The sequence below is a fragment of the Mobula hypostoma genome, chromosome 1 (assembly GCF_963921235.1).
Source record: "Mobula hypostoma chromosome 1, sMobHyp1.1, whole genome shotgun sequence".
NCBI lineage: Eukaryota > Metazoa > Chordata > Chondrichthyes > Myliobatiformes > Myliobatidae > Mobula > Mobula hypostoma.
The window spans coordinates 5,933,915-6,006,003 of record NC_086097.1 but is presented as its reverse complement, the minus strand read 5'-3'; positions in this window follow the sequence as shown (position 1 = coordinate 6,006,003).

Below are 72,089 nucleotides of genomic sequence, written 5' to 3'. Positions count from 1 at the left end.
AACTCACATGAAATCGTGGTTAGAGTTTGCCAGAAGGCATATGGGAGACTCTGACATCAGCTGGAAGAAGATTTTATGGTCTGATAAAGCCCACATTGAGCGTTTTGGCCTTCAGTCTAAATGCTATGTTTGGTGTAAACCAAACACGGCATATCATCAAAAAAAAACACCATCTCTACCATGAAGCATGGTGGTGGCTGCATCAGGCTGTGGGGATGCTTCACTGCAGCAGACTCTCAATAGCTCTGCAACGGAGAGGATAAAATGAATGCAGCAAAATACAGGGAAATCCTGGAGGAAAACCTGATGCAGTCTGCAAGAGAAACTGCGACTTGGGAGAAGATTTGTTTTCCAGCAAGACAATGACCCTAAGCATAAAGCCAAAGCTACACAGGAATGGCTTAAAATGAGCAATGTCGATGTTCTGGAGTGGTCATGTCAGCAGACCTCAATCCAATCGAGAATTTGTGGCAGAACTTGGAAAGGGCTGATGACTCATGATTCCCATGCAATCTGACACATCTTGAGCAGTTTTGTAAAGAAGGATGGGGAAGAATTGCAGTCTCCAGATGTGCAAAGCTGATAGAGACCTATCCACACAGACTCAAGGCCGTAATTGCTGCCAAAGATGCATCTACTAAATACTCTCTTGAAGGGCTTGAATATTTGTGCAATCAATTATTTTGTGTTTTATATTTGTAATTAATTTAGATCATTTTGTAGAGGTCTGTTTTCACCTTGACATGAAAGAGTCTTTTTCTGTTGATCATTGTCAAAAAAATCCAAATTAGGTTCCGGTGACGTCATCGTCCAGAATGGCAGCTAAAATCAATAGCTCCTCCGGAAAAAACACATATTTTGCCCCATTAATCCATCAAATATAAGATCTTCTGAAAATATCTGAATTGATAAAAAAGGGGGCAAGAATGGGGAAAAAGAATGGAGATACAAAAAGCATCACTGCAGAGCCTATGGAAGAGAGAGGTGCAGCACACGGCTCTCCTACACGTGCTCATGGTGGCGAGGCTGACTCTGGGCCTCATTCAGGCGAAGCGGCAAATATGATAAAGATTCTGGAAGAGATAAGGGAAGTTCAAAAAGATATAAAACAGCAACTCAATGATATCAAGTTAGAGCTCGCCAACGTCAATCAGAAAATAGTGGTGCCAGAGACTCGAACTGAGAAGATGGAAGATAGCTTGCAAATGTGGAAACGATACTAAGTAAGACGATAAAAATATTAAATCAACAGGAAAGTAAATTGCTTAACCAGGAGGGAAGATCGCGATGGAAAAATATCAGGATTTATAATGTTCCCGAAGGAGCGGAGGGGTTATCGATCATGGAGTTTGTAGAAAAGCTGCTGCGGGAAGCGCTGGAGATTGAAATTGAAAGGGTGCATTGTGCACTCGTCCCGAGGCCTCCCGGAGACAGAGAAGGAGAGGTGGGGCATCAACGGAAGTTAGAAAAGTCAATGTTCATGCCATCAGGTTGGAGGCTACCCAGATGGAATATAAGGCGTCCTCTACAGTCAAGATGAAGCCACACTCAGGTTGGAGGAACAACACCTTATATTCTGTCTGGGTAGCCTCCAACCTGATGGCATGAACATTGACTTCTCTAACAGTCCGTTAATGCCCCATCTCCCCCTCGTACCCCATCCCTTATATATTTTTATTATATTTTTCTCTCTCTCTCTTTTTTCTCCCTCTGTCCCTCTCACTATACTCCTTGCCCATCCTCTGGGCTCCCCTTCCCCTTTCTTTCTCCCTAGGCCACCCGTCCCATGATCCTCTCCCTTCTTCAGCCTCATATCCCTTTTGCCAATCAGCTTTCCAGCTCTTCATTCCATCCCTCCCCTTCTTGTCTTCTCCTATCATTTCAGATCTCCCCCTCCCCCTCCCACTTCCAAATCTCTTACTATCTCTTCGTTCAGTTAGTCCTGACGAAAGGTCTCGGTCCGAAACTTCGACTGTACCTCTTCCTATAGGTGCTGCCTGGTCTGCTGCGTTCACCAACACTTTTTATGTGTGTTGCTTGAATTTCCAGCATCTGCACATTTCCTCATGTTTGCAGTTTTGAAAGTCTGGCTGAACAGCTGTCCCGATCTGCTGGAGAAATAGTAAGAGAACCGAGAAAGCAGGGGACGGGAGGAGGACAAGAGACTGAGTTCTCTAAAGACAGCCCTCACCTCCTCCAGAAGAGCCATAAGGTTTGGCTAACTTTAAAAGTGCTGATAAACTAAATGGAAGCAAAAATAGACGGTGATATACTTATCTCAAGAAATATGATTATGAGGACACGCAGTCCTCTTTTATTGTCTTTTAGTAATGCATGCATCAAGAAATGATACAATGTTCCTTCAGAATGATATCACAGAAACACAAGACAAACCAAGACTGAAAAACTGACAAAAACCACATAATTATAACATATAGTTACAACAGTGCAAAGCAATACCGTAATTTGATAAAGAACAGACCATGGGCACGGTAAAAAAAAGTCTCAAAGTCTCTTGGAAGTCCCATCATCTCACGCAGATGGTAGAAGGAAGAGAAACTTTTTTTCCTGCCATGAGCTTCCAGTGCCGCAAACTTGCTGATGCAGCACCCTGGAAGCGCCCGACCACAACCGACTCTTGAGTCCGTCCGAAAACTTTGAGCCTCCTACCAGCCCTCCAACACCGAGCACCATCTCTGCCGAGCGCTTCAACCCCGGCCCCAGCAATAGGCAAAAGCGAGGATTTGGGGCCTTCCCTGTGGAGATTCTTGATCGCACAGTAGCAGTGGCAGCGAAGCAGGCATTTCAGAAGTTTCTCCAGATGTTCCTTCGTGCTTCTCATGTCTGTCTCCATCAAATCAGGATTGTGCACGGCATCCTACTTCACAAATACGATATCATTTCGGAGCGGCCGGGCGCCCTGCATTGCGTCGCCATCTTCTCCTCCCCTCTGTATTATAATGTGGATTCTATATTACTCAATTTTTTAAATTCATTCATTCACTCCTTTTCCCCCACCTAAATGAGAATATATATATATGGGAGGAATACACAGGGAAATCATTTCTGTGTAATAGACATAGATTTTTTTACTTACTTTTATAGGTACTGCGGTGGGGGCCCTCAACTCACAGGTAGGAGGGGCTATCCCCCACGGCTAGATGTTTCTTCCAGCTCAACCCAGGGTCATCTGGAGATCCCAGCCTTGGAATCACACTTTTGTTACCTTTTTTTTATTATTCATGTTTCTTCGTTCTTAAGTGATAACCAGCATGGAAAATTAGAGAGAATGGGCTTCACTAATTTGTTTTTCTCCTCATATAAATCAGGACATAGAAGAGGAGTTGCTATTCTCATCTCAAGTAAGCTAAATTTTGAAAAAGTATTTGAAATGGGAGATAAGGAGGGCAGATATTTTCTTGTAAGGGGGAATATAGTCGGAAATCCAGTTATTTTATTGAATATATACACACCCCCAAGAACTGATATGAGTTTCTTCCAGAAACTTACTAATATTATAGTAATGGAAACAGAAGGTCTCTTGATATGTGGAGTAGACTTAAATTTACAATTACAACCAAAGTTAGACTCTTCCAATAGAAAAACTTGTGAAACAAAGTCCTTACATAAGAAAGTCAACACTCTTTTTGAGGAAGTTAGTCTAATTGATATATGGAGGAACCTTTTCCCTGACAGAGGGGATTACACTCATTATTCTGCCCCCATTCCGTATATACAAGAATAGACTATTTCATAACATTTGGAAAAGATGAAGACAAAATAAACACCTGTGGAGTTGGGACAATAGATGTAAGTGACCATGCACCTATATATTTATCTGTTGATTTTGACCTACAACCAAAGAATACTATTTGGAAACTAAATTCAAGTCTACTCAATGATTCCTATTTTAAGGAACAAATTAAAAAAGAAATTGTTCTTTTCTTAGAATTCATTGGGATACTCTGAAGGCTGTCTTAAGAGGGAAAATTAGAGCGATATCCTCATATAAGGAAAAAAAGGAATAAAACATGAGAGGAATTACAAAGTAAGCTGAAGGAACAAGAAAAAAACACAAATTGAGTTTGTCACAGGATACACTAGAGGAAATTTTAAAAATTAGGAATGAAATTAATAGTTTGGCTACATAAGAAATTAGAAAAAAAATAATGTTTCTGAAACAGAGACACTATGAAAGTGGATCTATAGCTACGAAAATACTGGCGTGGAAACTGAAAAAAATGATAGCAGAAAATATGATTCATAGAATTAGGGATCCAAGAACAAAAGTGAAATTCAAGAAGCTTTTGAAATGTCTTACAAAACTCTATATTCCAAAGTTCCAGGGGGAAGCATAGCCCAGCTTGACACCTTCCTGAATTCTTTAGTTACCCACCTTAGCAAAGAATAAAATAGAAAGATGACTGCTGACATAACTGAAGCTGAACTAAAATCTGCAATTAGTAGGCTTAAATTAAGCAAGTCACCAGGATCAGATGGATATACGGCAGAGTGGTATAAAGAGTTTAGAAATGAGTTTGTTGCTGTTTTACTCCCCACCCTGAACTGGACTCTTGAAAAAGGCACAAATGCCACCCAGCTGGAAGGAGGTGATAATCTCAGCTACACCGAACGGAGGCAAGGATAAAATGGAATGTGGGTCATTTAGAACAATATCTGTTCTTAATGTGGATTATAGATTATTCACCTCCATCATGGCCAAACGATTTGAAGAGTTTCTACCCACACTGATACATAATGATCAGACAGGTTTTATATAACAACGCCAAACACAAGATAATATACGAAGGACACTTCACTTTATGGATCATATAAAATAAATAAAATTGAAGCAATAGTGATAAGCGTGGATGCTGAAAAGGAATTTGATTTGGTTAATTGGAATTTTCTTTACAGAGTTTTACATAGATTTGCTCTACATGACACAATTATTAAAAATATACAGGCACTATATTACAATCCTACTGCTAGGATTAAAATCAATGGATATTTATCTAATAGTTTTACCCAAGAAAGGGGAACGAGACAGGGTTGTGCATGGTCACCGCTACTCTTCGCATTATAGCTGAAACCATCAGCTCAACACATCAGACAAAATGAAGATATCAGGGGAATTAATACGAAAGGGACAGAACTTAAATTGGCCTGTTATACAGATGACATTGTGATCTATCTAGGGCAACCAACATACTCTTTACATAGAAACATAGAAAATAGGTGCAGGAGTAGGCCATTCGACCCTTCGAGCCTGCACCACCATTCAGTATGATCATGGCTGATCATCCAACTCAGAACCCTGCACCAGCCTTCCCTCCATACCCCCCGATCCCTTTAGCCACAAGGGCCATATCTAACTCCCTCTTAAATATAGCCAATGAACTGGCCTCAACTATTTCCTGTGGCAGAGAATTCCACAGATTCACCACTCTCTGTGTGAAGAAGTTTTTCCTAATCTCGGTCCTAAAAGGCTTCCCCTTTATCCTCAAACTGTGACCCCTCGTTCTGGACTTCCCCAACATCGGGAACAATCTTCCTGCATCTAGCCTGTCCAATCCCTTTAGGATTTTATACGTTTCAATAAGATCCCCCCTCAATCTTCTAAATTTCAACGAGTATAAGCCTAGTTCATCCAGTCTTTCTTCATATGAAAGTCCTGCCATCCCAGGAATCAATCTGGTGAACCTCCTTTGTACTCCCTCTATGGCAAAGATGTCTTTCCTCAGATTAGGGGACCAAAACTGCACACAATCCTCCAGGTGTGGTCTCATCAAGGCCTTGTACAACTGCAGTAGAACCTCCCTGCTCCTGTACTCGAATCCTCTTGCTATAAATGCCAGCATACCATTTGCCTTTTTCACCGCCTGCTGTACCTGCATGCCCACTTTCAATGACTGGTGTATAATGACACCCAGGTCTCATTGCACCTCCCCTTTTCCTAATCGGCCACCATTCAGATAATAATCTGGTTTCCTATTTTGCCACCAAAGTGGATAACTTCACATTTATCCACATTAAATTTCATCTGCCATGAATTTGCCCACTCACCCAACCTATCCAAGTCACCCTGCATCCTCTTAGCATCCTCCTCACTGCTAACACTGCCACCCAGCTTCGTGTCATCCGCAAACTTGGAGATGCTGCATTTAATTCCTTCATCTAAGTCATTAATATATATTGTAAACAACTGGGGTCCCAGCACTGACCCTTGCGGTACCCCACTAGTCACTGCCTGCCATTCAGAAAAGGTCCCGTTTATTCCCACTCTTTGCTTCCTGTCTGCCAACCAATTCTCTATCCACATCAATACCTTACCCCCAGTACCGTGTGCTTTAAGTTTGCACACTAATCTCCTGTGTGGGACCTTGTCAAAAGCCTTTTGAAAATCCAAATATACCACATCCACTTGTTCTCCCCTATCCACTCTACTAGTTACATCCTCAAAAAATTCTATGAGATTCGTCAGACATGATTTTCCTTTCACAAATCCATGCTGACTTTGTCCGATGATTTCACCGCTTTCCAGATGTGCAGTTATCACATCTTTGATAACTGACTCTAGCAGTTTCCCCACCAACGATGTTAGGCTAACCGGTCTATAATTCCGTGGTTTCTCTCTCCCTCCTTTTTTAAAAAGTGGGGTTACATTAGCCACCCTCCAATCCTCAGGAACTAGTCCAGAATCTAGAATTTTGAAAAATTATCACTAATGCATCCACTATTTCTTGGGCTACTTCCTTAAGCACTCTGGGATGCAGACTATCTGGCCCTGGGGATTTATCTACCTTTAATCCCTTCAATTTACCTAACACCACTTCCCTACTGACATGTATTTCCCTCAGTTCCTCCATCTCACTGGACCCTCTGTCCCCTACTATTTCCGGAAGATTATTTATGTCCTCCTCAGTGAAGACAGAACCAAAGTAATTATTCAATTGGTCTGCCATGTCCTTGCTCCCCATAATCAATTCACCTGTTTCTGTCTGCAGGGGACCTACATTTGTCTTAACCAATCTTTTTCTTTTCACATATCTATAAAAGCTTTTACAGTCAGTTTTTATGTTCCCCGCCAGTTTTCTCTCATAATCTTTTTTCCCCTTCCTAATTAAACCCATTGTCCTCCTCTGCTGAACTGTGAATTTCTCCCAGTCCTCAGGTGAGCCACTTTCTCTGGCTAATTTGTATGCTTCTTCTTTGGAATTGATACTATCCTTAATTTCCCTTGTCAGCCACAGGTGCACTACCTTCCTTGATTTATTCTTTTGCCAAACTGGGATGAACAATTGTTGTAGTTCATCCATGCCATCTTTAAATGCTTGCCATTGCATATCCACCGTCAGCCCTTTAAGTGTCATTTGCCAGTCTATCTTAGCTAATTCATGTCTCATACCTTCAAAGTTACCCTTCTTTAAGTTCAGAACCTTTGTTTCTGAATTAACTATGACACTCTCCATCTTAATGAAGAATTCCACCATACTATGGTCACTCTTACCCACGGGGCCTCTCACGACAAGATTGCTAATTAACCCTTCCTCATTGCTCAATACCCAGTCTAGAATAGCCTGCTCTCTAGTTGGTTCCTCGACATGTTGATTCAAAAAACCATCCCGCATACATTCCAAGAAATCCTCTTCCTCAGCACCCTTACCAATTTGGTTCACCCAATCTACATGTAGATTGAAGTCACCCATTATAACTGCTGTTCCTTTATTGCACACATTTCTAATTTCCTGTTTAATACCATCCCCAACCTCACTACTACTGTTAGGTGTCCTGTACACAGCTCCCACCAGCGTTTTCTTCCCCTTAGTGTTATGCAGCTCTACCCATATTGATTCCACATCTTCCCGGTTTATGTCCTTCCTTTCTATCGCATTAATCTCCTCTCTAACCAGCAACACCACCCCACCTCCTTTTCTTTCATGTCTATCCCTCCTGAATATTGAATATCCCAGAATGTTGAGCTCCCATCCTTGGTCATCCTGGAGCCACGTCTCTCTGATCCCAACTATATCATAATCATAAACCTAAATTGATGCAATCCTTTGAAAAATATGGCCAATTATCAGGACACAAGATCAACACAAATAAAACCCAGCTACTTTCATATAACTATAGCCCACCAAGAGAAATTGAAAGTAGATATCCTTGGGCATGGCAAACAGAGTCTGACAAATATTTGGGCATCATTATGCCAAAAGATTTGACAAAATTATCAGAATGCAATTATCAGCCTATATATAAAAAAATTAAGGAAGATATAGCAAGATGGAACCTAATTCCTTTCCTTGGTCTCAGTTCAAGGATTGAATCTATTAAAATGAATATACTGCCCAGACTAATATATCTCTTCCAGACTCTACCAATAGAGATTAACCAAAATCAGTTCAATGAATGGAACAAGATGCTATCAAGATATATATGGCAAGGTAAAAGACCTAGAGTTTGTCTCAAAACTTTGCAATTAGCCAAGGAAAAGTGGGGATGGGGTCTCCCTTCTCTTAGAGATTATTATTTTGCAGCACAGTTGAGAGCTGTGATATGCTGGTGCAACCCATCATATGACGCTCAATGGAAAAACATTGAGGAGAGGATACTTTCCATCCCCATACAGGCAACTCTGGCTGATAACAACCTACAAAGTTGCATAAATACTATTGCTAACCCATGGGTGAAATGGACTCTTAAAATATGGAAAACTATTATAAAAGAATATAAACTAGAGAGAGACAATTCTTAAATTGTGTGCATATGACTCCGATTTTATGCCAAACAAACTGGAACGTGGATTTAAGGATTGGACAGCTAAAGGAATAACAGCTATTTGCAATATAATGAAAGAAAGAACACTGTTCAGTTTTGAAATGCTCAAAGAGAAACACAGTAGAAAAACAAGACTTTTATCGGTATTTACAGATGCAACGGTATGTTAACAGGACAGTTAAAAATGTAACCAAGGCAAGCACATGTTTGATAGAGCTGTTTAGAAAAGCATATAATTCAGACAACGGTAGTAGAATAATTTCAAGCACGTATAAGGGTTTGTCAAATCTTAAAACTCATTCGACTTCATACATTAAAACAAAATGGGAGAAGGAAGGAGGGATAATAATAATATCTGAGGAAGAATGGACAATAATATGGAGGTATCAATGGAAGTGTACCAGTTCACAGAAATGGAGGGAGTTCGGGTGGAAAAACTTGATAAGATATTTTATTCCACCCTTTCAGAAATCCCATTATGATAGTAACCTCCCTGTTTGCTAGAGAAATTGTGGAAATCAAAATGCAAGCCATTATCATATTTTCTGGGAAAGCCCCGTTATCAAAGACTATTGGAGTAGGATACACAATGCCCTATGAGACATCTTTAAATGTGAAATACCCTTAGAAAGTAAGACCATATATTTTGGGATATACCTGAAGATAGGTTGAAAGGAAATAAGTATTTAATGAATATACTGCTGGTGGCTGGTAGAAAGACTATCACCAGGAAATATTTATCATAGGAGAGCCCAACTTTAATATATGGATGGAAATTACAATGGACATTTACAAAATGGAGAAGAGAACAGCATCTGTTAATCATAGGTTGGAACAATTTAATTCATACTGGGAAAAATGGTCTAACTACATAACACCTCATAGGCCTGATTTTATTCTCACAAGTCAATGAATATGTTATAAAATAAATCACTCCCTACTTTGTACATACGTTTGTAGTTTTCTTCTTTTGATTGTTCTTTCTTTCCTCACCTTTCTATAAGTGTATACCTCAGATAAATATTATGTGGAGATTTGTGACAAATATGACTATATGATATATATGTACAGTATCTGAAATACATCTTATGGAAATGCTTGTTTGATGATGAACTTCTATAAAAAATAAATTACAAAAAAAATTCCAAATTAAATCCACTGTAAACCATTGTCGTAAAACAATAAAACATGAAGAACTCCAAGGGGGGTTAGGAGTGAATACACTCTATAAGCACTGTAGTTTATAACTTCTGTTAAGCATGAGTGTGAGACAGAGTCAAATGCCTTTTGGTAGTCAATATAGCAGATTTCTGCTTTTCCACTGAGCTTGATTTAGAATTACGGAATCAGTTATTCTTTACACCCTTTTGAACGCTTACTGAATCCTTCCTGCTCTTCTGTAAGTATATTGTGGTTATCTAAGTGAGTGGTGATTAGTTATGAGATACATCATATTACAATTTTATGCATAGTGTGTAAACAAGCAATTGGATGACATTTTGATGGATTTTTAATGATTTTCCCTTTAGGTAAAAGACATGTTTTACATTTTCAGGATTTTTAAGAAGATTGTCGATATGTGTTAATAGATATGGATGAAGGCAAGTAAAATTTTATACCAATAATTATGAATATTATCACTACCGGATTACTTTCAGCATTCCTTTATAGCTTTAGGTATTTGCATTTCTTCAGTCGCATGTCTGCATTCTTTTCCCTCCCTATTCCAGTTTGCTTCTTGATCATGCATCACCCAGTTTGAACGTAAGAACAGTTTGCCCAGATATTAGACCAAAAGTTCATTATCTCTGTGTTTGATAGTAATTCCGTGCTTAGGTTGGTGAAATTTTGCTACCTTGAATTTAGTTTCAATCTCCTATATAAATCTTTTTCATTGTTTCTGAACTGATAATTTTGTTTGCTTCGTCTGGTACATTTCATTCATCTATTTAGTCGGGCTTTGTATGCAGCAAGCTTTTGCTTTAGTGTATCAATAAACTCTACAGTGTTTTTGTTAGGCTGATTGTATCTTGCATGGACCTTATATTTACTTAGTATTTCCTTAGCTATTCTTTTAACTTTCTTGCTTGGGTTATCCTCCATCAGGCGAGCTATTTCTGATCTTCAGGTTTCAATTTTGGATTTTAATCTCTTCTGCCACTTTGGAGGTCTCATTTCAATACTCAGTTTTGAGTTTCTGTTGCTGAATGCCTCAATTTTGGAGCCATTGCACTGCAATTCTGCTAATGCTGCACAGTATCTTATTGTGTGTAGTTCTTCAAATGTATCAAGTTTTCCGAAATGTTATAGTAATATAATATGGCTGGGAGTATCAACATGTTTTGCAAATTCTGAGAATGCATTTTGTTTTGGCGTGTAGGGTTTTTTATTGGGTCAATGCCTGTATATTCTGTTAGTGTGGTGTTAAGTATTAGGATAATTTTGTCTGTTAGCTCAGCTTTGTTATCTCCATTCTGCAGAGGGTCTGGGTCTGGGCTGTTACTGTTATTGTCCTATTGTGAAGCATTTGAAATAATTGTCTTTTTATCAATGTTTCAGTGGGTTGCATCTTCATTATTTTCTTGCATGGTTTTGTTGTGGTCTTTAGGTTGGTTTCTTTCAAGCTTTTGTGCAACTTCATGTTTTGTTTGGTTTAACATATATATGGAGATTAAGTTATTTTTTACAATCACTCTATGATGATCTGCTATTTGTTGTGCATTTATTTACAGGGAGGGATATTGTCTATAAACTGTTGATGAAATTGTCCCTGTATGCTGTCATATCAGTCTCAAGTCCTTAACTTGATAATATACATGCATTATTTATATGTTCACTTCCAAAGCCCAATTCATGTGTGTCTTTCTTCTCTTAACTACTCGAGTGCCTCTGTTGTAAGTGGACTGTCCCCCAAGAAGCAATTGCAGTATTGCAGTCTGTGGTGTTGATGGGCTATTTTAAATATTGGCTGTATCTTTTTCAGGTTTTCCCGGTGCCTGCCCATCTATTCAGCAGTGCATCACTAGGGTAGGGGCATCCGTTAGTCTCATAAGACCATGGATTTGCACCTTGGAAGGTTTCCATGGCGCAGGCCTGGCCAAGATTGTATGGAAGACCAGCAGTTGCCCATGCTGCAAGTCTCCCCTCTCCATGCCACCGATGTTGTCCAAGAGAAGGGCATTAGGACCCATACAGCTTAGCACCGGTGTCGTCGCAGAGCAATGTGTGGTTAAGTGCCTTGCTCAAGGACACACACGCTGCCTCAGTCAAGGCTTGAACTAGCGACCTTCAAATCACTAGATGAACGCCTTAACTACTTGGCCACGCACCAACACTACATCACTGCATCACTAGCGGTTCACTTACTGTCACACCCAGCGCCAGCTCCAGGCTTGTTCTGGTGTTCCCCAAGCAGCAGCTGTATCATCCTATTCTATAGACAGCTCCACTTCTAAAGTGAAAGGGTATTGCTTTTTATACTGTCAGCCAGGGTTTCGTTCCAGCAGCCCTTAACACCATGAACAGAGCTGACCAGAGCACCACTTAATCTGGGTGCAGACGTGTCGGGATTTGTTTCAGGACCATTGGCCGCGGCTGATTTTACACCGATGGATGTCTACTCCCTGCACCTTATGTCTCACATCCCATACCATCCTGAAGAGCCCAACACTGAGCATCGGCTCCTCATCTGTCGAGTCTATGCAGCCGACCAGCTCTCCATCTGACGAGTTTTCCAAGCTCTACCTCCCGCTGCCAGAGGCCAGAGCCCAGTGCTATAGTCTTGTCCCATCCGTGGAGTTGTTGCTGCTGTTCTACTGGCCGCCCCTGGTTCTGGGTGTTAATATTGTTGTTATTATCATTATTTCCTTGTTTTTTGTGTTTTTGCAGATTGGCTTTTGTCTTCCTTGTTTGTTCATTCTGTTGTGTTTCTTTCTATTTACTGTGAATGCACACGGGAAAACGAATCTCAGGGTAGTATCTGGTGACCATGCATGTATATGTATTTTGTTAATAAATTGACTTTGAACTTTGAGTCATACAACACAGAAACAGTCCCTTTGGTCATTCTAGCCTGTATCAAATGTTGCAACCATTCCACTTATCCAAAAAAAAATCCACAGTCTTCTCTATATTGGCAATAATGTGCTTGGGTAGATGTATCTCAAAAGTTGTAAGAGTATCTCCCACCAGTACCCCCTCATCTAGTGTATTCCAGTTTCCAGCCACTGTCTATGGGAATAAATTCCCTTCAGATGCCCTCAATATGGAGGAATTTAAGGTGAGGGGTTATATGGGAGGCAGAGTTTAAGGGTCGGCACAATATTGTGGGCCGAAGGGCCGGTACTGTGCTGTACTATTCTATTCTAAACCTCCTACCTCTCACCTTTGATGTCTTTCAAAGAGCAATTTTATTCTTCAGAGCCAGACTTAGGAAGGATCATTTCGGTTGACAACATTTGTTTTTGAGGATTTTTATATTCACTTTGTTGATCAAGAAAATTGTGCTGCAGCTTTATAAAGCTCTGGTTAGGACACAACTGGAATATTACATTCAATATTGGTCTCATACGGGTGGCAGTGTGGAGATTCATCTCTATCAAAAGAGGTGTAAGAAGCCCCTTCTCTCCGCTAGCTGCAGGTCACCCTTGGGCAAGGTGTAGCACTGGCTTAGCCCCCCCAATCAGGGTCACGTGAAGCCATGGGAGCAGCTGGTGCATATCACAAGTCCTGGTTCTATAACTACTGACACCAGGCAGACAGTCTCTGAGGGGTATTGATAATGCTTGCAGTCACCTGTCTTATAATGACACTGCCCTGAAGAAGGCAATGGCAAACTATTTCTGTAGAAAAATTTGCCAAGAACAATCATGGTCATGGAAGGACCATGATCCCCCGTGTCATATGACACAGCAACTAATGATAATGATGAATTATCTCCTTATATTAAAGGCATGGAAGATATGGAGAAGGTGCAGAAGAGATTTAATAGGATGCTGCATGGATTATAAGGAATATTCTATAATGAGAGATTGGGCAAACATGAAGCAACAGAGCTGAGAGGAGACCTTGTTACTGTGAATTAAGTTACTGGAAACACTGGTGGATATGGAAGTCTATTTAGTAGAGCAAGAAGGCATCATACTGGAGATACTCTTGGAAGAGGCACTCTGACCCAATATTACATGAAGTTTTGATATGCTAAGTATCAAAGTTAAAGGCAGATCAATTCTACAGTACAATGTATCCACACTACATCCTTTGGATACAGTTAATTTTCAAGCACCCTGACCTTCACACCAACACTCCAGACATTCTAGACTGAATGTTAATCACCATTGTCTCAGAGCTGCATTCATTTATATGCAGACATCTCTGGTCAATGAGGTGATTCCTGGTCTGTAATCAACCCCAGCCTGCAGCTGCAGGAAGACTATTGTTCTGAGATGCACTTTAAACCCAATCCATAGTCAGATCTAAACACTGGTTGCTGTTGAAATTAATATTTGCTGTATACCACAACTCCAGAATACACCCAAACCTGATACAATTTCATAAAATTGTGTGTGTGTGTGTCTGTGTGTGTGTGTGTGTGTGTGTGTGTGTGTGTGTGTGTGTGTGTGTGTGTGTGTGTGTGTGTGTGTGTGTGTGTGTGTGTGTGTGTGTGTGTGTCTGTGTGTGTGTGTGTGTCTGTGTGTGTGTGTGAGTGTGTGTGTCTGTGTGTGTGTGTGTGTGTCTGTGTGTGTGTGTCTGTGTGTGTGTGTGTGTCTGTGTGTGTGTCTGTGTGTGTGTGTGTCTGTGTGTGTGTGTGTGTCTGTGTGTGTGTGTGTGTGTGTGTGTGTGTGTGTGTCTGTGTGTGTGTGTGTGTGTCTGTGTGTGTGTGTGTGTGTGTGTGTGTGTGTGTGTGTGTGTGTGTGTGTGTGTGTGTGTGTGTCTGTGTGTGTGTGTGTGTGTGTGTGTGTGTGTGTGTGTGTGTGTGTGTGTGTGTGTGTGTGTGTGTGTGTGTGTGTGTGTGTGTGTGTGTGGCCTCCGTCGGCCGTGGTCGACCATGGGTACTGCACCTCTGGTAGTCACTGGTTTGTTGAGCAGCGTCGACTGTGACTATTGAGGCCGATCCTGGAACGGTAGGTAGGCTCTGCCACAGTTGCTGCATGCGTAGGGCATGTGGAATTGTTGTCTGCTGTCCGCTGTGCCCTCCGTTTAGCTCTCTGCTCCTCAAACTGACTCAGGATCACTCTTTCGCCACGCTCTAGGTGTTACTGAAGAGTACCTCGCCATTTGTTGCGGTCATCTGCTGTATCCTCTCAGCAAGTGAATAGGAATAAGGCACCTTGGTTCTTAAGGGATATTGCAACTCTGATAAAGAAGAGGGAGTTGTATGACATGTATAGGAAGCAGGGAGTAAATAAGGTGCTTGAGGAGTATAAGAAGTGCAAGAAAATACTTAAGAAAGAAATCAGGAGGGCTAAAAGACATGAGGTTGCCTTGGCAGTCAAAGTGAAGGATAATCCAAAGAGCTTTTACAAGTATATTAAGAGCAAAAGGATTGTAAGGGATAAAATTGGTCCTCTTGAAGATCAGAATGGTTGGCTGTGTGCGGAACCAAAGGAAATGGAGGAGATCTTAAATAGGTTGTTTGCGTCTGTATTTACTAAGGAAGCTGGCATGAAGTCTATGGAATTAAGAGAAACAAGTAGCGGGATCATGGAAGCTGTACAGATCGAAAAGGAGGAGGTCCTTGCTGTCTTGAGAAAAATTAAAGTGGATAAATCCCCGGGACCTGACAGGGTGTTCCCTCGGACCTTGAAGGAGACTAGTGTTGAAATTGCAGGGGCCCTGGCAGAAATACTTAAAATGTCGCTGTCTACAGGTGAGGTGCCGGAGGATTGGAGAGTGGCTCATTTTGTTCTGTTGTTTAAAAAAGGATCAAAAAGTAATCTGGGAAATTATAGGCCAGTAAATTTAACGTCAGTAGTAGGTAAGTTATTGGAGGGAGTACTAAGAGACAAAATCTATAAGCATTTGGATAGACAGGGACTTATTAGGAAGAGTCAACATGGCTTTGTGCGTTGTAGGTCATGTTTGACCAATCTATTGGAGTTTTTTGAGGAGGTTACCAGGAAAGTGGATGAAAGGAAGGCAGTGGATATTGTCTACATGGACTTCAGTAAGGCCTTTGACAAGGTCCCGCATGGGAGGTTAGTTAGGAAAATTCAGTGGCTAGGTATACATGGAGAGGTGGTAAATTGGATTAGACAATGGCTCAATGGAAGAAGCCAAAGAGTGGTGGTAGAGAATTGCTTCTCCGAGTGGAGGCCTGTGACTAGTGGTGTGTCACAGGGATCAGTGCTGGGTCCATTGTTATTTGTCATCTATATCAATGATTTGGATGATAATGTGGTAAATTGGATCAGCAAATTTGCTGATGATACAAAGATTGGAGGTGTAGTAGACAGTGAGGAAGGTTTTCAGAGCCTGCAGAGGGACTTGGACCAGCTGGAAAAATGGGCTGAAAAATGGCAGATGGAGTTTAATACTGACAAGTGTGAGGTATTGCACGTTGGAAGGACAAACCAAGGTAAAACATACAGGGTTAATGGTAAGGCACTGAGGAGTGCAGTGGAACAGAGGGATCTGGGAATACAGATACAAAATTCCCTAAAAGTGGCATCACAAGTAGATAGGGTCGTAAAGAGAGCTTTTGGTACATTGGCCTTTATTAATCAAAGTATTGAGTATAAGAACTGGAATGTTATGATGAGGTTGTATAAGGCATTGGTGAGGCTGAATCTGGAGTATCGTGTTCAGTTTTGGTCACCAAGTTACAGGAAGGATATAAATAAGGTTGAAAGAGTGCAGAGAAGGTTTACAAAGATGTTGCCGGGACTTGAGAAACTCAGTTACAGAGAAAGGTTGAATAGGTTAGGACTTTATTCCCTGGAGCGTAGAAGAATGAGGGGAGATTTGATAGAGGTATATAAAATTATGATGGGTATAGATAGAGTGAATGCAAGCAGGCTTTTTCCACTGAGGCAAGGGGAGAAAAAAACCAGAGGACATGGGTTAAGGGTGAGGGGGGAAAAGTTTAAAGGGAACATTGGGGAGGGGCTTCTTCACACAAAGAGTGGTGGGAGTATGGAATGAGCTGCCAGACGAGGTGGTAAATGCAGGTTCTTTTTTAACATTTAAGAATAAATTGGATAGATACATGGATGGGAGGTGTGTGAAGGGATATGGTCCGTGTGCAGATCCGTGGGACTGGGCAGAAAATGGTTTGGCACAGCCAAGAAGGGCCAAAAAGGCCTGTTTCTGTGCTGTAGTTTCTATGGTTCTATGGTTCACTCTGTGCTGATTTTTAAGGCTTTCATGACGCGCTTGCAGAGGTCTTTGAAGCGCAGCTGGTGTCTACCAACGTTCCTCTTGCCAGTTACTAGTTCTCTGTAGAGGATGTCCTTTGGCAGTCTACCATCCTTCATACGATGGATGTGGCCCAGCCAGCGCAGTCTGCGTTGTCTTAAAATCGTGAACATTGAACATTGTGGAAGTCCAGCGCGGGAGAGGACCTCAGAGTTTGGGACTTGGATCTCTCCAGATGATGCCGAAGATGCGGTGAAGGCTGCGCAGGTGAAAACTATTGAGTTTCCTCTCCTGCTTGGAGTAGATGGTCCATGTCTCGCTCCTATACAGGAGTGTGCTGATAACGCATGCATTGTACACGGCAATCTTGGTCTTTGTAGTGAGTTTCGGATTCTCCCAGACCCGCGAAGAGAGTCAAGCAAGGATCGATGCTGCTTTGCCCATACGCCTCTTGATTTCAGCATCGAGGGAGAGAGTGTCACTAATGGTCGACCCCAAGTATGTGAACTTGTGGACCACTTCTAGATTGTAATTGTCGATGGTAATGACTGGTGTCTCCACTACGTTCTGGGTGAGAACATTTGTTTTCTTTAGGCTGATGGTACGCCCAAAATCCTTGCATGCATCTACAAACTCTGGCAGAACGGGTCTACCCTGAGTCCCAAAGTGGTTTTTGCACAAGGCGGTCAATTGTCAACATGATTTTCTCACTCTGTCAACTCCAGAAGTGTGGGGAACAACAGAAACCCCTCTATGTCGCTTTCATCGATTTGACCAAGGCATTCGACCTTGTCAGCAGGGATGGGCTCTTTCAGATTCTTCTCAAGATCAGCTGTCCCCCGAAACTCCAAAGTATCATCAAGTCATTCCATGATGACATGAGGGCTACTTTTCAATACGATGGCAGCTCAACATTATTCGGCATCCTCTTCTCTCTGCTATTGAAGCATGCATCTGGGACGTTGACAGAAGGCATCTACATGCAAACCAGGTCTGATGGGCAGCTGTTCAACCCTGCACGCCTGAGAGCAAGAACAAAGGTGCGATAGATCTTAATACATGACATGCTCTTGGCCAAAGTATTGTAGACAGCTGGTATCTTTTTCCCAGGACCGAAGTATTATAAAATATGGGAGGGCAGTCATTTAAGGAGAGCAGTAGGAAGTCCAAAGGAGATTTTTGGGGTCGTATTTTTCACAGAGGGAGGTGGGTACCTGGAATTGTTGTCAGGGTCATTACAAGAGTGAGGTGAGATAGAATCATTTGAGGCTCTTAAATAGGCACATGAATTGGCAAAGAATGGAGGGATCTGGAAGATATGCCGGTAGGCGTAATTAGGTGTCATTAGTTTAATTAGTTTTGAACAACAGCATGGGCTGTTGCTGAACTGTACTGCGCTATGTTCTTTATGTTCAAGTCAATGATGACTGGGGGCTTGGCCTCCAGATGAACACATACGGAATGATATGTGTGTACTGCAGATTGGTGAATAAGGCTGGAGCATCCTCTGTTCTGGAATGCAGATTACTTAGTTTGAACAATTTCTGTTCATTTTGCAGATTAGCTATGTAGCAAGGAGAAGTGTATGGACTGTACAGGTCGCCATCATCAACATTGTTATGTGCCATGTCGTATGACATGTGTAATAATGGCCTCCATGACCCCTTTCGTACCAGATGCAGCGATTCGGATCGACGGATTTACTATACACCATCAGAATGGATCTATAGAGTCTCTCAAAAGCAGAGGTGCAGGAGTTTGCCTCATGATCAACTCTTCTTAGTGCACAAATATATCAGTGCTGTCCCAATTCTGCTCACCAGACCTAGAATATCTAGCAGTTAAGTGTCGTCCTTTTCATCTACCACGGGAGTTCTCCGGGGTTATTTTGGTAGCAGTATTCATTCCACCTCAGGCCAATGTCAACCATGCTTTAGATGACTTGAGCAATGAGATCAACATGCATGAAACAGCACACCCTAATGACTTCACCATAACTTTGGGAGATTTTAACCATGCCAATCTGAAAAAAGCCACAAAGCAATTACCATCAACAGATCACACTGTGTTTCCGACAGAGTGATCAGCAGCACTGGGGCTCCACAGCGGACTATCTTGTCTCTCTTTCTCTTCACCATTTACAACTCAGACTTCAACTACTGCACAGAGTCTTGCCATCTTCAAAAGTTTTCTAATGACTCTGCCATAGTTGGATGCATCAGCAAGGGAGATGAGGCTGAGTACAGGGCTACGGTAGGAAACTTTGTCATATGGTGTGAGCAGAATTATCTGCAGCTTAATGTGAAAAAGACTAAGGAGCTGGTGGTGGACTTGAGGAGGGCTAAGGCACTGGTGACCCCTGTTTCCATCCAGGGGGTCAGTGTGGACATGGTGGAGGATTACAAATACCTACGGATACGAATTGACAATAAACTGGACTGGTCAAAGAACACTGAGGCTGTCTACAAGAAGGGTCAGAGCCGTCTCTATTTCCTGAGGAGACTGAGGTCCTTTAACATCTGTTGGACGATGCTGAAGATATTCTACGAGTCTGTGGTGGCCAATGCTATCATGTTTGCTGTTGTGTGCTGGGGCAGCAGGCTGAGGGGAGCAGACACCAACAGAATCAACAAACTCATTTGTAAGGCCAGTGATGTTGTGGGGATGGAACTGGACTCTCTGACGGTGGTGTCTGAAAAGAAGATGCTGTCCAAGTTGCATGCCATCTTGGACAATGTCTCCCATCCACTACATAATGGACTGGTTGGGCACAGGAGTACATTCAGCCAGAGACTCATTCCACTGAGATGCAACACAGAGTGTCATAGGAAGTCATTCCTGCCTGTGGCCATCAAACTTTACAACTCCTCCCTTGGAGGGTCTGACACCCTGAGTCAATAGGCTGGTCGTGGACTTATTTCCTGGCACAATTTACATATTACTATTTAATTAATTATGATTTTATATTGCTATATTTATACTCTATTCTTGGTTGGTGCAACTGTAAAGAAAATCAATTTCCCTCGGGATCAATAAAGTATGACTATGACTATGACTTGCAATACCAGAGGAAACAACACACGGGACCATTGCTACACCACCATCAAGAATGCTTACCATACTATTCCACGCTCCCACTTCAGGAAGTCCAATCACCTGGCTATACTTTTCTCCTTGAGTATAGGCAGAGACTGAAGACTGCAGCACCAGTAGTGAGGACCAAGAAGGTATGGACAAGGGAAGCACAGGAGCGCCTACAGGACTGCTTTGAATCAGTAGACTGGACTGTATTCAGAGATTCATCTTCGAACCTGGATGAGTATGCTGCAGTTACCGACTTCATTAAGACCTGAGTGGATGAGTGTGGGCCTACAAAGACTTACTGTACATTCCCAAACCAAAAGCCATGGATGAACCAGGAGGTACGTCATCTGCTGAAGGTTAGATCTGTGACATTCAAGTCTAGTGACCCAGTCCTGTACCAGAAAACCAGGTATGATTTGTGGAGATCTATTTCAAGGGCGAAGAGACAATCTCAACATAGCTGGAGGCCCCATCGGATGCAGGGCAACTCTGGGAGGGTTTGCAAGACATTATTTCCCATAAAGTGAAACCCAATTGCATGAATGGCAGATGAACTCGACCTCTTCTATGCCTGCTTTGAAAGGGAGAAGACAACTACAGCTGTGAAGATCCTTGCTGCACCTGATGACCCTGTGATCTCTGTCTCAGAGGCAGATGATAGGCTGCCTTTAAAGAGAGTGAACCCTCGCAAGGCGGAAGGTCCCGATGGAGTTCCTGGTAAGGCTCTGAAAACCTGTGCCAATCAACTAGCGGGAGTTTTCAAGGTCAATTTCAAACTCTTACTGCCATGGGTGGAGGTTCCCACTTGCTTCAAAAAGGCAACAATTATACCAGTGCCTAAGAAGAATAACGTGAGCTGCCTTAATGTCTACCGCCCGGTAACACTCACATCGACAGTGATGAAATGCTTTGAGAGGTTGGTCATGACTAGAGTGAACTCCTGCCTCAGCAAGGACCTGGACCCATTGCAAGTTGCCTATCACCACAATAGGTCAACAGCAGACACAATCTCAATGACTCTCCACACGGCTTTAGACCACCTGGACAATACAAACACCTATGTCAGGATGCTTTTCATCGACTATAGCTCAGCATTTAATACCATCATTCCCACAATCCTGATTGAGAAGTTACAGAACCAGGGCCTCTGTACCTCCTTCTGCAATTGGATCCTCAACTTCCTAACCAGAAGACCACAATCTGTGTGTATTGGTAATATCTCGTCCTCAGCTGACAATCAACACTGGTGCACCTCAGGGGTGTGTGCTTAGCCCACTGCTCTACTTTCTATATACCCATGACTGTATGGCTAGGCATAGCTCAAATACCATCTATAAATTTGCTGATGATGCAACCATTGTTGGTAGAATCTCAGATGGTGTCAAGAGAGAGTACAGGAGTGAGATATGCCAACTGGTGGAGTGGTGTCCAGCAACAGCATGGCACTCAATGTCAGTAAGGCGAAAGAGCTGATTGTGGACTTTCAGAAGATTAAGATGAAGGAACACATACCAATCCTCATAGAGGGATCAGAAGTGGAGAGAGTGAGCAGTTTCAAGTTCCTGGGTGTCAAGATTTCTGTGGATCTAACCTGGTCCCAAGATATCGATGCAGTTATAAAGAAAGCAAGACAGTGGCTATACTTTATTAGGAGTTTGAAGAGATTTGGAATGTCAACAAATACACTTGTAGGACGCTGTAGGGTTTCACTGCTAGTGTAATGGCTTCTTTGTAATGTTCCTCTGCTGAGGTAATTGTTTCTCTGTAGCAGCAATATTTGGGTTATGACTGGAGATAATAGGGCATGCTAGCCAATGAGCAGGATGTTAGAAACATAGAAAACCTACAGCACAACACAGGCCCTTTGGTCCACAAAGTTGTGTCGAACATGTCCCTACCTTAGAAATTACTAGGCTTAGCTATAGCCCTCAATTTTTCTAAGCTCCATGTACCTATCCAGAAGTCTCTTAAAGTACCCTATCATATCCGCCTCCACCACCGTTGCCGGCAGTCCATTCCACGCAGTCACCTCTCTCTGAGTAAGAAACTTACCCCTGACATCTCCTCTGAACCTACTCCCCAGCACCTTAAACCTGTGTCCTCTTGTGGCAACCATTTCAGCCCTGGGAAAAAGCCTCTGACTATCCACACGGTCAATGCCTCTCACCATCTTATACACATCTTACGTTGCTGTTGCTTGTGTGTCTGGGAGCTGGGAATTCGCGGGTCTTTTGCTGGGGAGAGATGAGAAGAGAAGACGCGAATGGAGAGAGTTGGTAGACCGCCGGACAGAGTGGACTTGGAGCGAGGGTCCGAAGGGCAGCGACGATCAGAGGAGGGCGATGGTGGACGACCAGCCTATCAGTGAGCTCCAACATTGCACAATAGATTGTTTCATGAGAATGGGCCCTTTTTCTTTTTTGTTTTCTTTACTAACCATATAGTCAAATTAAGAGTTACAAAGCTCAGTCGTTTAATCGCATATTGTGTACTGTTTGTTATTTTGGGGTACTGATTTGTAACAGGGGACGCATCAGGCAGCATCCACCCAAACGAGATCTTTTAAGTTTGGCCGGGCCCAGGTCTATCATCCCCTATAGTAAGCCACTAGCCGAGGTGAGAGTTAGACATCAAAAACTTCTATAGATGTACCATGGAGAGCATTCTGACAGGCTGCGTCACTGTCTGGTATGGAGGGGGTGGGGGGGGAGCAGGCTACCGTACAGGACCAAAGAAGCTGCAGAGGGTTATAAATCTAGAATGTAGTCAGCTCCGTCTTGGGTATTAGCCTAAAATGTACCCAGGACATCTTCAGGGAGCGGTGTCTCAGAAAGGCATATCCATTATTAAGGACCTCCAGCACCCAGGACATGCCCTTTTCTCACTGTTACCACCAGGGAGGTATAGAAGCCTTAAGGCACACACTCAGCGATTCACTAACAGTTTCTTCCCCTCAAGAGTGCGCCGTCGGATTCCTAAATGGACGTTGAACCCTTGGACATACCTTACTTTTTTTAATATACACTATTTCTGTTTTTTGCACGTTTTTTAAAATCTATTCAATATATGTATACTGTAATTGAGTTACTTATTTATTATCATATTTTTATTTTATTATTTTTTCTCTTCTATATTATGTATTGCATTGAACTGCTGTTGCTAAGTTAACAAATTTCACGTCACATGCAGGTGATAATGCACCTGATTCTGAATTCTGAATTGTTCTTGGCAAAGTTTTCTACAGAAGTGGTTTGCCATTGCCTTTTTCTGAGCAGTGTCTGTACAAGACGGTGACAGAAGCCATTATCAATACTCTAGAGATTGTCTGCCTGGTGTCAGTGGTCGCATAACCAGGACATGTGATGTTCACCAGCTGCTCATACGACCATCCACCACCTGTTCCCGCGGCTTCACATGACCCTGACTGGGTGGGCTTGGCGAAGGGGGCCTAAGCAGGTGCTTTACCTTGCGCAAGGGTGACCTGTAGGCTAGTGAAGGGAAGGCATGCCTTACGCCTTCTTTGGTAGCGACATCGCTCCACTCCGCCACTCTGTGCAGGTTGGATATTATGATGAGGATATAGTCTCTAGTATTTTTTTAATGTTTGGGACAGAGTCATTTTGTTAGCCCCCTCACCCCTCATCACATCTATCTATTACGCCCATCACTGCACTGCACCCTCAAAACTTTAAACTGGAATCAAATCAGAATCAGATTTATTATCACTGGCATGTGATGTGAAATTTGTTAACTTCGCAGCAGCAGTTCAATGCAATACATAATATAGAAGAGAAAAAAATAATAAATAAGATTTAAAAAAATAATTAATGAACAAATATATCAATTATGTATATTGAATAGATTTAAAAAATGTGCAAAAGCAGAAATACTGTACATTTTTAAAAAGTGAGGTAGTGTCAATGTCCATTTAGGAATCAGATGGCAGAGGGGAAGAAGCTGTTCCTGAATTGCTGAGTGTCTGCATTGCAAATATATGCTGATATCTATGTATTTATGTATATTTATGCATATTTTATTCTACATCTATTCTTTACCTTCTTACTTTATCAGCTTTTCAAATATCATTCTTTATTTTTTTTTACCTTTTCCATTTTTTATATGTATAAAACTATAATTATTTATACATTCTTAAGTACACATTGAGATGATATAAAAGGAAATTAGTTTTTTTTTATTTTCAATATGATGTTTTATTCCTTATAATTGTTGAATGTTGTTTTTTGTTGTATGTCTGCCTGTGCGAAGCATTGCAGCAGATTCCTAATACGGTAGAGCACTTGTATATATGTATGATGAATTACGTTGATCCTTGATGATTAATTTAAATTTGCTTGTCACTATTACTATAGATGTGGGAGTTAAACTGCAAATGCAAAATATTGAGCTGAACCCAATCACAAGCATATTTTCAGCTCAGCTCCAACACAAAGTAGAGAAAATATTATAAAGCAATTTGTCTTCACCGGTAAATTCAGAAAAGATGATAAAGTCACACAGATACATACTTCATAAATCCACAATCTGTAGACGACACAATTTCACAGATCGCTACCCTGGAACATTACATAATCAACGAGAAGGAAATGTCTTTCAGTATTTTAAACCTCAAAATCTGAATGTTGAGTAATTGAAGGCCACCTCAACCAGCCTTTACGATGTTTATAATATCTGGAATAGAAAATAGTAATAATAATCTTATTTATAGAGAATTTTTGATACAGCCTGTTGGATCTCTGCTCCTTTTCTAATCCTTAGGGTTCTTCTGGGAGTCAGGAATGATAGCAGTCTTAATTCTAACAATAGTTTATTTTAGAGTATAAAAACACAAATACTAAGCCAACTAAATAAAGAGCTGAGAAACAATGCCAAGAGTTAAGAGAATGGCAAAGACAAAAGATTAAAGATGGGCCCTCTGAAAAGTCCTTCACTTTTATTGATAAGATAAGAAATTCATTAGAGAGGAGTAAACTAGTTAACAGGCTACATAATCAAAACAATTACATCACGTGGGTAATGTGCTGATACTTAGCCAATGAAAAATGAGAAAGATGATAAACCATAGAGCTATAAGCAGTTAGTTTAGCCATTATACGCTTTGTGCCGATGAATGGGGATAAACCACCACATACTGTGAAAAATACATGAGTCTGTTAAAAAGTCCCAATAAAAAACAGTGATTTCCAGCATAGACGATGTAGTTCAAAGTCCTCAATGCGATAAAGTGCAAACATGAAAATAAAATAATAAAATGGCAATGAACATGAAATTAAAAGATAAAAAAAAGTTGTTGGTTAAAAGCCAGGTTAAATAAGTAGGTTTTGAGCTGGCACTTAAAAATGTCAATATGTTGCATCCCTGATAGTTTTAGGAGCTCTGGGTCTACCGTTTTTGTGGATTGGACTGTAAATCACATTATGACATTTTTTCTGGTTTCTGCTCCTCCTTTTTCTGTTGCTATTTCAGGAGACTTGGAATCGGGCCTATCTGTAGATAATCAACACTGAATTGAAGTGAATTATGCCAGGACTCTTTTGTTTTGTTGTGTTTTATATTGCGTTTTTTGCTAATTTTCCTGTCACTGTTTGTGTGTGTTTTTTTGTGTGTGGGGAGGGTTTGATGGTTTTCTTTGCTTTTGGCTGTCTGTGGGGGAAGGCAAATCTCTGGGTTGTACACTGCATGCATATTTTGATAACAAATGTACTTTGAATCCTTTGAGTGTAGTTTTAAAAAAAGCTGACCTGTTAATTGTCTTTTGACAATTTTTGAGATTTTTGAGAGCTTGAGCTGGACAATAATGAAAACAATTCTTTGATGTACTCTAGCCCCAGACCATTGAGAGCTTTAAGACCAAGATAATGGTGACAATAATAATCTTCGTGCCACTACCATAACATTCTGGGGAATCACTTGCTAGGCAATGGAACCCAGTTGACTGAACAAGTGAAAGACCTAATTGAAACACTGGGACCGTGGCTGATTTGGAAATGCAGCACAGGTTTAGAGGATGGAGTTTAATTGGTTACTAATAAGGCCAGGTATGTTATCATTGCCCCAGAATGGGTGGAGGCAGCTTTTGCTTGTTTCTGCCCAAGCTCTGGAAGGGTCTTGTAGAAGACAGTAGGTTGATACAACACTGATAATGTTGTTGATGAGAACTCGGCATCACTTTGTTGTACCTGATGTAGATTCTGCTACAGAACATTCAGGAGAGCAGGGATCTCAGCTGCTTGATATGAACTTTATAATGGGTTTTAGGCAAGTGAGGCTCCCTCCCACCCCCACATTAACTGAATTTTACAGGAGTACCATTGAGAATGTCCTGTTAAGCTGCATTTCCAACTGGAATGGGAGCAGTAGAACAGCGGATCGGAAGTCCCTACGAAGGGTTGTGAGAACAACCGAGAGGATCATAGGGATCTCCCTACCATCCATTGGGAAATTTATATGGAGCACAGGGCCCTTAGTAATATCAAGGATTCCACCCAGCATTCTCTGACTTTCTGTTATCAGGCAGGAGATGTCAATACATAAAGACAAGAATGGTCAGGATGGGATACACCAGGCCATTAGACTTCTGAACTCCCTGCCACATTGCATCCAAAGTGTCACCGGATAATTGTACTGTGCCCTACAATATTTAGTTTATACACTTTACCTTGTTTATCTATATATAATTCATTTGCAGATTTTATTATTTTCCCAAGTTATTGTGTGTTATACGTGTGTTATGTGTATTTCTGTGCTTTACTCCCTGGTCTGGAGAAACATTGCCTTGTTTGGCTGTATACATGTATATAGTTAAAAATGACAATAAACTTGACTTGATCTTTGAACAAATTTTTCCTCAGAAGGCAAAGTGATATTCAGCTTTGTCAAGAAGTAGCTTCCAAGATATGAACAAATGTCCTCATTTTCCAAAATTTTAATTGTACTGCCTTCCAGAAAAGCAGACATAAGCCATTTGGAGTCATGTTAATAATTAGGCACTGTAAAGGAAATGAAAATGCCGACAGATGCAAAACCCACAATAGAAAGTAAAGATTCATGTCTACTGGAACTCTAAGTGAGTGCATTGGTCAAGGATCCATCAGCTGTGTCTCTTTTCTCATACAGAGATAGCATGGCTGCTGGCAGGCCTGGACCCCGGTGCAGAGCAATGGCAGACTTTGTCCTGGTGGGCGCTGACGGTGACTCAACGCAGGTGCAGACACTGTCCTGGGGTGCACTGCCAACGCTTAGACCCAGGAGCATAGGAATAGCAGAATGTCCATGAAGAGAAGGAAAGAAGAGGTTAAACAGAGGAATGCCAACAGAGCTTCAGAGGCAAGACTGATTGACACACATAAGACAAATCATTCTCCCAAACACACAAGGACTCCACTAAAGCGCCAACGAAAGTTGGGGTGTTTTGATTAACTGAACCCTAATTTGAGTGAATGCTGTATAATAAGGCCCATACACAATTATCCTTTGCAAAGAAATAACAGATTGTACACTGCATACAATTGCAAAGAAAGTGCATTTACTAATTTCAGCTTTATCAACCAGTTATTAAGAGGAAAAGAAGACAAAAAAAATAGAAGAGCCCATTACAGTTAAACCAATCTGAATGTGCACATGTGTTGGAGCTAGTGTTGTCCAGAAGCTGGGCATGACCATTACTCAAGGTACTGAATTCTCATCACCAGTTACCAGTAGGACTTCCCATCCTAGACCTCTGTTTCATGAAGCATTCCATTCAATTGCATCTTCCCATTGGATCGAATCATACATCCATCTCTCCTGATCTCCTCTCTGCATCTCCTGCCAAAAATACCACAAACTCCACCAATGTCCATCACAACTATTCACTCCCATAAATGCTGCCTGATCTGCCGACTTTCTCCAGATTTGTGTGTGTTACAATGATTTCTATCTTCTTGTGTTTTTTTCATTGATTCTATTGCATTTCATGTATTTATTGTGAATTCCTTAGATGTGACCGAACAGAAAATTATGGGAGAAGATGTTCTTAACCAACAGGATGCAGAAACTGTGTGCCCATATGGGAAAACCAACTCTTGAGACATGTGTTGATATACAATAATCACCAAATAGTCAAATGGGGAAATTTGACAAAATAATTTTCCCATTGAATGATGAGAATAAGGAACCAGCTACCAAAGGGGAAGATTGATCCAAGTGACATTTAAAGACAGGAGAAATTCTGCAGATCCTGAAAATCCAAGCAACACACAAAATGCTGGAGGAACTCAGCAGGCCAGGCAGCATCTAAGGAAAAAAGTACAGTCAATGTTTCGGACGAGGTAAGTGCACAATGGAGAAGAGAAAAGGGTTATGGTTAAAGACGCAGGTGGAAGAGAATAGGAGGATATTCAGTGCAAGCTAAGTGGACAAGTTAAGCCAGATGGACTCTTTCTGGACTGTTTAATGTATATAATTCTATAGAATTCCAAGAAGCCGGACTCTTGGAATGAGTGAGTGGAGTGGAAGGGTGGTTCATCTCTTTCACAATGTAACTGAGGATGGATGGAATAAGGTCTCTGGGGGAAAGGGGGTAAGCAGAAATCCTAGATAGCTGATGGAGTATTGTTCTCTAACAGGGCATGATGGATAACGACCAGGGTTAGAGATGCAGAGCACAAGAGTTGTAAAGTCATACATAGTCATAAAATCATAGAACACTACAGCACAGAGGCCCTTCGGCCCATCTCGGCCATACCAAAATATTAATCTGCCTAGTCCCATTCGACTGCACTTAGACCATATCCCTACCATCCATGTACCTATACAAATTTCTCTTAAATGTTGAATTCAAACCTGAATTCACCAATTCTGCAGGCACCTTGTTCCACACTGTCACCATCCTCTGAGTGAAGATCCCCTCTCATGTTCCCCTTAAACATTTCACCTTTCACCCTTAACCCATGACCTCTAATGCTAGTGTCACCTAACCTCAGTGGAAAGAATCCTGCATACTTTTACCCTATCGATAGCCCCCATAATCTTATATACCTCTATCTAATCTTCACTCATTCTCCAGCACTCTGCAAGCCCACTGCCCAATACTATCTGTGCTGAATCAATCGCTCATTTACAATAGTCCTACACTGATCCCATTTTCATCATTCCACATTCCCATCAGCCCTCCTCTGATCATATCACTCATTCACACAGTAGCAACAATTCACACTCATCAAACCCAAACATTTATGGGATCTAGGAGGAAACTACAGCACTCAGACTATAGGATATAGAAACAGAATTAGACTATTTAGCGCATCAAGTCTGCTCCACCATTTCATCATGGCTAATCCATTTCTCTCTCAGCTCTAATCTCCAGCTTTCTCCCAATATCCCTTCATGTCATGACCAACCAAGAACCTATAATCCTCTGCCTTAAATATACCTAGTGACCTGACCTCCACAGCTGCCGGTGGCAATGAATTCCACAGATTCACCACTCTCTGGCTGAAGAAATTCCTCCACGTATCCGTGCTCTATCCCTTCTATTCTGAGTCTGTGTGCTCTAGTCTAAGACTCCGACTATATGTAAACTCCATACAGTCATTGGACAGAGGACAGCCCAGTCATAGTGAATCTGCCAACAATGTGCAAACAGAAGTGATCTTGGTAAAAAAGGGCAATATAAATAGACTGAAATTGAAAGTACTGCCAGGAAGGGTAGTGGAAAAGGAACCAACTAGGACCTACAAAAACAAAATCGACTAGGCAATTGAGATAGTATAATTTCCAGGAATGTATGAGAAAGAGCAGGAAAATGGCACCACTCTCACTCCATCCTCCCGCCACCCTACCAGGGATAGGGTTCCTCTTGCCTTCACCTACAACCCCGTCAGCCTCTACCTGGCATATAATTTGCTGGAACTTCCACCATCTCCAATGGGATCCTACCACCAAACACGTCTTCTCCACCCCCCCGCACTTTCTGTTTTCCGCAGGAATCGTTCCCTACGCGACTCCCTTGTCCATTCTTTCTTTCCCACTGATCTCCCTCCTGGCACTTATCCTTGCAAATGGAACAAGTGCTACACCTGCCCCTACTCCTCCTCCCTCGCTACCACTCAGGGCCCCAAACAGTCCTTCCAGGTGAGGCGACACTTCACCTGTGAGTGTTGGGGTGATATACCGTGTCTGGTTCCACCGGTGCAGCCTCCTGTATATCAGTGAGACCCAAAGTAGATTGGAAAACTACTTTCCCAAGTACCTATGCCCAGTCCACTAGAAGAGGCGTGATCTCCCAGTCACCCATTTTAATTCCACTTCCCATTCCAATATGTCAATCCATGGCTTCTTCTACTGTCGCGATGAGACCACACTCAGGTTGGGGAACAACACATTATATTCCGTCTGGGTAGCCTCCAACCTGATAGCATGAACATAATTTTCTCGAACTTCCCGTAATGCCACCCAACTCCTTTACCATTCTCGATCCCCTTTTCCCTCTCACCTTACTCCTTGCCAGCCCATTGTCTCCCTCTGGTGCTTCTCCCCACTTTTCTTTTTTCCATGGTCTTCTGTCCTCTCCTATCAGACTCCCCTTCTCCAGCCCTGTATCTCTTTCACCAATCAACATCCCAGCTTTTTATTTCATCCCTCCTTTCCAGGTTGCACCTATCATCTTGTGTTTCTCTCTCCCCTCCCCCCACCTTTTAAATCTACTCTTCAGCTTTTTGTCTCCAGTCCTGCCGAAGGATTTTGGCCTGAAATGTTGACAGTACTTAGATGCTGCCTGGCCTGCTAAATTCCTCCAGCATTTTGTGTGAAAAGAACAGTTGACGATCCCCAGTCGATCTCTGTCTATGCAAATATCCTGTCCCTTACAATACCTTCCAATAACTTTCCCACCATTGATGCCAGACTCACCAGCCTAGTGTTTACTGGCTTATTTTATAGAGGCTTTCTTAAACAATGGAACAACATTAGCTATCCTCCAATCCTCTGGCATCTCCCCGATTGCTTCGGGTGTTTGAAATATGTTTTAAATAGCAGGGATATGATGACCATCATCGTCTCTCTCTGTAATGGTGACTATGATCCTACTTACGTTTTCCAGATATTGAATGTCTCCTTAGTAGGAGACTCGATGGGCTGAATGGCCAAATTCTACTCCTATGTCTTATAGTCTTCGTAGATACAAACATAACAGATAGCACAATTTGATAAAGGTATATAAAATTATGAGTCTTAGAGATAGGGTAAATGCAAGCAGGCTTTTTCCAAGCACAAACAAGAGAATATCTGCAGATGTTGGAAATCCAGGCAAAAAATCCAGACAGTCCTGCTGAAAGGTCTCGGCCTAAAACATTTACTGTACTCATAGATGCTGCCTGGCCTGCTAAGTTCCTCCAGCATTTTGTGCGTGAGGCTTTTTCCGATGAGCTTTGGTGAGACTAGACCTAGAGGTCATGGGTTAAAGATGAAAGGTGAAATGACTAAAGGGAACATGAGGGGGAACTTTTGCACTCAGAGGATGGTGAGAGTGTGGAAGGGGCTGCCAGCACAAGTGGTGGATGTGGGTTCGATTTCAATATTTAGACATAAAACATAGGAGCAGAATTAGGCTATTCAGCCTGTCGAGTTTGCTCCACTATTTCACAATGGCTGATCCATTTCCCTCTCATCACCATTCTCCTGCCTTTCCCCATAACTTTTCACACCATGACTAATCAAGAATCTATTTAAGAGAATTTTGGATGTACATGGATGGCATGGGTATGATCCATGTGCAGGTCCATGGGACTAGGCAGAATTAATTGTCTGGTATAGACAAGATGGGCTGAAGAGCCTGTTTCTGTACTGTAGTGCTATGTGACTAGAATTATGGAGAATATTGGACAAGCAAAATAACATCCAATATTCATTCCTCTAACATTTACACAGTCAGAGGTTCGGCTGTGGAACAATGGTTAAGTTATAGGATCCATAACCCAGAGAAATGGATTTACAATCTGGTGATCGGAGTTCAGTTCCCACCATACCATCTACAGAATTTAAACAATCTAACAACACGGAACAAGAACAACTAATCTCAGTAATGATGATTACCTAAATTACAGGATTGTTGTTGAACCACCATTTCATTCACTACAGTATTATCCTCGTTGGAGAAAACATGGCACCTTTATCTGGACTCATGAATCTGCGATTCAGCTCCCACTAAAGTAGTTTGCTGTTCAAAACATTCAATTTATTTCTATTCAATTCAAGTTTAATTGTCATTCAACCATATGTGAATACTCATGAATACAGCCAAATGAGACAGCATTGTTCTGGGGCCAAGGTGCAAAATGCATTACCAATGGTCACACACAGCACAAAGCACACAGCGTACATAAGGTAGCAAGCACATAAACACATCAGTAAAATACAGCCAATCAAAAACAAATAGTCTAGCCACAAATGCTGCAGAAATCTACAATCACAATACAGCTTGTCTTCTGCCGAGTGAACAATGGGGGGCAGAACCAACACCGATCCCAGTGAAACGCAGCCTCTCTCCTGGCGACTGTAAACAGATGATCCGCGCCTTCAAGTCTTGACAATTCGGACAAAGCACTTTGGGGTATTTAACCATGACAAAATCACTGTTATTGTAGCTAAAGTAGCAGAAAAATGAGTACAAACTCCACAAAATCAATGATAAGGTATAGTGAGGGAGAATGGAATCTGAATTCTGGAATCCAGGGGGAGGACAGAATTATATTTGGCTACAATTATGTCATAAAAACTTGACATGTTCCAGAATGGAAAACTTAAAAGCCATTTAAAATGTTTAAGACATGATATATATTGACTGTCTTGCATAATCATCAAGCTTATTACTTCATAAATTCCAAAGTTCAATGAAAATTTATTATCAAAGTACATTCTTGTCACCTTTTATAACCTTGAGATTATTTGTTTATTCATTTAATTTCTTTTTTGGAATACGCTGTGGAACAGGCTCTTCAGGCTGAACCCCCCAGTAACCCATCTATTTAACCCGAACCTAATTATGGGATAATTGATCCACTGACGGGTATATCTTTGGACTGTGGGAGAAAATGTGGTTTCCTCAAGGGAAAATCTTGACTGACAAATCTGTTGGAATTTTTTAAAGAAATAACATGCAGAATAGACATCGGAGAATCAGTTGATGTTGTGTATTTGGATTTTCAGAAGGCCTTTGACAAGGTGCCGCCCCTGACATTGCCACGGTATTACAGGAAAGATTCTAGTATGGATAAAGCAGTGGCTGATTGGCAGGAGGCAAAGAATGGGAATAAAGGTAGCCCTTTCTTGGTTGGCTGCTGGGGAATAGTGGTGTTCCTTCCACAGGGGTCTGCGTTGGGATCAATTCTTCTTACTTTATATGTCAATGATTTAGATAATTGAATTGATGGCTATGTTGAAATAAATTGCAGACCATATGAAGATAGGTGGAGGACAGGTAGTTTTGAGGAAGTAGAGAGACTACAGAAGGACTTAGATTAGGAGGATGGGCAAAGGAATGGCAAATAGAATACGGTGTCAGGAAGTGTTTGGTCATGCACTTTGGTAGCAGAAATGAAAGGATTGACTATTTTCTAAATGGAGAGAAAATACAAATAAATGAGGCACAAAGGGACTTGGGAGCCCTTGTGCAGCATTGCCTGCAGATTAATTTGCAGGTTGAGCCCGTGGTGAGGAAGGCAAATGCAATGTTAGCATTCATTTCAAAAAGAGGACCAGAATATAAAAGCAAAGATGTAAATGTTGAAACTTTATGAAGCACTGGTGAATCCTCACTTGGAGTATTGTGAGCAGTTTTAACCCCATTATTTTTGAAAAGATGTGCTAGAACTGGAGAGGTTTCAAAGGTTCACGAAACTGATTCCAGGATTGAATGGCTTGTCACATGAAGAGGGTTTGATTGCTCTGGGCCTGTATTCACTAGAGTTCAGAAGAATGATGGGTGACCTCACTGAATCCTATCAAATCGTAAAAGGCCTTGATAGAGTGAATGTGGAGAGGATGTTTCCTATGATGGGAAAAATCGAAGACCAGATGACACTGCCTCAGAATAGAGGTGTATCCTTTTAGAACAGAGATAAAGAGGAATTTCTTTAGCTAGAGAGTGGTGAATCTGTGGAATTCTTTGCCATCAGTAGCTGTGGAGGCCAAGTCTTTATGTATATTTAAGGCAGAGGTTGATAGATCTTTGATTGGCCAGGGCATGAATTGAGAAGGCAGGAGATTGGGGCTGAATGGAAAACTGGATCTGCCCTGATGAAATGGCGGAACAGACGATGGACTGAATGGCCTATTTCTGTTACTATTTAATTGGTAAGGCCTCTATGAAACATTTTGTATTGTTTTACATTAAAGACAATATAGAAATTTGAAATCATTATTCTTCTCCATAGCATTGGCAATAAAATGGCTTCCCACAGAGTACACAACTGAAGAGGCAATACCATCTCTTACAACACGCTGTAGGAACTCAATACCATCTCTTGCCTATTAATTAAAGTGAGCATAATATATTCACTCACTTGAAAAGTTGTCCTGCTGTTCCTTTCCTGTCTCCCTTGCAATAACATTGGGGGCAATGGCATAACAGTTGGTTCTGCTGCTTCATAGTCCCTGAGACCTGACTGCGTGCAGCTTTCATGTTTTCCCTATGACTTTGTAGACTTCCCCGACTTCCCCAGCATATGCTGGTTTTTGCCCATATTCTACATGAGTGTTGGAGATTAATTATCTATTATAAGTTGTTTTTTATGAAGGCAAATCAAACTTTTGTGTCACCATAAAGACAGTATTTGCCTGTCACCAAAAATGCATTGTTTATTGCTCATCCCTGATTACCACGTGAGAATGTGCTGGTCACAACCAAGTCAGAAGGCTGTTCTTTCTAAGTTCCAGTTGGGTTCTAGTAAGACGGTGGCGCATTTGATCACAACAGCTTCTCCAGGGTCAACAAAAGGTGCTATTGCCCTTTTTAAATGTATTTTCTATGATCATAAGATCCTTCTAGACATTAAGAACTTAAAGTACTGCGGGTCTAGGTTGCTCAGAAACTGCGCAAAGCAGATGTTCAATCCTGCTGCCTGTGGTAACACAGAAATCAATTGAAAATGAAAGTACTTTGGGTGTAAAATGCCACTGGTATGACATTCCTTATCTGGTTGTTTGATAATGTTATTTTTTACCTCATTAAGTTTCTGAATGGGGTAGATTTATCCAAATGAGTTGGAGTTTTTACATAATTACAACATAGCATGATTTAAGGATGTTAAAATAGGTCACATCCATATAATATTTAAGTGGAAATACTGTATTAATTACACATATCCAATGCAAGCTATCTGAAAATCACCTCAGGAAATTGAAATATTTTGCACATCAAAAACCTGTAGTATCCTATGTCAGTTTGATAGTTAAAATAACACAACTTGCCATTTGTAGGTTTGTAATTTTCCAAAATAATTGACTGCTGTACACATATAGAAACCAACTTACAGTTTTGTTAAAGCTGGATATCTTTCTTCTGCTCATATCTTACTAATTAAAATTCTCACTTCACTAGTAGGACTTTAGCCAACGGTCACAGAATGGATTCTCATAATCTAAATATTATACAGAGGATCATACACTGTCAATCAATGGACCAGGGAATAAATGAGTATCATGATCTGTGGAGAACTCTCAACTCAGAATTCCCTGTTTAAACCACAAAATATCACCTGTGCAAATAGAAGAAATGTAATAAACAATATTTTTAAAAAATCAGCAAATGCTATTTTATCTACAGTATTGTGCAAAAGTCATGGGTATATATATATATATATATATATATATATATATCTGTCTGGCATGGTGTTCAGGGCTTCCTTCATTTTGCCAAGCTCGTTTTTCACATGTCAGTCATGCAAATCCTGGATGAAGACTCAGGAATACCATTGCACACAGATTTAGAAAGATTCTTCATTGCTGTTTCTGTAGCAGCTTTGTTTGACAAGTCTGGGCTGTTAGTGTTATATTTTGTAACTCCAAAGCATAAAACTAATTGAAAGAAAAACACAGAACCCAGAGATGCATGTCTTAGTTATGTTTTTACTTTAAGCGAGATGTGCATATCTGACCTACATTAAGATTGCTTAACCAGAAATATGTTTACAATATTACTCAAACATTACTGAAATATTAAAGACACCACAGTTACTCCTGAGCTGAACCCCCAAACCTGGAGGACAGGTGGACTACTCTTAGTCCTGCCCCTACCCTTTGGCCTGTTTGGTATGGATGACCCTACACAGAGCCAGGCATAAAGCCCTGACTCCGAAACTTCTATCGATGTACCATGGATATGGATGTACCATCCTGACAGGCTGCATCACTGTCGGGTTTGGTGTGGGGGTGCTACTGCACAGGACCAAAAGAAGTTGCAGAGGGTTGTAAACTTAGTCAGCTCCATCTTGGGTACTAGCCTGCAAAGTACCCAGAACATCTTCAAGGAGTGGTGTCTCAGAAAGGCAGCATCCATTATCAAGGACCTCCCCAGCATCTAGGGCATGCCATTTTCTCATTGTTATCAACAGGAAGGAGGTACAGAAGCCTGAAGGCACACACTCAGCGATTCAGGAACAGCTTCTTCCCCTCTGCCAGCCGATTCCTAAATGGACATTAAATCCATGGACACAACCTCACTTTTTTACTACATACTATTTCTGTTCATGCACAATTTTTAATCTATTCCATATATGTATACTGTAATTCATTCATTTATTATTATTATTTTTCTTCTATATTAACCAGGTATGCAGAATTAAGATCAGAGTGCAGAGGGTGGAAGGTCTCATGCTATCCATTCAAAGTAGGCTTGCCGTGGGTCTATTGCGTTCACTCTCCAGAAGTGGCTGCGTGACCTTGGCTTCACTAGAAGAGAGATCAAGTCAACCAGCAGGGCTGTAGCTGAGGCAACAGAGACAGGATCAGCATTGGTGTGGACCAAGTATGTCCAGAGGGGCAGATAGTCAGACAGTGTATACATATCTTGCAAACCCTTCAGTAGTTGCATAGACACCTGAAGAGCAGACTATCTGTTGGATGGAAGTGACCAACAACTCTGATAGAGGCAGATGCCAAGTTTTTAAGCTCACCAGTGGGAGGTGGTGCTTTAGCACTGCTGGCCCACCACCTCGAGGGAGTCCTGATCATAAGCAGGCCGAAACTCCTGAAGACAGGTGGCAGATCAACTGATGATCCCACTGGTGATAGCACAGGACAGTTAACATCTTAGTCCACATGTATTTTGTAACTGCATTGAACTGCTGCTGCTAAGTTAACAAATTCCACGGCACATGCCAGTGATAATAAACCTGATTCTGATATCGTAATGATTTTATCTTACTTATAGAGTTCTTACTGAAACTTAATTTCGAGATACAGCACAGTATTGGCCCTTCTGGCCCTATGAGGCTGTGCTGCCAATTACACCATGTGACCAGTTAACCTACTGACCCGTACGTCTTTGGAATGAGGGCGGAAACCGGGGGAAAATAATGCAGTTTCGGGGAGAACACACGAGATCCTTACAGACAGTGGCAGGAGTTGAACCCGGGCTGTTGTGCTGTAAAACGATGTGCCAACCACTCTGCCATCCTGCTGCCCCGCAGTACATACTGAAAAGAAAATACTGGAAGTATTCACATGATTATGTTGTGTCTTAGAACAGTTAATTGGACAAAACGTATTGTGAACAGTTTTGCTGGGAACCTAGTGTTCCATTTACTTCTTTTGTAGTTACGTGAGAAATAGAATGCAAAGTTAAAATAAAAAGGACAAAGTGCTGGAGAAACTCAGCAAGTCAGGCAGCATCTATGGAAAGGAATAAACTGAGTCCTTTTTGAGACCGTTTGGGTCTTGGCCCAAAACATTGACTGTTTATTCATTTCCACGGATACTGCCCGTCCTGCTGAATTCCTCCAGCATGTTTCGTATGTTGCTCTGGATTTCCAGCGTCTGTAGACTCTCTTGTGTTGAGGTGAAGTTAAAGTCTTGATTTATTACACGTTAAATAGATTAACATCTTTGATATTCAGAAAGAACATAGAAATGAGACAGCAGCTGAAACCTTCACAGTCAGTGAGTTAACTTTAAGGAGGGATTGGCCTCTCGAGTTTCCAGAGAATGGTGTGAAATGAAAAATATCTCGTGAGCAGCAGTTTGGTGGGCAACAATATCTTGATAATGAGAGAGGTCAGAGGAGAATGGCCAGACTGCTTCAAGCTGACAGGAAGATGGCAGTAACTCAAGTAACCACGCATTACAACAGTGGTGTGCAGAAGACGTGAAATGTGTTCATTTGTTCAATTTCTTGCTGCAATTACAGTAAATACAAGGACTCAATAAGATCATTGACAGGTTGCACCCAACACGGCAGACAGTCAATGTGCAAAGAGCAACAAACTATGCAAATACAAAAAGAAAGAAAAAAAACAAAAATAATAATAAATAAATAAAGCAATAAATATTGAGAACATGAGATGATGAAGAGTCCTTGAAAGTGAGTCCATAAGTTGTGGGAACAGTTCAGTGATGGGACAAGTGAAGTTGAGTGAAGTTATTCCCTCTGGTTCAAGAGCCTGACGTTGAGGAGCAGTAACTATTTCTGAATCTGGTGGTGAGAGTCCAGAGGCACCTGTACTGTCTTCCTGGTGGTAGCAGTGAGAAGAAAACATGGCCAGGATGGTGGGGGTCCTTGATGTTGGATGTTGTTTTCCTGCAACAGCGCTCCATGTAGATGTGTTCAATGATGGGACACACACACCTTTTTGTAGATTCAAGTCTGAAACATCACAGAATATTTTCACTTTTTATGGTATCAATAATCATAATATTTCTGAGCACTAAGAATTATTATAAAATTATAAATTATGTTCACAACTTAATGGATTTTAACTCCGTGTTGATGCATGCTTTATCTTGCATCAGAAACAAAGAGAAAAAATCAACCAACTCTTCACAAATTATTATAATTCAAATAAAACAAATCCATTTTGGAACATCCCCATGATTATAAATGGTTAATTTCAAATTTCTTGAATGTAGGTCTATCCAACAATGACCAGAGACCTGTATGAGAGAGTTTTTAAAGTCATTGCCCTGGGACAGTTCCACTCTCTTGAGCTAGGACGCCTGGGTCCAGGTGGTGTGAGTAGTCATCACAGCAGGGGTCTTCCTTCGTTGCAGTGGATGACCATGACATTGTATGTATCTTGTCATGTCTTTGTTCTCCATGAAGTGATGCAGAACTGCCTTCCTGGACATTGGATCTCACTGTAGATCTCACCTACCCTGTCCGCCTGGGGTGACCACACACTGCGACAGGCATGCCCCTTACTCACCAGGATATGAGGCCCACCAGCTCCTCTCACCTGGTTTAGACCACCTGTTGATGCCCTGTATGGGCAATGGCTGCTGGCACTTGTTGACATCCTCAAGAGAGCTGAGTGCCCTATGGGAAGCAAGGGTGTGTGAGCTGCCCCAGAATGGATACAACAAGCCCCATTCCCAGAGGTGCTACCCCTTTCAGGGCACCCCACACACACACACACACACAAGCTACTTGTAGTTTTAAAATACTCTCAGTGAACACTCCAGCTTGTAATTCAAGCTTTCCTGACTGCTCTCTGCAGGGGATTAGTTTCTATCAGTTTGCCTTGGAGGCATCATATCACATCCAATATCATTAGCTGTAACTGTGCAGCAATTTAAAGCTGCCAGCCTGTGATGATAGTTTTTTTCATAAACAAATATTTAAAAAAAAGCTCATTCACAACCTGTCCATTATGATTAAACATAAATGAGTGGGTAATGAAAAGGAGTATTTATCTATTCGGAGTCAGCAACCCCAGACCTGCAATTCTCTGCAGCTAGAATTTTATATTAATATAAGCTGTTGAACTCTGAGGCTTCATTTTGATGCATTCTTATTTAAAAAATAAGAAGTCTTTCGACATCAGTCTTTTTTCATAAATTTGTCAACATGAAAAATAAGCATTCTGCAAGCTGAAGAGGCAGCTGGCATTGAAAGGGGGGATAGATGCCCAACATGGGGCTTGGACTTCATTGCAGTGACCAGGAGATCAGCAACTTCCTTTTTATTTGGAGGTGCAGACCCTTCCAGCCCAACAGGCCGCACTGTCCAACAACTCACCGATTAAATACTAGCCTAATCACAGGAAAATTTGCAACAGGGGTCTTCAACCTGTGCTCCATGGACCTATTGCTTAATGGTATTGGTCCATGGCATAAAAAGGTTGGGAATGTCTGATTTACAATAACCAAGTAACCTACTGTGGGAGGAAACCAGACACTTTGAGGAAGCCCATGAAGAATGTACAAACTTCACACAGAAGACACCAGAATTGAATTCTGAAATCTGACACCCTGCGCTGTAATAGCATTGCAATAACTGCCATGCTACCATGCCACCCCCTTATAATGCATTGTACATGAACTTCATAGTTAACTGCTGTTGATAATAATCTAGTGAAACTATTTAATAATTGGCAGAGAAGATTATCCAATCTACTTTTGCATGTTATTCTGCTTACCCCATTGTAGGAAAGAAATGGAGGCTTTGTAAATGGTGAAAGGGGAAGTTTACCAAGATGTTGCCTGGATTATTTATGAGGAAAGGTTGGACTAACTTGGGCTGGTTTCCCAGTGGCTGAGGAGTAACCTGATAGAAGTTTATATAATTATGAGAAGTTAAGATACAATAGACAACCAGAATACTTTCCCATGATAGAAATACCAAGTACCAGAGGACATACACTTAAGGTGAGATGGGGAAAGTTTAAAAAAGATTAATGGGGCAAGTATTTTACACAGAGCATACTAGATACTTGGAATGGGCTGTCTGTGGTCGTAGTGGTAGTAAACAGAGGTACTTCAGTTCCTGTTGAGGTGAATGTGGTGTCCGGGGAGGGGTAGCACCTCTGGTGAAGGGGCTTGTTGTCTCTGTACTGAGGAAGCTGACTCACCTTTAGTCCCCACTGGACACTCAGCTCACCTGTGACTCCAGGTAGCTGTTTGCATGCGACAGTGGCCACACCCTGGTACACTGCTTCCACAGGTGGGCTAGGCCAGGTGAAGGTAACTGGAGGGCCTCATTCCCCAGTGAGATCGGGACATGCCTGTCTTAGGGTGAATGAGATTAATGGTGAGATGCAATAGCCAGGAAGGCTGTTCTGTAACAGTCCATGGAGAGCGAAGGGACAGAAGTAGTCATGGTCATCCACTGCAAACAACGAAGACCCAGTTTGTGACGACTACCTATATTACTGGACATGGACTTCCAAAGTCAAGAAAGTGGAATTGATCCAATACCACTGCTTTTCCACTTTAAAATCTCCCGCAAAAGTTTCCTGTCATCGACCAATACAACAGACAATGAACACTGGATCGACATATGAATAGTCCCAGAGATTATGTTCAGGAACAAGAGAATTTAATTTGGCATCATGTTCGATGCAGACATCTTGGAATGAAAGGCCTGATCCAGCTCTGTACTATTCTTTGTTTGTGCTCTTCCCTCGGCATAAGCAATAGGAAGGGAATTAATGCCATCCTTTGAAATACTCTTGCATACTTGCAAATACTGCGTGTCAGTTAGGCTTATTGTCTGACATGGAGACACAAGAGCTTTCAGATGATGCAGTCCTGAACAAAATGTAAACTGGTGGACAAGCTGAGTGGATTGTGCAGTATCTGTAGAAGCAAGGGGACGGTCAGCATTTAGGGTTGAGACCTTGAATATAGAGGTATTCAAAATTATGAGGAGTATAGTTGGGGTAAATGCAAATTGGCTTTTCCACTGAGATTGGGGGGGGGAACTAAAACTAGAGGTCATGGATTAAGGTGAAGGCTGATGAGATTGAGGAAGGAGATGCCAGTGGAAGTGGTGGATGTGGGTTTGATTTCAACATTTAAGAAAAATTTGGGTAAGTACATAGATGGGAGGGTGTCACTGGCTTCGGATATGGCCCAAGTGCAGAGTGAGAAACATTGAAGCGGGTTGATAGTTCACAGACTTTAACACAAACAGTGTTAAAGGGAAAAGAAAACAATAAACACTAGGGCAAATAGGGCCGTAACTAAAACTTTCAAATGGAAAATGAAGCCTACACTGCGGCTAAAAAGAACACTTGACGCAACTGTCCAGTTTCTCAGGCAAGGCCAAATGCCAGGCAACAAAGTGTCAACAAGCACTTCACTGACAAGAATGGAGTTAAATACTATCACAATGAAATAGTAATTAGCTGACACGTGCATATTCACAAGCACAATTACTATATCTACTGCACTGCCGAATCCGTGGTTGTGACAGGAGGGTTATGGATGGCTATAGTCTAAGTCAGATGGGTTCACGTGTGATCCAATGGGATAGAGTCCCACTGGTGTCCCACAGCAGTCACATCCTCCCCTCTCCACCTTTCTGCTTTCTATACTGAGCAATCTTTATATGACTGACTGGACATCTCTCGCCTTGTTACCTAGCCTTCCCATCCCTGGTCATATTCCCCTGCAGCTCTGGGAAGTGTAACATTGGTCCTTAAAATACCGCTCTCATCATCATACAGAGACTTCAGAATCAGCTTAATATCACTGGCGTACATGTGGAATTACTGTTTTGAGGCAGCAGTAACATGCAATAAAAAACATTTTACCATGGGCCATCACAACAACGTAGCAGTTAGTGTGACACTATTACAGACTAGAGAGTCAGAGGTCGGAATTCAATTCTGCTGCCATCCGTAAGGAATCTACATCCTTCCTGCCAGCTGCTGGTTTCCCTCCGGCTGCTCTGGTGTCCTTCCACAGTCCAAAGACGTACCAGTGAGAAAAGTAAATGTTCAGTGGAGATTGACCTGTGATTAGGCTGGGGTTAAATCAGTGTTTCTGATGGCATAGCTCAAAGAGCTGGAGGAGCTTATTCCGTGCTGTATCTCTATAAAAATATGAACACACACATTATATATAACTACACACTACACACACTACATAACGTGCTGATAGAGCTTGCACTGCTAACCTTGTAGGGTATTTCATGTAATGATCTTTCTGTTGAAGCAGAGTTTAGAGATACTTCAGAATGTGAGCTGTTACAAGGATCACCCCTTATAATAATGATCATGAGGCACAGAGAATCTGCAGTTACCAACAGGTAACTTTTATTGTTTCAACTAAAAGCACGTGGGTTCACAAATTGTCTCCATGTGCACCCTACTAGAATCCCTGACACTCCATGAACAGTCAGTGAAGAGAAAAGGTATTCCCTGGGGAAGGAGTCTACACTGGCCAGGTTCCTCGTGGTCCCGATCTCCATGTGTCCGTGGGGTCCTCCTTATCCGCGATGGCTGGTCTCTGCCTGCTGAGGGTTATCGCCCCTGCGTATGTGCAGCTCCTGAGTCTTATACGGTTCCTCATCAATTGAGCCATTGGATCTCCATCCCATTGGCTCAAGGTCACCTTCTTACTGGTCATTGTACAGGGCTACAGCCAACATTGTTTCATGGCTCTGCCCACCCCAGCCTTGTGTATTTGTCTCTTTACACTCTGACTGGTCCAAACCAGTTAAATGAGGAAACCCAGACAGAGTCTAACGAGATTACCGATTGCAGGTCTGACATTTTACAAAACAGGTTGTCATAAAGGCGGGTGGGGGGGCTGGTTGAGAGGTGGACCCAAATGCAAGACACAGACACTGAAGTACTAGGACCAGAACTAGGTGTGACAAAGCAGCAAGGGAAGTGGGGAAGAAATGATGCTGGACATTGACACAAGCCCTGGGTGAGACCAGGATTCAAGGCCTGGGCTAGGACTTGGACAAGAGACATGGGACCAAGACAAGGAACTGGGAACTAGGAGCCTGGGCTTGGACTCTGAGTCAGAGACTGGACAAGGACCCAGAACCTGGATCTTGACTCGGGCTCGGACCCTGGAAGCAGACAAGGACATGACATGGCTACAGGACCGGACATGGCTTGGGTATTTCATCGCTTGGGTTCTTCATGGCTAGCACATGACAAGGCTTGGGTTCAGTCTCCGAGCCACAGACTGGACAAGGACCCAGAACCAGGGTCTTGATTTGGGTTCAGACTCCAGAACCAGGTGAGGACAAGACATGGCTACAGAACAGGATGAGGTTCTTGGACATGGCTTGGACAGGATGAGGGAAATCCAGCACTAGGCTTGGCAGGGTACTCCTGGCCTGGGCAAGAAAACGTAGCCTTGATTTGGTTGAGGGAGAGGCAGGAACGCAGAGCCCCAGTCGAGGGAGAGGCAGGAACATGGAACACCGAGCTAGGACCCCTCCTTGGAAACAGGACATAGGGCCAGGGCTTGGGCTCATATACAGAACACTGAGAGACAGATTTCCACTCAAGGTAGTGGCAAATGGCCAGACCAACCCAGTGGAGGCGTGGACACAAGAGACGGTTCCCAACACTAGGTAGCAGCAAATGATCAGACCTACCCAGCAGAGGCATGGACACAAGAGACAGCTCTCAACACTAGGTAGCAGCAAATAGCCAGACCTACCCAGCAGAGGCATGGACACAAGAGACAGTTCCCAACACTAGGTAGCAGCAAACAGCCAGACCTACCCAGCAGAGGCATGGACGCAAGAGACAGCTCCAGACACAGGTTGCAGGGCAAGGCTCCAGGAGGAAGGTGAAGCAAAGGGATTCAGACAGGAGGTTTGGACAGGAACAATCCAGCAACTGAAGCTGTCTGTCTGTATCTTGTTTTACGGCGGTTGGCATCCAGCTTAATGGTGCATTACCGCCACCCTCTGCTCCAGAATGTGCACTAGACACATTCTAAATCCCTTCACCCAATCACACACACACACACACACACACAAACCTACACTTCACCCTCCCATCTTTGACCATCCTAGTATCCTATTCCTGTTTATTCGTCATATTCTATAAAAAACCCCTGTACCCCTTAAAAACGCTAAAAATATCCGGACTTGTGCTCTCTCACCCATGCCCAGCAACCCTTTTAATGTGAATTCCTACATCCCCAACTCCCTTAGTTTAATTCTCATCATCTCTCTCTGTATCCCATACTTCCTGCAACTCAGCAACTGAAGCTGAACCAAGGAGCTATTTATGTAGCCAGCCCAAAATGTGAATCAGCTGCCTCAATTAGAGCACCCAACAGAAAAAGGGAAAACCAGAAAATCTGGAATAAGGAACGATGGACCGGACCGTGAACTGGAATCCGGACATCATGGACCGGACCATGACGCAAGTAGCTACTCCTCTGAGAATAGTCTCAGGTTTATTGCTCTAATTTGATTGTCCCAGAACAAGAATCAGTTCAAGGTCCATGTACTTTACATAACAAATGGCTACTTCTTTGAGAATGGTCTCAGGTTTAGTAGATCATTACCTGGAGCATCCTGTGTCCACATTCAGTTGCTCTGATTAGATTATCCAACAGCAAGAAACTGTTCAGATTCCACAAAATGGGGGAATCAAAGATAACTGGCTTGTCTGCTTCCCCGGTCCTTGATCAGACTGCACTTTCTTCTGGCCAACATCTCTCTCCTCTTGATCCAAAGATATTTATCTTAGGATCATTATCCTCCTCTCATTCAGTTGACTGACCATAGGACTGCCATGGAACCCCAGTAAGTGTGCAACACTTACATTCTATAAAAAATATTAACATTTACTATCTAAATTCACTCACTTTATACTGATAATCATCTCTGCATTATCCTCGATTTTTTCTATTATTTAAGCCTTCCAACTTCTCAGTTGATATACATTGAGCAATACAATTATCAGGGTACTTAAAATCAGTATTACGGCAGCATGTGATACTATTCTTACCCATGGATGTATTTGAACATTTGTCCCCAATTCTAAAACTTACTCGAAAAGCCTGGGACACTCAATATTTCATTTGCCTTACCAGCATGTGTTTTAATAACTTCAGTGTGTTTTGTCCATTGATGGATGATCTCCCTTGCCTCCTCCACAGCATGTGTCCAGTCTGCAGTCAATTGAGGAATTGGTGGTAACTTAGTAACAACATAGTCCCACAGATACTCATCTGTATCAGTGCATTGGATCATGAAGTTCTCTTTCATTACTGTATATAATACAAATTTGAGTCCTTCATTTCTCCTTTGTACTGTATTACCCGTGTCCGTTGAGAAAATTTTTTTTCACTGAGTGTCTTCGAAGCAATGATATCATTGTTGACACATCGTTCCACTGTACTGGCTCTGGAACAAGACTGACCATGGCCCTAGTCATGGTTGATGCCATCGCAACAAAGAACATTATTCTCTTCATGCTGAATTACACCCGGCAAAGAAGTCCACGCTGGCCAGGCGTTCCTTGTGGACCCGATCTCCACGTGTCCATGGGGTCCTCCTTATCTGCGATGGTTGGTCTCTGGCTGCTGGAGAGTTATCTCCCCGGCATATTTGGAGCTCTTGAGTCTTATACTGCTCCTCATCAATTTAACCATTGGATCTCCAGCCCAGTGGCTCAATGTCACCTGACCTACCTGGGTCACCTTCTTGTTAGTCATTGTACAGGGCTACAGCCAACATCGTTTCATGGCTCTGCCCGTCCCAGCCTTGTGTATTTGTGGCTTTACACTCTGACTGGTCCAAACCAGTTAAATGAGGCAACCCAGATTCTAACAAGATTACCGTTTGCAGATCGGGATTTTTACATAACAAGTAGCTACTCCTTTGAGAATGGTCTCAGGTTTATTGCTCTGAATAGATTGTCCCAGGACAAGAATCAGTTCGGAGTCTGCAAAAAGGGAGAAACAGAGACAACTGGCTTGTCTGCTTCCCGGTCCTTGTTCAGACTGAAATTTCTTCTGGCCAACAGAGCCATCCAATCAAGAGAGAAGGCTGGAAGGGGGGAGTTTGTGCCCAACGCTGGTGTGAGCTTTTGTCTTTTGAGAGAAGATGAAGAGAAAAGATGCTGGACATAACCGGTCTTGGCTTCAATGCCCTGTTCATGCACTCTATTGATTCTATTATGGTTATTATTCTGTTATGGATTTATTAAGTATGCCCACAAGAAAATATATCTCAGTGTTGTATATGGCAACATATATGTACTTTGATAATAAATTAACTTTGAACTCTGAAATATCCTGGTTATATCTTTGTGATTAATAAGTTTTCAGTGACAAAGTAAAGGAACGGAAGATTTTTTGATTTTGTATCAACCAGTTATTCTGGGTTATTTATCAGTTCAGACTGCTTGACAAGTTCAGTATTGAATAACTTGGTTTGTTGTGCAATGCTGGGGTAGAAATTTGAGCCAATTTTAGACCATTTTGGTTTATGGCTGCTTAAAATGCACTTGTTGAAAACTGATTCCAGGAGTGAAATCCCATGGTATATTCCAATCCGCAGCTGATAAGCCATAAAAAATCTTCAAGAGCCACATAATTTAGAGGTAAACAATGTAGTCTGTTACTTTCATGATTTTGTTTTGAACAGATAGCAGCCAGGGAGGAAGAATTATTCTGTCTTTGTATACAATTTAATTTATTACATCAAATGCAATAAGCTATCTTGGTCAGAAAATCTTCCCAGCCAGTCTACCAAAGACGTTCATTAATAAACATGGTTTTAGCATTTAAAGGCACACAGTTTAATTCTGATTCACCCTGACAATGATCTCTCTGATTGAAATTCCCTACATTTAGGAGCAAAAATCATTCCTGATCTGTTTAGAAGGAAAGAGCAAATGGTAACATTTATAAGTTATGAATATAAAATCATCTGAAAGCAGCAAAATTGTGCAAAAAATTATAAATTTAGGAACACAAAATAGTCCAGTTTGTAAAAGAGGGCAGTGTATCAGCAAATCAAAAACACAAGAGATATATTCTGCAGATGTTGGAAATCCAGAGCAACCCACACAAACTGCTGAACGAACTCAGCAGGTCAGGCAGCATTTATGGAGGAGAATAAACAGTCTAACGTTTCATCAGGACTCAAAAAAGAAGAGGGAAGAAGCCAGAATAAGGAGGTGTTGGGAGGGGAAAGAGTAGAAGCTGGAAGGTGATAGATGAAAGCAGGTGGAAGGGTATCAGCAATCCTCTTTATACTGTACATCTGGAACTAGAAAGGAAAATCAGATGGCATGCAAAGGATGTATTAATTTATTATATATAAGCTTTAATGATGACAATTTTCACCCAGATTATCTGAAAATATCGAGCAGACTGGCCTCATTCTCTTTCGTGTTTGGAAGAATGGAAACAACTCTCATTGAAACATTGAAATCCTTAGGAACCTTGATAAGGTGAGTGTTATTGAAATGTTTCTCTTGTCTTTAGAATGTCTTTAGAACTAAATTTCACAGTCTCAAAATAAGGAGATATTCAGGACTCAGATTAGCATAGATTTCTTCAATTAGAGAGCAATGTATATTTGGAATTCTCTTCCCAAGTAATTTGTAGAAGTTTTCTTCTTCTTCTCTGTCTTGTTTTGCCAGCTGTGCCATGGGCATAAACACTAGGGTTTTAGATAGAAGTGGAATCAATGGGTATGAGGCAGGTTCAGGAATGTTAGATAGAAATATAGAACATACAACCTGGAATGTACCTGCACATCTTTTTCATATGCTTATATCTTCTCATTACATTTTGGGATCACTTTAGATTACTGTATTCTCACGGTTAGAGTGATGCTATTGCAACTCGGAATATTAGAGTTCAGAGTTCATTCCCTGAACTGTCTGTAAGAAGTTTGTACGTTCTTCCCGTGATCGCCTGGGTTTCCCCTGGGTAGTCCAGTTTCCTCCCACCATCAAAAGATATATGGGGTAGGTTAATTAGTCATTGCAAGTTGCCTTGTGATTAGATTAGCATTAATTATGGTTGTGGGGTTGCCTGGACAGGGGGGGGTTTGAAGGACTGGAAGGGCGGACTCTACATTAAACAAATAAATAAATAAATTTTGAAAAACATTTTGGGGAGGCAGTGTAGTGTAGTAATTAGCATGATGCTATTGAAGCTCGGTGCATCGGAGTTCTGAGTTCAATTCCCGCGCCGTCTATAAGGAGTTTGTGTGTACTTCTTGTGAGGCCATGGATGTCCTTCCAGTGCTCTGGTTTCCTTCCACAGTCCAAAGACGTACTGGTTACTAGGTTAACTGGTCATTGTAGATTGTCCCATGATTAGCTTAGTGTTGAATAGGTGGGGAGCTGGGTGGTGCGGCTTACTGGGCTGGAAGGCCCTGATGAAGAGTCTCGGCCCAAAACGTCGACTGTTTACTCTTTTCCATAGATGCTGCCTGACCTGCTGAGTTCCTCCAGCATTTTGTGTGTGTTGCTTTGGATCTCCAGCATCTGCAGATTTTCTCATATTTCTGTTTCTTTTTCCATGCTGTATCTGTAAATAAAATAAAGTAAATAAATCATTGAGGGTTATTTTCAAGAATGCTGCAATGCACAGTACAACTGAATATTAGCAAATAGATCTCTGTCAGTGATTTTCCACCTAATTCCACAGAGCCAACAAAATAATTCCTTTCTGCTTGGACTGCAGATGCCGGTATAACCTCCCCTCATTACAGCATGCATTGACTAAATGTGATATCTAATGCCAAGTCTGTCAACATCTTGGTGCCATCTTGCCAAGAAAGAAAGCCCAGTCATACATAGTCCAGTCTCAAATAGTGTCTGAAGTAACAAGTAAATGTTTTATGTGAGATCCATTGGTATTACTGTGTCTTCTTTCATATAATTCAATTTAATAATATAGAACATACAACATAGAACAGGATAGAACAGTACTGGCACTTTGGCCCACGATGACCCCTTAACTTATTCTAAGATCAGTCTAACCTTTCCCTCCTACATTGCCCCCCCCCCACTTTCTTGGAACTTGTGCCAACAAGTCTAAATTGGACACAGGTCTCTAGTGTAAAATGCTTGTGGGAAGAAAATGCATCTCCACACTTCCACCTCAAATTTGTGAAGAAGTCAGAAAGTTTCTTTATAAACCACTGTCACATTTGACACACCTCCTAGGATACCATTAATGCATGCATTCAAGTTCAAGTTCAAGCTTATTGCCATCTGACTGCACATGTATATAACCAAATGAAACAATGTTCCTCCATACCATGGTGCACCCACAAAGCATTTATCACACACAGCACATAAAACAAAATATTACTATAAATATGTAAATGAAATATCAATCAGTATGCCTGTCATGAGCAACACAGGTGTACAATGAATAGAGGACAGTGCAATAAACAGTAAACAGCTCGCTGTCCTGGTGGCTATACTTTGGTAGTGGCAAGGTGTTCATTATTCGCACAGCCTGATGGAAGGAGCTATTACATAGTCTGGCAATCCTAGACCATGTGCTACTGTAACTCCTCCCTGATGGTAGTGGGTCAAAGAGTTGTGGGATGGGTTGCTAGGATCCACAACAATGTTTTGTCACATTAAGTTACCATAGCGGGGCCCGTGCCTGATTTGGATCCAATTTAGTGTCTTCCACATGGAAGGTTCTTTTCATGTAGTGCCAGAAATTTGACCTTTATGTCAGACTGTAATTTGATTCCAAGTTTTCCTCCAAGTTTCTACAATGGGTTATATGAATCCATAAATGTGTGATGGAAATAGCAGTGAAGAATCCTTCTACATTTGTTTGTAAAGCTCTGACAGTAATGGAGGGCAGCAGGCTGAGGGTAGCAGACACCAACAGAATCAACAAACTCATTCATAAGGCCAGTGATGTTGTGGGGATGGAACTGGACTCTCTGACGGTGGTGACTGAAAAGAAGATGCTGTCCAAGTTGCATGCCATCTTGGACAATGTCTCCCATCCACTACATAATGTACTGGTTGGGCACAGGAGCACATTCAGCCAGAGACTCATTCCACCGAGATGCAGCACAGAGCGTCATAGGAAGTCATTCCTGCCTGTGGCCATCAAACTTTACAACTCCTCCCTTGGAGGGTCAGACACCCTGAGCCAATAGGCTGGTCCTGGACTTATTTCCTGGCATAATTTACATATTACTATTTAACTATTTATGGTTTTATTACTATTTAATTATTTATTGTGCAACTGTAACGAAAACCAATTTCCCCCGGGATCAATAAAGTATGACTATGACTATCACTATGACTATGACTATGGCTTTGCTGCCCTAAAGACCAATGGCATAACAGGCAATAAGTACTAGCTTCCAGCAGACTGCACAGTGAGCTGAGACGTCCTTTTATTTTCTGCTTACGAAAGGAGATGCTGGCCAGGCTCATGACAGACCAGCAATGGCATGAGTTTTTGGGGAAAATGAGGAAGGTGTAAGATAGATGTATTTAAAAAATGAAGAAATACTCAAATGGCAAAAAAGTACAACCATGACTGTCAAGGGAAGTCAAAGGTATTGTAAAAGCAAAAGGGAGGGCATACAACAAAGCAAAAATTAACAGGAAGATAGATGACTGGGAAGCTTTCAAAAACCTACAGAGAGCAACTAAAAGAATCAGTAGAAGGGAAAAGATGAAATATGAAAGCAAGCTAGCAAAAAATATCAAGGTGGATAGAAACCATAGAAACCATAGAAAAGCTACAGCACAGAAACAGGCCTTTTGGCCCTTCTTGGCTGTGCCGAAACATTTTCTGCCTAGTCCCACTGACCTGCACACGGACCATATCCCTCCATACACCTCTCATCCATGTATCTGTCCAATTTATTCTTAAATGTTAAAAAAGAACCCGCATTTACCACCTCGTCTGGCAGCTCATTCCACACTCCCACCACCCTCTGTGTGAAGAAGCCCCTCCTAATGTTCCCTTTAAACTTTAGGAATAGCTTTTTCAAGTATGTAAAAAATAAAGGAGAAATAAGAGTGGATATAGGTTCAGTAAAAACATAGAAACATAGAAAACCTACAGCACAATTCAGGCCCTTCGGCCCACAAAGTTGTTCCGAACATGTCCCTACCTTAGAAATTACTAGGCTTACTCATAGCCCTCTATTTTTCTAAGGCTAGTGGAGAGAAGGAGTACCTTACACCTCTTTCGTTAGAGATGTATCTCCACCTCGCCACCCTACAGTCTTTAAATAGATGTTTAGATAGACAAATGAATGAGAGGAAAATTGAAGGATATGGACATTTTGTAAATAGAAGGGATTACTTTAGTTGGCTATTTGATTGCGAATTTAACTGGTTTGGCATAACATTGTGGGCCAGAAGGGTTTACCCTGTGATGTACTGGTCTACATTTCTATCTTAGTAGCTTACAGGATTCAGAAAAAAAAAAATTACTGTAGATAACATCGTTGCAAAGTACTTTGTTTATTTTGCTACAGTCACACAAAAATTGGAATATATTGTTACACCGCTTGTGCCAGAAATGTATGAAGTACTATAATTTTCATCTAATGGATTATTTTAGTAGAAATGGAATTATGTAAAACAGCTTGGAATTGCAAAGTGAATCCTTAACAAAGTGCCATTACCATCTCTGGATACATACAGAGAAATCATTGTGAATAAAATCCTATTCATCAAAGTGAGGAAGTTTACAGATAGTTCCTCGGGTGAATAAAAAGCACAACAGCCACATCAATGCATCATTTTTCAATTCACCCACACGCGTATTTTAGATTTAATGATTCTCTGTTGAAGTAATAAGAAAGTGCTAATTGCTGTAAGATGTGGCTTACCTTTATGATTAACAACACTGCAATCAGTATATGTAAATGTTGCTCCATCCAGACTATAAACCAGAAGTTAGATTGTCTTTTCTGCTCTCATCAAGGGCATGTTTTGTCATTAAAAAAGATGGTCCTATTGCAACGAATAAACTATTTATTATCTTGAGAAGTCATAATTTTCAAAGCTTGTGTGTTAATCAGCTGCCTTGTAACTTGTGTGTACAATAAATGTATGAATAGAAAAAATATTGTCAAACTCATGTGTTTGAACCTGATAGAAGAACCCGAACTGATTATGTGACAGCTTCTTATTCACAAATAATGCAATATTTAACCATGTGCAAGTGCAGTTTCCTACATGGAATTATTAAATAGCCTAAACACAAGAGATTCTGCAGATGCTGGAAATCCAGAGCAACGCACACAGAATGCTGGAGGAACTTAGCAGGTCAGGCAGCATCAATGGAAATTAATAAACAATGTTTCAGGTCAAGAACCTTGTTCAGGACCAGATGCACCCAGAATTAAATAGCCTAGTAATTGATCTTTAGATCCAGAGAAAAGTTCACAATTTTAAATGAATTAGTGAATTCAATAGCAGAGCCGTGGAACATTGTTTTGAAGGGGCCTATTTAAGTATCAGTATACAAAGGAAGTTTATGCATTATGGAAACCATTGCAAAAACACTTTCAGATTATATTCTTTAATTTTAGAGATAAACATTATTCATGAATATATACATTGTAAATATAGTATAATCAGTGCAGTCTAACCTGCAAATCTGCTGGGGTCTGTGCTATGGATGTGGCCTCCTCTATATTGGTGAGACCCATCCCAAACTGGGGACTGCTTTGTCGAGCAGCTCTGCTTCATCCACCACAAGTGGGACTTCCCAGTAACCAAACATTTTAATTCTAATTCCCATTTCTGTTCTGACGTGTTGATCCATGGTCTCCTTTTGTGCCAAGATGAGGCCACCCTCACGGAGGAGAAGCAACTCCTTATATTCTGTCTGGGTACCCTCCAACCTAATGGTATGAATATTGATTTCTCCTTTGTGTAAACAAAATCCCCCCCCCCGTTCCCCACTATGACCTCTTACCTCTTCTGTCCTGCCCATTACCTCCCCCTGGGTCCGCACTTTCTTCCATTTTTCGTTTAGTCCACTTTACTCTGCTAACAGATTACCTCTTCTGCATCCCTTGACCTTTCCCACGAGCCTGGCTTCACCTATCCCCTTCCCGCTAGCCTCCTTCCCCTCCCCCCATCTTTTATTCTGAGATCTTCTCCCTTCCTTCTCAGTCCTGGAGAGGAGTCTTGGCCCGAGATGTCAACTATCTATTCAGTTTCATAGATGCTGCCTGATCTGCTGAGTTTCTCCAGCACTTTGTGTGTTTTGCTTTGGAAAAGATGTTGAACTGGAGAGTTCTACTGGACCTGAACCTCAGAGGTCCAGGTCCAGTGGTGCAAGTAGTCATTACAACTGGGGTCTTCCTTGGTTACAGTAGATGACCATGATGTCTTCTGTGCCTCGCCATGCCATTCATTTTCCATGAAGTGTCACAGAGCTGCCGTCCTGGCCGTTGGATCTCATTGTAGATCTCATCTGCCCAGTCTGCCCGAGCTGACTTCACATGCTAGGACAGACAGGTCCTTGTCAAGTTGAAGTTCAAGTTTGTTGTCATCTGACTATATATATACACAATCCAATGAAACAATGATTCTCAAGACCTCGGTGACCCCACACATCAATCACACTCTGTACATAAGCCAAAATATTATGCAATAAGTAAGTTCTCACTGACTGTGGTATAAGGACCATCAGCTACCGTCAATTGTTTAACCTCCTTGTCAAAGCAATATACTGGGGTGTGGTCACTCACATGCAAACAGCTACTTGGAGACACAGGTGAAAGTTGAGTGTCCGGTGAGGACCAAAGGTGAGTGAGCTGCCCCAGGATGGACACAACAAGCCCCTTCACCACAGGTGCTACCCCTCCTTGGACACCTCAGACACTATCATCTGACACCGAAGAAGTGTTTGAAGGCTGTTCTACAGAAACTAGCTCCTCAGCCTTCTACAAATCAGAAGACAAGTATCATCTGCTGTGGGAAGATCCTCAACTTGATAAACACTACACTTCGATGTACCTGAAACTCTCTGGTCTTCAGTTCAGCCTAGAAGCCACCAAGCACATATTATACAGAAAGGTGCCGGTACAAGGGCCAGCAACATTATGAAGGATCTGCAGTTGTACAAGGCCTTGGTGAGACCACACCTGGAGTATTGTGTGCAGTTTTGGTCCCCTAATCTGAGGAAAGACATTCTTGCCAGAGAGGGAGTACAAAGAAGGTTCACCAGATTGATTCCTGGGATGGCAGGACTTTCACAGGATGAAAGACTAGATTGACTAGGTTTATACTCGCTGGAATTTTGAGAAGGATCTTATCGAAACGTATAAAATCCTAAAGGAATTGGACAGGCTAGATGCAGGAAGTTTGTTCCCGATGTTGGGGAAGTCCAGAACGAGGGGTCACAGTTTGAGGATAAAGGGGAAGCCTCTTAGGACTGAGATTAGGAAAAACTTCTTCACACAGAGAGTGGTGAATCTGTGGAATTCTCTGCCACAGGAAACAGTTGAGGCCAGTTCATTGGCTATACTTAAGAGGGAGTTAGATATGGCCCTTGTGGCTAAAGGGATCAGGGGGTATGGAGAGAAGGCAGGTACAGGGTTCTGAGTTGGATGATCAGCCATGATCATACTGAATGGCGGTGCAGGCTCGAAGGGCCGAATGGCCTACTCCTGTACTTGTTTTCTATGTTTCTATGTTTCTATGATCCCACACACTCTGTTCATGGACTGTTTGCCCCACTCCCATCAGGGAGGAGGCTAGGTAGCATCCACACCAGGACCATCAGACTCAAAAACAGTTACTTTCCCCAAGCAGTAAGGCTGATCAACACCTCCAGCGACTAATCCACCCCTCTACACCACTACTCCATCATTTCCCTTTTAGTCACCTTAAATACAGACACTCCTGTGCCTAGCTTCACTTTATAGACATACAATCAATCTATATATATAAACTATCATATGTATTTATTATTTACGAGTATTGTGGATTTTTATATTGTATTCTTCAATTTATTGTGTTTTTTTGTGCTGCATTGGATCCGGAGTAACAATTATTTCATTCTCCTTTACACTTGTGTGCTGGAAATGACATTAAACGATCTTGAATGTTGAATCTTGTGAGTGAGTGTTGCAGAATGACGTTCTCTGGGGTGCAGGAGTATGTACTGAAGGACAAATTGAGTTTGGTGCAACCACTGTGAGGAAGAGGCTGCACTGGCTTTGAAATAAAAGCATCGTGTCCTGGAAGTTAAATATTTCAAATGTTAAGGTTTAGTTTTTTGGTAGCTATGAAAAAAACTCCACAAAGGTTTTCATGAAAATCATTTATTCCTTTGATCAGTACAAACTGGGTGCCATGGCAGTCAGCATGTCACAATTACAGCTCGGTCGGTCAGAGTTCAAAGTTCAGAGTTCACGTCTGGCATCCTCTGCAAGGAGTCTGTGTACGCCCTCCCCATGGAACGCATAGGTTTCCTCCCAGTGCTCCAGCTTCCTCCCACAGTCCAAAGATGTCCTGGACTGGTTAATTGGTCATTTTTAATTGTCCCATAATTAGGCTAGTTTAAAACTGGGGACTACTCAATACTGTGTCTCAATAAATAAAATAAATTTAACAATCTTCATAATAATCATTTATTCCTTTAATTAGTACAAAAGATCACAGGCAGTTAGGAACAAAGGGAAAGGAGAAGACTTTCAATCTTCAGGAATGCCACTAAATTAGATTTGTCACTTCACTATTGTGAGACCTTTATGAGGGCGATGTTTCCCACTTGCCAATTCTGATACTTTTTCAGAAGTAACTTAGCATCTTGCATTCTGCATGGGTAGTTTTACAACCCAAAAGCATGGGCATTAAATTCACCATTTTCCAATGAAGCCTACCCCTCTGTCCCTTTTCTCTCTCCTCCTGATCTACCCAGTTCTTTCTAAACCCACCCAACTCTATTTCTTTCCCTATCTTTTCTCTCCTCCACCCACTCCACCTGCTCATCACCACACACTCCTCCTACTAGATCCTCACTCCTTTCTGTTTCCATCTGCCCTCCCTACCCCTCCTTATTTTGATTCCATACTCCACCTTCCTTCTCCATCAGGTCCCATCATCTGAAGCCTTTTGTTGCCTCAGAATAAAAGGAAGTCCACTTAGAGCAGAGATGAGGAGGAATTTATTTATGCAGATTTGGCGAATCGGTGGAATGTAAGGTGGCCTCACCTTAGCACCTTGCTATTGCGAGCAGTTTTGCTGACATTTGAAAGAATCCAAAGAAGGTGATTCTGGGACTGAAAAGCTTGTCATATGAGGAGCATTTGATGGCTCCAGGCTTCTACTCAATGGAATTCAGAAGAATGAGAGGTGACCACACTGAAACCTATTGAATGTTAAAAGGTCTCTGCAGAATGGATGTGGAGGGGATGTTTCCTATAGTGGGGGAGTCTAAAACCCGAGGACACAGCCTCTGAAAAGAAGGATGTTCATTTAGAATGGCGATGAGGAGAAATTTCTTCAGCCAGAGAGTGGTGAATCTGTAGAATTTGTTACTGCCAGCATCTGCGGAGGCCAAGTCATTGGGTGTATTTAAGGCAGAGGTTGATAGATTTTTGATTAGTCACAATATAAAGGGATATGGGGAGAAGGCAGGAAATTGGGGCTGTGAGGAAAAATAGATCAGCCATGATGAAATGGTGAAGAAGACTCGATGGGCCAAATGGCCTAATTCTGCTCCTATATCTTGTGGTCTTATGGTCAAAATGAAAGGTAAATTGCACACAATATTTACCAGAGAAAACAGAAAAGCAAAGTTGATTTCATCTTGGAGACCAACAGAAGCTCAAGAGATGCCACTATGATTAACGTAGGGCCATCAAGGTGACAAGACAGCAACAAAGGGATGAAATCCAGTCACAAGTCTGCGATAATGACACGCGCAGCATATGACTGCACACCATCACGGACTTCAAGAGGAAACGGAGCAGTACAGTGACCATTACCGCCTCACTCCCAGATGAGCTAAATGTTCTCTACGGTCAATTCAATCTTGAGAAGACTGAACTCCCGAGGAGAGCCACCAACGAGGCCTGCTCCTTGGTCATCTCCTAGGCTGAGGTACGTAAAACATTGCAACATGTTAACAGCTGTATGGCAACAGGGCCGGACGGCATCCCAGGGCGCATCCTCAAAGTGTTTACAGAGCAGCTGGCTGGTGCATTTATGGACATTTTTAATCTCTCCCACTCCCAGTGTGTAGTGCCCTCCTGTTTCAAATCATCCATCATTGTCCTTGTACCTAAGAAAACCAAGGTCGCATGCCTGAGTGACTGGCGCCCTATCGCACTCTCCTCAATTATAAGCAAATGCTTTGAGAGGCTGGTTAAAGACTACTTCTGCAGCATGCTACCATCCACACTGGACCCTTTACAATTTGCTTATCAATGGAACCGGTCTACCAATAATGCCATAGCCACAGCACTACACACCATCCTCACTCACCTGGAGTAGAGGGATGCATATGTTAAAATGCTGTTCCTGGATTACAGTTCAGCATTCAACACCATAATTCCTTCCAGTCTTGACAGGAAGCTCAGTGACCTTGGCCTACATCCTGCCTTGTGCAGCTGGATTCTAGACTTCCTATCAGATCACCAACAGGTGGTAAGATTGGGCTCCCTCACCCTCTGCCCCTCTGACCCTCAACACTGGTGCCCCCCCACCGGGGTTGTGTCCTCAGTCCCATCCTCAGTCCCACCCACAACTCTGCTGCAACACACAGCTCCAATTTACTGATCAAGTTTGTAGATAACATGACATTGATCGGCCTAATTTCTAGTGGTGATGAGACGGCCTACAGAGGAGAGGTTGACACCCTGACACAGTGGTGCCAGGGCAACAACCTTTCCCTCAATGTCCAAAAAACAAAAAGAGCTGATCGTGGATTACAGGAGGAACGGAGATAGGTTTGCTCAGATCAGCATCAATGAGTCTGCAGATAAGAGGGTGAGTAGTTTCATGTTCCTCAGTATACATATCACCGAAGATCTCACTTGGACTGTACACACCAGCTGTGTGGCAAAAAAGTACAACAGCGTCTCTTCCACCTTAGGTAATGAAGAAGTTCGGCATGAGCCCCCAAATCCTCAAGACCTTCTACAGAAGCACCATTGAGAGCATCCTGACTGGCTGTATCACCACTTGGTATGGGAACTGCACCAACCTTGATCGCTGGGCACGGCAGAGAGTGGTACGGACAGCCCAGCACATCTGTGGATATGAACTTCCCTCCGCTGAGGACATTTCCAATGTGGATCTTTATTCCTTAGATCTTTAACATTGAGGGGGGACTTGATAGAGGTTTTTAAAATTATGAGTGGGATAGATAGAGTTGACGTGGATAGGCTTTTTCCATTGAGAGTGGGGGAGATTCAAACAAGAGGACGTGAGTTGAGAGTTAAAGGGCAAAAGTTTAGGGGTAACATGAGGGGGAACTTCTTTACTTAAAGAGTGGTAGCTGTGTGGAACGAGCTTCCAGCAGAAGTGGTTGAGGCAGGTTCGATGTTGTCATTTGAAGTTAAATTGGACAGCTATATGGACAGGAAAGGAATGGAGGGTTATGGGCTGATTGCAGGTTGATGGGACTAGGTGAGAGTAAGAGTTCGGCATGGACTAGAAGGGCCGAGATGGCCTGTTTCCGTGCTGTAATTGTTATGTGGTTATATGGTTATTTACAGCAGCAGGTGCAGAAAGAAGGACTGGAAGATCACTGGGGACACCAGTCACCACAGCCATAAACTGTTTCAGTTGCTTACATCTGGCAAGTGGTACCACAGCATTAAAGCCAGGACCAACAGGTTACGGGACAGCTTCTCTCTACAAGCCATCAGACTTATAAATTCACGTTGCAACAGAGTCATAACACAAAGATTTTTACTCCCTCGCATTGTGGGTGGATGTAAGGTTTAAATAAATTCATTTCACTTCAATTGCAAGGTGATCACAGCGTTGCTATAGTGATTAGACTTGTACCAGTAGGGGCAAGGACCGAGTGGTTCGACTAAAGTAACTGTTATTGAACCAGCTGGTGTTTAGTTTACAGGCTTCTGTACCTCCTGCCTGATGGTAGCTTCAAGAATATGGCATGGCCCAGAAGGTGTGTACCTCTCTCTGATGATGGATTTTGCTTTGTTGAAGCAGCACCTCATGTAGATAATACTGATGGTGGGGCAAGAGTGCCTGTGATTTATTAGTATGAGTCTTCTACCCTCTGAAGCTTCTGATGTTCCTGCACATTCGAATTGGTGTACCAGATCATGAATGCAACAAGTCGGGATGCTTTCAGCATTACATCTGTGTAAGTTTCTTGGAATGTTTGGTGACAAGCCAGATATCCTTCATCTTTTAACAAGTAGAGACTAAACTGTTTACTCTTTTCCATAGATGCTGCCTGTCCTGCTGAGTTCCTCCAGCATTTTGTGTGAGAGACTTTAGAGTGCTTTCCTTGTGATTGCATCTACAGTACTGTGCAAAAGTCTTAGGTGTACACGCACGCACACACGCACACAGCTCAGAGTACTGTCGTAATTTTATGTATTGCACTGTAATACTTCCACAAAAAAAATTGTGACATATGTGAATGATGATAAACCTGATTCTGATATGGATCTCTTTGTAGACCGAGAGTGCGAAGGGGGCATGCAGAGGGTAAAGGGAAAGAGAAAGGGGAGCACCAGAGAGACATTCTGTAATGATCAATGAACCAATTGTTTGGAATCAAGTGACCTTGCCTGGTGTCTGAGTGCTGGGTGTGTCTGCACCTACACCACTCCCCACCCCGACACTCCTCCTCTGCCACCGGTCCCACACCCCTCCCATGGTGCCTCACCCTCACTACTAACAACATCATTTGGTCCCACCAGATTAACAAACTCACTCTCTGATTCAAGTTGACAAGTTCAGTAGTGTGTAAAAGTATTTGGCACCCTAGCCATGTATATGTGCCTAAGAGCTTTGCAGAGTGCTGTATTTGATGGGCCCAGCACAGGTCATCTGATATGGTAAGGCCCAGGAATTTAAACTGCTGACACTCCACTGCAGACTCCCCACTACAGACAGGTACGAGCTTGCCCTGCTTCCTCGTTCTTAAGTCAACAATCAACCCTTTAGCTTTACTGACATGAAGTGAGAGATGTAATGTGATCTATTCTCTCTGATGAATACTGCATTGTGAGAGCCACAATGGTGATGGCCAGCTCCTAACATATTGATGCAGCTGTTATGAAGGCAAGACAGTGGCTATATTTCATTAGGAGTTTTAGGCGATTTGGTTTGTCACCTAAAACATTTGAAAATTTCTACAGATGCACCATGGAGAGCTTTCTGACAGGCTACGTCACTGTCTGGTATGGGAGAGGGTGGGAGGTGGGCTACTGCACAAGATCAAAAGATATAAAGTTAGTCAGCTCCATCTTGGGTACTAGCCTCCGTAGTAACCAAGGCATCTTCAAAGAGCGGTGCCTCAGAAAGGCGGCGAGTATTATTAATGACCCCTATCACCCAGGACATGCCCTCTTTTCACTGTTACCATCGGGAAAGAGGTACAGAAGCCTGAAGGCACACACTCAGCAATCAGGACACAACATCTGTTCAAGATTCCTTGGCCTGGGTTGCCCCTTAATTTCTGTTTGTACTTCTTCCCTGTGTGTATCCCTTGGATCCCCACCTTACTATTCAATTTAATTTAAATAATTTACGGATACAACACGGTAAAAGGTTTTTCCGGCCCTATGGGACTGTGCCACACACTACATAATCGGACACATGTGCCAAACAACATATTAATCTCTACATTTTAGATTACGGGATGCAACTGAAGGACGTGGAGGAAGCTCACATAGTCGCAGGGAGAAAGTACAAACATCTTCCAGATAGTGGCGGGAGTTAAGCCCAGGTCATAATATAGTGGAATTCTTATTAGGATGGAGAGTGACATAGTTAATTCAGAAACAAAGGTTCTGAACTGAAAGAAGGGTAACTTTGAAGGTGTGAGACGTGAATTAGCTAAGATAGAGTGGCAAATGACACTTAAAGGGTTGACGGTGGATATGCAATGGCAAGCATTTAAAGATCGCATGGATGAACTACAACAATTGTTCATCCCAGTTTGGCAAAAATAAATCAAGGAAGGTAGTGCTGACAAGGGAATATTAGGGATAGTATCAATTCCAAAGAAGAAGCATACAAATTAGCCAGAAAAAGTGGCTCACCTGAGGACTGGGAGAAATTCAGAGTTCAGCAGAGGAGGACAAAGGGCTTAATTAGGAAGGAGAAAAAAGATTATGAGAGAAAACTGGCGGGGAACATAAAAACAGACTGTAAAAGCTTTTATAGATATGTAAAAAGGAAAAGACTGGTAAAGACAAATGTAGGTCATTTGTCACAGAAACAGGTGAATTGATTATGGGGAACAAGGACATGGCAGACCAATTGAATAATTACTTTGGTTCTGTCTTCACTAAGGAGGACATAAATAATCTTCCGGAAATAGTAGGGGACAGAGGGTCCAGTGAGATGGAGGAACTGAGCGAAATACATGTTAGTAGGGAAGTGGTGTTAGGTAAATTGAAGGGATTAAAGGCAGATAAATCCCCAGGGCCAGATGGTCTACATCCCAGAGTGCTTAAGGAAGTAGCCCAAGAAATAGTGGATGCATTAGTGATAATTTTTCAAAACTCTTTAGATTCTGGACTAGTTCCTGAGGATTGGAGGGTGGCTAATGTAACCCCGCTTTTTAAAAAAGGAGGGAGAGAGAAACTGGGGAATTATAGACCAGTTAGCCTGACATCGGTGGTGGGGAAAATGCTAGAGTCAGTTATCAAAGGTGTGATAACAGCACATTTGGAAAGCGGTGAAATCATCGGGCAAAGTCAGCATGGATTTGTGAAAGGAAAATCATGTCTGACGAATTTCATAGAGTTTTTTGAGGATGTAACCAGTAGAGTGGATAGGGAAGAACCAGTGGATGTGGTATATTTGGATTTTAAAAAGGCTTTTGACAAGGTCCCACATAGGAGATTAGTGTGCAAACTTAAAGCACACGGTATTGGGGGTAAGGTATTGGTGTGGATAGAGCATTGGTTGGCAGACAGGAAGCAAAGAGTGGGAATAAACGGGACCTTTTCAGAATGGCAGGCAGTGACTAGTGGGGTACCGCAAGGCTCAGTGCTGAGATCCCAGTTGTTTACAATATATATTAATGACTTAGATGAGGGAATTAAATGCAGCATCTCCAAGTTTGCGGATGACAAGAAGCTGGGCGGCAGTATTAGCTGTGAGGAGGATGCTAAGAGGATGCAGGGTGACTTGGATAGGTTGGGTGAGTGGGCAAATTCATGGCAGATACAATTTAATGTGAATAAATGTGAGGTTATCCACTTTGGTGGCAAAAACAGGAAAACAGATTATTATCTGAATGGTGGCCGATTAGGAAAAGGGGAGGTGCCGCGAGACCTGGGTGTCATTATACACCAGTCATTGAAAGTGGGCATGCAGGTACAGCAGGCAGTGAAAAAGGCAAATGGTATGCTGGCATTCATAGCGAGAGGATTCGAGTACAGGAGCAGGGAGGTACTACTGCAGTTGTACAAGGCCTTGGTGAGACCACACCTGGAGTATTGTGTGCAGTTTTGGTCCCCTAAACTGAGGAAAGACATCTTTGCCATAGAGGGAGTACAAAGAAGGTTCACCAGATTGATTTCTGGGATGGCAGGACTTTCATATGATGAAAGACTGGATGAAGTAGGCTTATACTCGTTGGAATTTAGAAGATTGAGGGGGGATCTTATTGAAACATATAAAATCCTAAAGGGATTGGACAGGCTAGATGCAGGAAGATTGTTCTCGATGTTGGGGAAGTCCAGAACGAGGGGTCACAGTTTGAGGATAAAGGGGAAGCCTTTTAGGACCGAGATTAGGAAAAACTTCTTCACACAGAGAGTGGTGAATCTGTGGAATTCTCTGCCACGGGAAACAGTTGAGGCCAGCTCATTGGCTATATTTAAGAGGGAGTTAGATATGGCCCTTGTGGCTAAAGGGATCGGGGGTATGGAGGGAAGGCTGGTACAGGGTTCTGAGTTGGTTGATCAGCCATGATCGTACTGAATGGCGGTGCAGGCTCGAAGGGCCGAATGGCCTACTCCTGCACCTATTTTCTATGTTTCTATGTTTCTATATCATCTGTGCTGTAATAGCGTTATGCTAATGATGAACTACTGTACACTCCCTATAATCTTCTTCCGGTTCCTTAAGGTTGTCGTAGGTGCGGGGGTCAGTGGGGATAAGCTCCCACTACCTTTTGTATGTTTTAATGACACGCGTCTCAAATAGCCTCTGACAATCAATTCCAGCTCCTAGCTTTCACTTATGTCTCCGCTTCTAGGCCCGCTCTACTGACAGGAGAAGGGGCAAAGGCCAGTTTCTGGCACCTTAAAACCAGCCGCTTCATGCATGTTTGGCAGGTCAGCTGTGGTTGGCAGCTCACCTAGGAGAAGCAAAATTGATCTCAAACCTCTGCTGCCTTGCACCTATGGGGAAAGCTTTGGGAGCAAACCCTGAAGATAACTCTGGAGCTGGAGTCCCCAGAGCAGTCCCACATTGAGCTCAACACCTACCAGCATCTCCTGAGACGCTGCTGGTGCCAAACTCTATCAATCTCTTTCGTTCCTTTGGATTCATTAGCTCCGTGGAGAGGGGGAGCTTGCTACATGGGCTACAGCTTGTTCTCCATTTTGTACTGCCCTGACTTGTGTATTACATAGACAGGTAGGATGCAACATCCATGGTCGACCATGACCAACGGAGGGCTTCCTTGACTTTTCTTATCATTATCGCACTTGTAATTTTCATTTCCTGTTCTCATGATTAATGTTGCACCAGGAGACTATGTTATAATAAAATCTGACATCCTGAAGTTATCGACATATCAGGGGACACTGCTCTTGCAAAGCTCCACCACTAATGACATAGTGACATAGAAAATAACAGTTCATTATGCAACATCTCATGTTCGATAAAATGCTTATCATATTTGGTTTCATCCTAGTTTTTATATACCAAGCCTATTTGCAAGCTTGTTTTCAACTGTCAGATGCAATGCTGTTCTGGGTAGTCTTGGAGCAATTTTCGTTACTTGCAGCTGGAGTTAACGTAACCAGAATCAGAATCAGGTTTCTTATCACTGCAATATGTTGTGAAATTTGTTGTTTTGTGGCAGCAGTATAGTGCAATACATAATAACAGAAATTGTGATAAATTACAATTATATAGATATATTTACACTATTTAATTTATAGATATAAAATAAATAGTGCAAAAAAGAGACCAAAAGAAAAGGAAAACAAATAGTGAGGTCGTGTGCAATACCCATTCAGAAATCTGGTGGCAGAGGGGAAGAAGTTGTTTGTGAATCATTGAGTGTTTGTCTTCAGTCTCCTGCACCTCCTCCCTGATGGTAGTAAAGAGCAGAGTGGATGTCCTGGGTGATGGGGAGTCCTGAATAATAGATGCCATCTTTTTGAGGCATTGCCTTTAGGAAGTGTTCTGGATTGTGGGGAGGCCAGTGACCATGATGGTGCTGGCTGAGCTTACAACTTCTGCAGCTTTATCTGATCCTGTGTGGTGACCCCTCCACACCGGGCAGCAATGCAACCAGTTAGAATGCTCTCCACAGAACATCTATAGAAATTTGTGGGAAGTAGTTTACACACCCTCCATTAGGTGAATCGTTTGCATCTATTGAAATTAGAATTATTAATTACTGCACTTAATGAGAGGAATGCAGATTGTATTGCAAATTCCAGAACAACCACCTTAATATCAAATAGAGGGTAAAAAGTAAAATAGTGTCTAAATTTGGAAAGCATCTGAAAATCAGAAACGTTATTGTGAATGGTTGGCATGGATTTCACTTGGAAACTAACTGAATTCTTTAAAGTGATGGAAAAGAATAAGCAAGAGCTGCAGAAGAGATCTAATTTATCTGATGGATTGATATATAATGCCTTAGTAGGAAAAATCAACAGACAAGTCACAGAATGAATAGCAAACCGCTTAGAACATAGAACATACAGCACAGGAACAGTCCTTCAGCCCATAATGCTGTGCCAAACCAATTAAGTTAGTGATCAAAGGCTATCTGAACTAATCCTCTCTGCCTACACAATGTCCATATCCTTCCATTTTCCTCACATTCATGTACTTGTCAAAATGTCTATTAAAAATACCCTATGTATTTGCCTCTACCACCACCACCCCAAGCACAACCACCACTCTCTGTATAAGTAGCTTACCCCTCACATCTCCTTTGAAATTACCCACTTTCATCTTAAAAGCATGCTAAACTTCAAAGCAGCAGGCAGAGATCTGAGTTAAAGAGCAACTGTAGAAAGTGAGTGATGGCAGAAGGGAGGGTTCCACAACGTTCCATTATAATCATTCATAACTTGTTGATGACTTACATTTTGGAGTCAAAACTGAAGCCGTAAATTTGCAAATGGCAGCAAACAGAGGGGTAATAAATTTAATAAATTGTAAAGTGGACATCTACTATAGTTGCTAAATGAATTGCAACGCAGATGAACAATTGTATTTCAAGAAGAATGATAAGTTCATATATTACTGGGAAATAGGGCTCTAAGTGAGGTACAAAAACAAAGAGATCAGAGAATACATACATAGATTACTACTTCAAAGCAGTGATAATTCAATTCCATTAAATAAATGAAGCACGAGAGTTTATTAGAAATGATTGGAATCGGAAACCCTGTGTGGAGTTTGTGTTTTCTGTTCTCCCTGTGTCTGCAGTGAATCCTTTGGTTATTCTAGTTTTCTGCCAGATGTGGCATGAGAGTTGGTCAATTAATTGACCACTACAAGTTGCCCCTACTTTACTTTAGGCAACTCACATCAAAGTTGCTGGTGAATGCAGCAGGCCAGGCAGCATCTCTAGGAAGAGGTACAGTCGACTTTTCAGGCCAAGACCCTTCGTCAGGCGTTCACCAGCAACTTTGATGTGTGTTGCTTGAATTACCAGCATCTGCGGAATTCCTCATGTTTGCCTACTTTACTTGTCTTTACTTTATACTTTATTGTCGCCAAACAATTGATACTAGAACGTACGATCATCACAGCGATATTTGATTCTGCGCTTCCCGCTCCCTGGATTACAAATATTAAATATTAAATATTAAAAATAGTAAAAATTAGTAAATATAAAAATTTAAATTATAAATCATAAATAGAAAATAGGAAAATGGAAAGTGAGGTAGTGCAAAAAGCCGAGAGGCAGGTCTGGATATTTGGAGGGTACGGCCCAGATCTGGGTCAGGATCTGTTCAGCAGTCTTATCACAGTTGGAAAGAAGCTGTTCCCAAATCTGGCTGTACAAGTCTTCAAGCTCCTGAGCCTTCTCCCGGAGGGAAGAGGGACGAAAAGTCTGTTGGCTGGGTGGGTCGTGTCCTTGATTATCCTGGCAGCACTGCTCCGACAGCGTGCGGTGTAAAGTGAGTCCACGGATGGAAATTGGTTTGTGTGATGTGCTGCGCCGTGTTCACGATCTTCTGCAGCTTCTTTCGGTCTTGGACAGGACAACTTCCATACCAGGTTGTGATGCACCCTAGAAGAATGCTTTCTACGGTGCATCTATAAAAATTCGTGAGGGTTTTAGAGGACAGGCCAAATTTCTTTAGTTTTCTCAGGAAGTAAAGGCGCTGGTGGGCCTTCTTGGCAGTGGACTCTGCTTGGTTCAACCAAGTCAGGTCATTTGTGATATTGACCCCGAGGAACTTGAAGCTTTTGACCTGTTCCACTTACGCACCACTGATGTAAATTGGGTCGTGCGGTCTGCTACTCCTTCTGAGGTCAACAACTAATTCCTTCATCTTGCTGACGTTGAGGGATAGGTTATTGTCTTCGCACCATGCCACCAGGTTCTTAATTTCCTCTCTGTACTCAAACTCATCATTACCCGAGATACGGCCTACAATTGTTGTGTCATCAGCAGACTTATATATTGAGTTTGATGGAAACTTGGCTACACAATCATGGGTGTACAGTGAGTACAGCAGGGGGCTGAGTACACAGCCTTGTGGGGCACCGGTGCTCAGAGTGATTGTAGAGGAGAGCTTGTCCTCTATTTTTACAGCCTGGGTCCTGTCTGTGAGGAAGTTGAAGATCCAGTTGCAGATCTGAGTGCTAGGGACCAGGTTCCGGAGCTTAGGAATCAGTTTATTTGGAACGATGGTATTAAAGGCAGAGCTGTAGTCAATGAAAAAGAGCCTTATGTATGCGTCTTTATTCTCCAGGTGTTCTAAGGAGGAATGTAGGGCCAGAGAGATGGCATCTGCCATTGACCTGTTGCTCCGGTAGGTGAGTTGCAAAGTGTCGAGGTTGACCGGTAGGCTGTGGTTGATGTGTGCCATAACCAATCGCTCGAAGCACTTCATAGCAATCGATGCCAGAGCCACAGGTTGATACTGTGGGGAAAGGGAGAAGAAGAATGGAATTACCTATGGATTTATTGAGAATTCAGATGGCAGATTTGAGATGTGTCTGTACTAAAGGAAGTGTAAAGCACTTCTTACCCCCGCCAGCCTCTGGGTCACTTTTGAGCAAGGTGTAGCACGTGCTTAGCCCTCACCCCACCCCAATCAGGGTCACGTGAAACCATGAGAGCAAGTGGTGGGTGACCATGTATGCAGCTGGTGCACATCACAAGTCCTGGTTGTGCGACCACAGATGCCAGGCAGACAATCTCTGAAGAGTATTGATAATGGCTGGAGTCACCCGTCTTGCAAAGACGCTGCCCACGCATGAGGCAATGACAAGCCAATTCTGCAGAAAAATTTTTCAAGAACAATCATGGTCAAAATCCATGATTGCATCAGTCATACAACATGGCATATAATGAAGATGATAATGATTATTGAGTATACCAGCAAAAAACGAATCTCAGGGTTGTCTATGGTGACATATATGTACTTTGATAATAAATTTACTTTGAATTATTTGGCAGCATTCGTGACCATTTCAGGGATTGTTTGGTGGGTGATATCTTTCAGAAGTTATTGGAGTAGCAGCCAGTTAATATAAATAAGAACCAAACTTTAATCTTCAATGAATAAATACCGATATCTGCAGAAAGGCATCTTTCAATGCAGTATAAAAGACAGTTATTTTGGGTATCTGATTTCCTAGCAAGAACGTTTATGTTCTTTCTAATTGTAATGTGCTCCCAATCCAAATATGAAATTCTACAACACAGGATGTAAGCAAGAGTGAAAGAGTACAGATAAAATTCACAAGGAAGTTGCCAGGACTGGATGACCTGAGTTATAAGGAAAGATTGAATAGTTTGAACTTTATTTCTTGGAACATAGAAGATTGAGGGGAGATTTGATAGAGGTATACAAAATTATGAGGGGTATAGATAAGTTAAGTGCAAACAGACTTTTTTTCACTGAGGTTGGGTGGGAATGCAGCCAGAGGTCATGGGTTAAGGGGTGAAAGTTTAAAGGGAGCATGAGGGGAAACTTCTTCACAAAGGGTGGTGAGAGTGTGGAACAAGCTACCAATGAATATGGTACATGCAAGCCTGATTTCAATGTTTAAGAGAGGTTTGGATAGGTAAGTGATAGCACGGACATGAAGGACTATGGTCCGGGTGCAGGACAATGGGGCTAGGCAGGTTTGGCATGGACTAGATGGGCCAAAGGACCTGTTTCTGTGCTGTACTTTTCTGTGACTCTATGACTCAAACAGCATTTGCAGAATCCCAGAGTGCTGAGGTTGAGGCTCAATTTATTCACTATCGACTGAGCACCCCTTATCCAAAATGCCTGGGGCAGGAAGTGTTTCAGATTTCAGATTATTTGCAGATTTTGGAATATTTGCATATATATAATGAGATACCTTGGGATGGAACCCAAATCTAAACACAAAGTCCATTTACATTACATAGGTTCTGAACTTAAAAAGGGGTAACTTTGAAGGTATGAGACATGAATTAGCTAAGATAGACTGGCAAATGACACTTAAAGGATTGACGGTGGATATGCAATGGCAAGCATTTAAGGATTGCATGGATGAACTACAACAATTGTTCATCCCAGTTTGGCAAAAGAATAAATCAAGGAAGGTAGTGCACCCGTGGCTGACAAGAGAAATTAGGGATAGTATCAATTCCAAAGAAGAAGCATACAAATTAGCCAGAAAAAGTGGCTCACCTGAGGACTGGGAGAAATTCAGAGTTCAGCAGAGGAGGACAAAGGGCTTAATTAGGAAGGGGAAAAAAGATTATGAGAGAAAACTGGCAGGGAACATAAAAACTGACTGTAAAAGCTTTTATAGATATGTAAAAAGGAAAAGACTGGTAAAGACAAATGTAGGTCCCCTACAGACAGAAACAGGTGAATTGATTATGGGGAGCAAGGACATGGCAGACCAATTGAATAATTACTTTGGTTCTGTCTTCACTAAGGAGGACATAAATAATCTTCCAGAAATAGTAGGGGACAGAGGGTCCAGTGAGATGGAGGAACTGAGTGAAATACTTGTTAGTAGGGAAGTGGTGTTAGGTAAATTGAAGGGATTGAAGGCAGATAAATCCCCAGGGCCAGATGGTCTGCATCCTAGAGTGCTTAAAGAAGTAGCCCAAGAAATAGTGGATGCATTAGTGATAATTTTTCAAAACTCATTAGATTCTGGACTAGTTCCTGAGGATTGGAGGGTGGCTAATGTAACTCCACTTTTTAAAAAAGGAGGGAGAGAGAAACCGGGGAATTATAGACAGGTTAGCCTAACGTCGGTGGTGGGTAAACTGCTGGAGTCAGTTATCAAGGATGTGATAACAGCACATTTGGAAAGCGGTGAAATCATCGGACAAAGTCAGCATGGATTTGTGAAAGGAAAATCATGTCTGACGAATCTCATAGAATTTTTTGAGGATGTAACTAGTAGAGTGGATAGGGAAGAACCAGTGGATGTGGTATATTTGGATTTTCAAAAGGCTTTTGACAAGGTCCCACACAGGAGATTAGTGTGCAAATTTAAAGCACACGGTATTGGGGGTAAGGTATTGATGTGGATAGAGCATTGGTTGGCAGACAGGAAGCAAAGAGTGGGAATAAACGGGACCTTTTCAGAATGGCAGGCAGTGACTAGTGGGGTACCGCAAGGCTCAGTGCTGGGACCCCAGTTGTTTACAATATATATTAACGACTTGGATGAGGGAATTAAATGCAGCATCTCCAAGTTTGTGGATGACACGAAGCTGGGTGGCAGTGTTAGCTGTGAGGAGGATGCTAAGAGGATGCAGAGTGACTTGGATAGGTTGGGTGAGTGGGCAAATTCATGGCAGATGCAATTTAATGTGGATAAATGTGAAGTTATCCACTTTGGTGGCAAAAATAGGAAAACAGATTATTATCTGAATGGTGGCCAATTAGGAAAAGGGGAGGTGCAACGAGACCTGGGTGTCATTATACACCAGTCATTGAAAGTGGGCATGCAGGTACAGCAGGCGGTGAAAAAGGCGAATGGTATGCTGGCATTTATAGCGAGAGGATTCGAGTACAGGAGCAGGGAGGTACTACTGCAGTTGTACAAGGCCTTGGTGAGACCACACCTGGAGTATTGTGTGCAGTTTTGGTCCCCTAATCTGAGGAAAGACATCTTTGCCGTAGAGGGAATACAAAGAAGGTTCACCAGATTGATTCCTGGGATGGCAGGACTTTCATATGAAGAAAGACTGGATGAACTGGGCTTGTACTCGTTGGAATTTAGAAGATTGAGGGGGGATCTGATTGAAACGTATAAAATACTAAAGGGATTGGACAGGCTAGATGCAGGAAGATTGTTCCCGATGTTGGGGAAGTCCAGAACGAGGGGCCACAGTTTGAGGATAAAGGGGAAGCCTTTTAG